The sequence below is a fragment of the Choloepus didactylus genome, chromosome 16, assembly GCF_015220235.1.
Source record: "Choloepus didactylus isolate mChoDid1 chromosome 16, mChoDid1.pri, whole genome shotgun sequence".
In the NCBI taxonomy this organism is placed as follows: Eukaryota; Metazoa; Chordata; class Mammalia; order Pilosa; family Megalonychidae; genus Choloepus; species Choloepus didactylus.
Genome location: NC_051322.1, coordinates 67,368,775 through 67,440,863, shown reverse-complemented (window position 1 = coordinate 67,440,863; position 72,089 = coordinate 67,368,775). Strand labels below are relative to the sequence as shown.

The window sequence follows — 72,089 nt, the reverse complement described above, 5'->3', positions numbered from 1 at the left end:
ACCTGGCATTGTGGGATTGAGAACATCTTCTTGATCAAAAGGGGGATGCGAGATGAAACGAAGTGAAGCTTCTGTGGCTGAAAGATTCCAAATGGAGTCAAGAAGTCACTCTGGTGGACATTCTTATGTACTATATAGATAACCCTCTTTAGGTTTTAGTGTACTGGAATAGCTAGAAGTAAATACCTGAAACTATCAAACTGCAACCCAGTAGCCTTGACTCTTGAAGACGATTGTATAACAATATAGCTTACAAGGGGTGACAGTGTGATTGTGAAAACCTTGTGGCTCACACACCCTTTATTCAGTGTATGGATGGATGAGTAGAAAAATGGGGACAAAAACTAAAAAGAAAAATAGGGTGGGATGGGGGAGATGATTTGGGTGTTCTTTTTAGTTTTTATTCTTATTTTTATTCTTTCTGGTGTAAGGAAAATGTTCAAAAATAGATTGGGGTGATGAATGCACAACTATATGATGGTACTGTGAACAGTTGATTGTACACCATGTATGATTACATGGCATGTGACTGTATCTCAATAAAAGTGAATTTAATTTAAAAAATTGCTATCTAGAAAATTGAGACAAACAGAATGTACAAAATAAAATGACAGCAATGCATCCAAATATCTAAGTATTCACAATCAATGTGAATGTGCTAAATCTGTTAGACTAAATAAAAAATAATCCAGCTATATCCTGTTTATAAAGACATATCTAAAAGATAAGGCTTCAGAAAGATTATTGCAAAGGCTGGTAAAGACACACCAGGCGTGCTGGTTTGCATGGTGTCAACTTGCTTATACTGGAACTGTGTATCCCAGAAGGTTTTCTTCCCCCAGATTATGGCTTCACATTTTTAGAGGCTCTAGCTTTTTTTCTGTAGCCTTGTGCTAATTTTCTCATTATCTTAACTCTATAGCAGGGCAGAACGAGCTCTCAGCTTTCTGATTTGTAGGCAGCACTGGCTCTGCCTGACGTTTCTGCTCCCTGCCTGAGGACTTGGACAAGAGAGCAGCCTGCTGCTGGAGGGAGGCAGGGAAGGGTCTGGAACTTCTCCCAAGGCCACGTGTGGATTTGCAGGCAAACACCTAGGACACGCACGTCCTCTGAACTTTTTGCCTAGGAGAGTGATGCTGCCGTTCACGTCCTCGTTCGTTCTTCTCATATTGTTGGCAATCTTCTTTCTAGAAGTCTGTCTGCCTGTTCCTCCTGTCTGCTCCCAGATGCCAACCTCCAGATGTTCCTTCTGCAGCTACTCTGGCACTTATCCATCCAAGAGGTGAGGTTTGAACTTGTTAAGAGGAAAAACTCCACATACATCATGCTTTTCTTAAGGAGAGATTTCTCCAACCAGGAAACAACAACTCAATGTGCTGGTTGACAATCTAGTTTGTACCAAATGCCTTACTCAATGCCAGTGGTGCAAAGATTTGTCAGACACTTCAGTCTTTTGAGGTCTAGGGCCAAATGGATGAGACAAGTAAGTAAACATGTCATTTTGGCATCTCCCGGTTATCATCATTGTAGAGGAGATACAGGACCCCCTTCCTCAGTGGGGTTGTAGGCAGTGGAGAAGGCAATAAAGGCTTATGGAAAAATAATTAATGAGTAGGGCTTTGAAGGATGGCTAGGAGTTTGGTAGGAGACGAAGGGCATTCACACAGGTGAATAAGCAGGAACAAAAACCCAGAGGAGTACAACACAAATGGTTTGGGAAGCTGCGAGCAGTTTGGTATTACTGGAGCATGAAGAGCAAGGGAGGTTGAGGACAGGTTCGGCATCTCTTGGACCTCATCCTCTTGTTTAGTGTTGATTGTATCCTGAGTAATTAAGTACGCCTGGCACAGAACACATGCTCAGTAAAGCTGTTGACTGATCAATGCGGAACTTACATTTAGGTAGTCTGCACCTCACTGATTTTTTCTGGCCAACATAGATTATGTAAATTGGGCAGGGCTTGTGTGGTTTGGGTTCTTAAATATTCTCCATCTTACCCTTAACTGGGTGAATCCCTTGGTCCAGATCACATGTCACTTCTTTCAGGAACTGGTTCCCAGTTTTTCCTCTAATCGGAACCCTTCTCTTCCTCTTTTAAAACTCATATAACATTTTTGAAAAATATTTTTCACAGGACTTGTAAACATTAGGACCTACTTGGAGATCATATTTCCTCCAATATATTAAGGTGAGTTCCTTATGAGCTTGAACATTGCTGTCCTTAGATATTGCTCAATATGGGTTTGTGGTATCGAATTGATACTTGCTACATATCTTCCTCGTATCCTTCGTAAAATTCAGCATCAGGCTGGCCATTTAAGAGCCTATATTAATCAGGGTTCTCTAGGGAAACAGAACCCCAACAGGATACACATACACACACACACACACACACACACAGTTTATGTAATGTTTCCCTATTTATTATATAAATATTTCAAGATTTTTTTTATAGGAACTGGCTCATGTGACTGTGGGGATGAGCAAGTCCGAATTCTGTAGGGCAGGCCACAAGCTGGGGACTCCAATGAAGGTTTTCAGTGAATTCCCCATGAGAAGCTGGCTGGCTGAAGTAGGGATGGAAAATCTCCCTTCCGACTGCTGAATCACCACTTCTCCTTTAAAGCCTTCAACTGATTGGATGAGACTTCTCTCATTGCTGAAGGCAATCTCAGTTGACGGTAGATGTAATCAGCCAAAATGCAGTCAACTTACTGATGATTTAAGTCCATGAAATATTCTCACAGTAATAATCAGGCCAGTGCTTTGCTTGACCAAACAACTGGACTCCAAAACCTGGCCAAGTTGACACATGAACATAACCATTCAGAACCCAATAATGACCTGATAAATGAATCAGCCACTGGGAACTGACCTTCTAAAGGGAAGAAATGGGAAAACCTCCTCAATATATCAAGGACATTTTAATGGTGGCCTTGAAGACCTTCCTTCTCTGGGATTGGAGCCATTGTTGCTTCTAGCCAAGGCCAGGAGAGTGAAGGGCAGATCTTGGCAGACTGGAGGGAAATGGGGGCTGTTCACGCTTTCACCTCTTGCCCCCAGAACTGCTGACTCGCATAGCCAGCATTTGAGCTCACACAATGGTCATGCTGGCCCCCAGTGAGAATGCCTGTGTATGAAAAGCCACATAAACAGATAATCTTGGACATGGCCTTTTCAACACAGGGTACTGGATGTTCCAAGCTGGCACCAAAGTCCAAGCAAGGCTGAGGCTCATTACTTTATCAATGGACTTCACTGGGCAAAGCAAAACAAAGCAAAATAAAACCAAGGTTTTTATGTGTAAAAGAGAGTCCAACTCCACTCTAACAATGCAGAGCATCATTCAAAAAAATATACTTGAGCTAATAAATGAGTTCAGCAAAATAGAGACATACCAGAGCAACACACAAAAATCAGTGGTGTTTCAATACACTAGTAATGAGCTATCCAAGGGGGTAATCAAGAAAAGAATTCCATTCAAAATAGCAACTTAAAAATCAAATAACTAGGAATAAACTTAACCAAGGATGTAAAAGACCTGTACACAGAAAACTACAAAACATTGTTAAAGAAATAAAAGAAGACCTAAATAAATGGAAAGACATTCTGCATTCATGGATTGGAAGGCTAAATGTTATTGAGATGCCGAGTCTACCCAAACTGATCTACAGATTCAATGCAAAACCACTCAAAATTCCAGCAACCTACTTCGCAGAAATGGAAAAGCTAGGCTATCAAATTTATTTGGAAGAGAAAGAGACCTCAAATAGCCAAAAACGTCTTGAAGAAGAATAATGAAGAGGGAGGACTCTTACTTCCTGACTTTAAAGCATATTATAAAGCCACAGTGGTCAAAACAGCATGGTTACTGGCATAACGAGAGACATATTGATCAACGGAATCAAATCAAGAGTTCAGAAATAGTCCTTCAGATTATGGTCAATTGATTTTTGACAAGGCTCCCAAATCCACTCAACTGGGACCGAACAGTCTCTTTCATAAATGATGTTTGGAGAACTGGATCTTCATAGCCAAAAGAATGAAAGAGAACTCCTACCTCACATCTTATACAAAAATGAATCTGAAATGGATCAAAGACCTAAATATAAGAGCCTGTACCATAAAACTCCTAGAAGAAAATATAGGGAAACATCTTCAAGACGTAATGATAGGAGGTGGTTTCTTAGAACGTACACCAAAAGCACAAGCAATGGAATAAAAATAGATAAATGGGACCTCCTCAAAACTGAATACTTCACTGCAGCAAAGGCCTTTGTCAAAAGGGTGAAAAGTCAGCCAACTCAATGGGAGAAAATATTTGGAAACCACAATCTGATAAGGGTTTGGTATCCAGAATATATAAAGAAATCTTACAACTTAACAATAAAAAGACAAACAGCCCAATGTAAAAGTGGGCAAAATACATGAATAGATGTTTTTCCAAAGAGGAAATACAAATGGCTGACAAGCACATGAAAAGATGCTTCATCTTCACTAACTGTTAGGAGAATGCAAACCAAAACCACAATGAGATATAATTTCACACCCACTAGAATGGCTGCTATTAAACAACAGGAAACCACGAGAGTTGGAGAGGATGTGGAGAAAGAGGAACACTTATTCACTGCTGGTGGGAATGTAAAATGGTACAGCCACTGTGGAGTATGGTTTGGCGGGTCCTCAGAAAACTAAGTATAGGGTTGCCTTATGATCTGGCAGTCCCACTACTCAGGATATACCCAGACGATCTGAAATCAGGGACACAAACAAACATTTGCCCACCAATGTTCATAGCAGCATTATTCACAATTGCCAAAAGATGGAAGCAACCCAAGTGTCCATCAACCAATGAATGGATAAACAAAATGTGGTATATACATACGATGGACTATTATTCAGGACTAAGAAGGAATAAAGTCCTGATGCATGTGGCAACATGGATGAACCTTGAAGACATCATATTGAGTGAAATAAGCCAGACACAAAAGGACAAATATTGTATGATCTCACTAACATGAACTAATTATAATATGTAGGCTCATCAGCCGTAGCAAATCTACCACACCAATATAAGTGGTCAACAATAGGGGAGAGATAAAAGGTATGGGATATTTTGCGTTTTCTTTTATATTTTCAGTTTTTCTTTTTCTGTTTGAAATAATGAAAACAATCTAAAATTGATTGTGGTGATGAATGCATAACTATGTGTTGATACTGTGAGCCATTGATTGTATACTTTGGATGGATGATGTGGTGTGTGAATATACCTCAATAAAATAGCACTAAAAAATAGATAGGAGAAAACAAAGCTAAAAGGAAAAAAAAAAGAAAAGAAAAGAAAAAGAAAAAGAAGAACCCAAACCCCAAACATAATGCCTCCTGCCCTGAAAGAGAAAATCTCTCAACTCTTTCTCCAGGAGTTTGTATCAACTCTTTCTGTAGGAGTTAGTGGGCTAAGCCCGAGAACAGCAGTGTGAACATCCAAGAGTGCTGTGGGAGAGTGGCATTAGTTTTGGGGTCACAAAGTCTTGGCTTCAGATCTGGGCTCTGCTACATTCTGCTTGAGTAATTCCTAGAACCTTACTTAACCTCTCTGAACTTTGGCTTCCCCTTCTGTAGTAATAACATCTAACTTATGCTGCACGCTGCTGGATGTGTGCCCTCTGCCAGGTGAGATGTGTTTCCTCCAAGCCTCTGAGGAAAGTATTCTATTCTCCCTCATTTTATATGAGGCACAGAGGTCAGTGCCTGCCCACGTCACACTGCCCCCCTACACGGTGATCTGCCCCCAGTTTGTGCTTTGGGGATGTAGTGAGAGATGTCCCTCATCCCAGGCTCCCAGTGGACGCTCAACTTACAGAGGCCATGACCCACTACCTACAGCTGTCCCAACCCTGCTGGCGGCCATTGCCTTCCCTTGACTGGTAGCTTTTTTGCGGGGAACGAGAAGCTATGAATCCATTAACACTGATAATCAGAAGCAGTTCCTCTCAATGATCTATAATGAATCAACGGTGTCACTGATTGATGGCATGCAGTTTAGATTCCACTTAAACTGCCGAAATTAAGCATGGCGAAGCTGTTCACATTCATGTGCTCTCTCGTATGAATAAAAAGTTATTAATTTCTTAATCCCGTCAGGTACTTCAAACACTGGATGTAGCCACTTGATCCATATAGAATGCAACTTTGAGATACAGACATTTCCTTCTTTGAAGGTAAGATGACACTCTATTTTGTCTTTAAAAATGATCTTTTTGGTGAGTAGCTCTGAAGAGGGTATTGTGAAATGAAGTCAGGTGGCAGCTCGACTGGCAGCCAAGATATCAGTGGAGAATTAACCTGTCAAAATACAATTCAATTATACGGCGCACTCTTTTTCTTTCCCTCTTTTGTCTTTACACAATTCCAAATTTAGATCAAGTCAGCAAACATGAAAGGGAGATGAGGGGTGTTAGGAAGGAGCTGGTGAAATAGTCTGTCCTATCCATTACTGAACTCTTTTTTTTTTTAACTCTTTAACCCTTACTGCCAGTTGTACATTGGTCTCAGTGAAACTCTTGTCTCGCGAGGCCTGATGGGCTCTCACTGCTCAGCCAAGCAAAGCTGCAGCTCTCGGTTGCCACTGTCCATTTCCAAACTCAGAGTCCAGACCACGAACTGGGTGTATTGTAGTATCTCTTGGGCCAGCGAGTGAACCTACTGCTGACTATGAATGACTGGGATTTCCTGAGCTAGAAGTGGTGCACTTTACTAAATTGCCTGGAGCAAACCAAATTTACTTAGCCAAGTGCGTTCCATGTGATGAAGTAAGTATCACCAATTTTATTTAACCGTTTAAAGATGAATCTTTTGTTGAATCTGAAAAAAATTAAGCCAATCCTAAAAAAATTGACATCATTACCCAACACATTTATTATTAGTATTATATAGAGAAAAAGAAAAAATATCGGGCTATGCTCCAATAATGTAGATCACCACGATCACATAGTTTTAGAACATATGTATTTTTACTTTTTCTTATTTTGTTTTGTATTCAGACTCTCAGCCCAAGATACAATCCCTGCTATGCTCCCTTTTATTTGGGCACATAACTCTGCAGTGTTGCCCCCTCAGCAGTGTAGAATCTTGCTGAGAATCCAAAATAATAAGGATTTTGGAACAGAAAGATATGGGCAGTGAAAACACAAAGCCCCCCTACAAACCTTTAGAAATTGGTGATCCTAGCAGGAGTTAAAGGAGCACAGAAGCGATTTTCCTTCCTTCCAAAAGTACCTGCCACAGCCAACTTTCCCAGCCTTTCGTTTCCACTTCCCCAAACAACCAGAAGTTATTCTGTGAGCCCCAGAAAAGAAAGCTTCCTCCCATCATCATCCAGAGTTTGCCTCTTTTTATCCCAGACCATACAATAGGGAAGAAAATATTACAGCCAGTCACCCTCCTGCCTGCCCAAGCACAGGCCCCTGAGTATCACTTTAGTTGATCACAATATCTTTGGAAAGAATGTGGTCTGTCTCCACGTGCATGGATTTCCATAAATGCTGGTGAGGAACACCACAGATTTTTCTGGTCTTATAGGTTCTTTCAAAGGGAGGCAGGGAAACAAGCCTTGTACAGGTTTGGGAGAGCCTTCCCTTACGCCCGTGTAGAGATTGATGGGCCTGTTTACAACTGAAATCCAAGCAGATCATTTTTCCTTGTAGAACAAGCAGCTGACATTATGTTGTTGGCGTTTGCAGAGTACAATATCAAGATGAGAGCAAAGAAAGAATGCCTCATCAGATAGAAGATAGAATCCTGCTCTCACTCTTTTCCTCTCGGCAACAGCATACACATTTTATAAAACAGGATGAAAATCTTGCCGAAAGCCCTTCTCCACACCATTTCAGAGTCTCTGAATAATAACATGCCTCAGACTTCGGGTAACATCTTCTGTAGCTGAATCCGGTTTGTATTATCTTTCAATTTTGTTCTGAACACAAGTCAAAGCTGACTGTGCACAGATCCAACTTTCACTCCTGCAAAATGTTCTAAAACTTATATTTATCTCTCTTGTTTCTAAAACACAGTTTTTATGTCTTTGCTGGAGCTTTAGTGTTTTGGATCTGGGCTGAAGCAGAATGAAATGGCATCCTGCTGGCCAGAGTTCAGCGTTTAACATTTTAGAAAGTCTTTAGAGAGAGCACAGCCGAAATAGACAGGAATCTACATTGAATAGGGCCATCAAAGAAGCAGGGAGCGCTGGCCGGGCTGGGCGACGTGCCACAGCAGGTCTCAGAAGAAAAACCAGCGAGCCACAGGATTACCAGCAGGGGAGAGCATAAAGAAAACCTTCCTTGGGGCTATTTTTCACCGGTGTACAAAGGGACGAGAGGAGCTGATCTCTGACAAGGACATTGCCACATCAAATCCAGCTTTGAAACACTGCCTGAAATGGGGCTCGGCTGCTCCTTGATGCCCTGATTTTGATGCAGTGGAGTGGGAGGTGGAGAGAGGAGGTGGCCCCCGTCCAGCCCCCAGCCTGCAGGGCTGAAATAGAACAAGCAGGAGATTTCTAGGGCTATGGAAAGAAAATCTGCACCTCTTCCGTCTACTTAAACAAAATGCCAAGACAGCTAGCTTGGCAGGCAGGGAGACGAAGGTGGGTGAAAGGATCTCTATCAAGACACCAAGGACCACTGCGGCGGATGAGCTTGGCTCACCTGTACCTGTCCACAAAAGGGCAGGTGGGGGAGCTTGTCTGGTTCTGGAAGGCTAATGAGGAGAAAACTTCCCTGGAGCTGGACTGCTGATGTCTTTCCCAGGCACAAGGCTGTCATGCTATGGAAACGCACAAGGTTTGCAGGCTGGTGACACAGGACACTTTTGGCTCCAGCACACACGTCTAAAGGGAATCAAGTGGTGTGGAGAGAAAATGACACAAAGAGCAGAATAATCAAACACAGGGGCTTCCTGTCTTCCTGGCAGAGCAATTTCCAATTATAGAAAACGGTTGCTCCTTGACAATCAATCACTTTCACTATATGATCAAGAAAAGATTTGACAATGCTTGGCCAATAATTAAATATTAAGGAAAGAGAAAATTTAAATATCAATGAGTATAAAAGGTAAATTCAACTGACTTCTTAGAAAATAATTGACAGGAGATAGGAAAATGCCTACCAGTTTTAAGATTGTGCCTAAGAAGATTATAAAGGCTTTTTGTTGTGTTGTTTTTGGTAATAACAGCTCTTTCAAAAACAAAGCAAATTATGAGTAGAAATAATAATATTTAGCCATCCAGTCACAAGGAGAGCTGTTGGAAGTTCATAGTCTCGTCTTTTGGGTCCAACTTTAGATTTTCCTATAAAAGAGAAGTAGCAGGGATTGTGGTGAAAAATTTTCTCCCTTCTTTTTAAAAATATGTACTCCATAATTAGAAGTAATTGTGGATACCATAGCAATGAAGGATAAAGATGCAGGGATATTTGAAATAAGTAGCTGATTCATAAATATTATCTTGCCAAGAATTTCAACCTCTCGCCCCAGTAAACCTCTATGCATAGAACACTGCATATAAGGAAACCTGTTTTGAACTTGGCTGTTCTAGCTTTTTTGTGCCTGCTGTTGGGTGGTTGACACAAAGGGGAATGGAGCAGCAGTGATTTAGCTTCTCCTATTCAAATCAGGGAGTTGTCCCGGGCGTCAAGAGACTTCGGTAGCAGTGCTGCCAGCTGCCACGAATTCTGGGAGTGAGGAGCCAAAACCAAGTCCGGAGAGGCTGGCCAAATTCTGACTCAATGACAGTAAATTTCTATTCCCAAAAGAGGTTGTAATCAAAAGGGGGAAGAGGACGTGGCCTTAAGTGTTTTGAACTAAGGCTCAGTGTGGACAGGGTTTTGATCCACCGTTTCATAGCCTTTCCTGCTCCTGAGCAATACCCTTGGGAAGGGGTAGATTTGCAGACCCTGGTTCTACGTCTCCACAGGCGGGGGCTGGGGTGATGGGTGGGGGAGGCCAGGAATCTGCACTTCTAAAGCCACCTCCATGTAATCCTGCTGAAGGTGCTCTGGGTTTCAGAAGTGACAAACATGGGACTAGACACATCCATGGGAGGCAGAAGGGGTAAAACCCTGGTCAAGAAAAGCCCCCAATTTTAAGGTAGGCTAGAATTCAAATTCTAGAGATGCATCATGAGGAAATAGCCAGATATGCCCAAATGCTCTTAAACATTTTTATATTGCACATTATTGCAGTCAAACACCGAAATCATCCTAAATAGTCAGTGTGCTGGTTTGAATGTATTATGTACCCCAGAAAAAGCCATATTCTTTGATGCAATCTTGTGGGGCAGACATAATAGTGGGGATTAAGTTGGAACGTTTGGATTATGTTGTTTGCATGGAGATACGCCCCACCCAACTGTGGACGATAACTGATGGAATATTTCTGTGGAGGCATGGCCCCACCCATTCGGGGTTGGCCTTGATCAGTGGAGCCATATAAATGAGCTGGCTCAAGGAGAGAGGAAATGGAGCGCAGCTGTGAGTGATGTTTTGAAGAGGAGCAAGCTTGCTAGAGAGGAACATCCTGGGAGAAAGCCATTTTGAAACCAGAACTTTGGAGCAGATGCCAGCCATGTGCCTTCCCAGCTAACAGAGGTTTTCTGGATGCCATTGGCCGTCCTCCAGTGAAAGTACCCGATTACTGATGTGTTACCTTGGACACTTTATGGCCTTAAGACTGTAACTGTGTAGCCAAATAAACCCCCTTTTTATAAAAGCCAATCCATCTCTGGTGTTTTGCATTCCGCAGCATTAGCAAACTAAAACAGATTTTGGTACCAGGAGTGGGGTGCTTTTGCTGCTGAGTTTGCAAATACCAAACATGTTGGAATGGCTTTTTAAATGGATAAGGGGAAGTTTCTGGAAGAATTGTGAGGAGCTTGATAGAAAAGGCCTAAACTGCTTTGAAGAGACTGTTTATGGAAATATGGACTCTAAAGATACTTCTGATGAGGACTTGAGCAGAAATGATGAATGTGTTGTTGTAAACTGGAAGAAAGGTGATCCTTGTTTTAAAGTGGCAGAGAATTTGGCAAAATTGAGTCCTGGTGTTGGATGGAAGGAAGAATTTGAAAGCAACAACCTGGAATACTTAGCTGAGGAGATCTCCAGACTATGTGCAGTAGTCTTCTTGCAGCTTATAGTAAAATGCGAGTGGAGAGAGATAAACTTAGAACTGAACTCTTGGGTTCAAAGAAACCAGAAGCTGATGGCTTGGAAAATTACGAGCTTCCAGGGGGTGGAATCCCAGAAGCTACAGCCCAACGTGAGGATGTAACCAAACATGGAACCCAGCCACCATTTCAGTACAAGCCAAGATTGGAGATGGAATTATCCATAAAGGATTTGTGGAAAGTCCTATTGTCTGATGGCTTTGACCCCTGCATGCTTCATGCAAAGCCAACAGAATTTTTGCAAGATCTTTACAGACAGAGCCATTGCCAGTCTGGACTGGAGGAGACAGACAAGGAACAAACAGAAGAAAAAATTTCTTCAAAGACAGAGCCATGGAGGTTGAGGTCTGGAGTTAAGAGGTCTTGGGCTGGGAGAGCGGAGCAGCCCACATGCATGGAAAGGGTGGGTTTGCCCTGGAGGTCGAGGGCGGACCTTCTGCCTCGATGCTCAGGAAATATCCTGCCACCCCAAGCCCCAAAGAGGGTGGAGCACATTCCCAGGGAATTGGGGAGAGCCTGGCTGCCACCACACTGTTCTGAAGGGGTTGAGCATGTGCCCCAGAGATGGAAGGGAATCCGGGTGCTGCCCTGATGTTTGAGGAGGGTGGGGCCGAGACCGTGGTCTCCCCAATGTGTGGATATGTTGGAGCACTCACCCAAGTGTTTGGAGAGGAAAGGGCTGCCAGAAAGGCCCTTAGGAAGGGTGAGACTCCTGCTCTCTCAAGCCCCAAGGATGCAACTTCATGCTGTTAATGACTCTCAGACTTTGAAATCTAATGGAGTTTGTCCTGCAGGTTTTAGGAACTGTTTTGGTCCTGTTAACCCTGTTTTCCTTACTCTTTCTCCTTATGGCAATGGGAATGTTTATCCTATGAATGTCCCTCCTTTGTATATTGGAAGCATATAACTTGTTCTAAGTCCACAGATCCAAAGCTAAAGGAAAAGTATGCCTTAGGACTGACCATGGCTATAGTTGATTTTGATGGGATCTTGTACTTAACTATTGTTACTGAAATGATTTAAGTTTCTGTGGTATTGTGGGATGAATGTATTTTGTATTTGGAAAGAATATGTTTTTCTGGGGTCCAGGGGGTGGAATGTGCCAGTTTGAATGTATTATGTCCCCCAGAAAAAGCCATATTCTTTGATGCAAACTTGTGGGGCAGACATAATAGTGGGGATTAAGTTGGAACGTTTGGATTATGTTGTTTGCATGGAGATGCGCCCCACCCAACTGTGGACGATAACTGATGGAATATTTCCATGGAGGCGTGGCCCCACCCATTCAGGGTTGGCCTTGATCAGTGGAGCCATATAAATGAGCTGGCTCAAGGAGAGAGGAAATGGAGTGCAGCTGTGAGTGATGTTTTGAAAAGGAGCAAGCTTGCTAGAGAGGAACGTCCTGGGAGAAAGCCGTTTTGAAACCAGAACTTTGGAGCAGATGCCAGCCACGTGCCTTCCCAGCTAACAGAGGTTTTCCGGATGCCATTGGCTGTCCTCCAGTGAAGGTACCCGATTACTGATGTGCGGGATACTGATTACGTGCTTCGACTTGGCGGGCCTGGGCTGGGGGACCGGATCCGCCCCTGGGGAGGGTGGTGGGCACGGGCGACAGCGCCCTCCACAGCCCCCCAGGCCTGAGAAAGTGAGGCCGGAGGCAGGCCCCATTTCCTCACCCAAAATACCACCGTTAGGGGAGGCTTGCCGGAGGGAACCGCCTTTTCCCCACCCCCTTATCTTGCCCGCACACCCCCTGTTGCCAGAGCAACTCCCGCCACCACCAGTGCGCATACACTGTTGCCAGACACCGTTGCCAGAGCAACTCCCGCCCCTTTTCAAACAACCTCCGCGCCCTCTTAGAACCAATCCTAACCTCCGCACCCTCTCAGAACCAATCCTAGCCTTTATCCTCTCAGCATTGGCTTGTAACAACCCCCGCCCTCTATGCCAGCCTATATAACCTGTGCTCACCCCTAATAAACGCTCTTGGCTTTACCCTCCTGAAAAAAGCGTCCTGCCTGTTCCTTTCTCGCCGCCCTCCATACCTTGCACGCCACCGCCGGGGACCTGGCCAAGTCCCCCACCTCGCCCTCACCTCCGGGAAAGAGCCCCCGCCACCGGTACCCTCCGAGCAACGCCGAGAGCCGAGGGTTCAGCAACTGGCCGCCATCCCCCCAGACGATTTAACTGCGACCGCACTGATGTGTTACCTTGGACACTTTATGGCCTTAAGACTGTAACTGAGTAGCCAAATAAACCCCCTTTTTATAAAAGCCAGTCCATCTGTGGTGTTTTGCATTCTGCAGCATTAGCAAACTAGAACAGGCAGCCTTAGAAGATTTATTAAGTGTGTAGTGATACAGTGATACGATGCACTATTTAGCAGTAGTCTAGCATAATCTTTAATGTTGAATGAAAATAATATATTCCTAAAGTTTAAAATCAGTTAATGAAATGTTATTATGAGAGTTATTATATGAGAGTTCTGATGTCAAGTGGGGCTGGGTTCCCGCTGGGTCTGCCATGAGACCTGGGGGACTCAAAATGAGAAGGCTCACTCAGTGCTGCTAGAACTGGGCAGGGACTGGTGATTTGGTGGCTGTGCTCCTGTTGATGAAGAGAACTCATAACTCACAACAGTGGGATTACAGAGCAAGGAGCCAGGAGGAGACAGAAGGAGACAAAAGGAGGGAGAAACAGCCGCCAGCAAAGGGCAGGAATAATCCGCTCACGAGATCATCAATCCCTTAATAACCAAGGAGTGAGAATATTTGCAGTAAATATTCTTTAAAAGGAATCCATGGGAAGACTATGATAAGAATGAAATAATTTGGGAAAAGGGTAAACATAAGAGTACATAGTGGTGAATACTTCTACAAGGAAAGGAAATCAATATCGATCAATCCATTTCAAGTTGAGATCTCTATTTTCATTAGGAAGTCGAGGTTTCTTTCTCAAATTTAAGAGCACTGTAACAGCAGCTGTCACTTTTTGATCCCTCAAGCATGCTCAGGGGAAAAATAAAAACCCTGGGAAACTCAGGTGCCTTTGAAATGAACAGTTCTGAAAATTCATGTTGCTTGCAAAGGCAGTTATGTAGTATTTTTTATAATTAAAAAGAATTATTATTAAAATGTGGGTACCCAGAGTTTAAGCTATGCTGAACTGATGAGGAAGCTGACAAATAACCTGTGACAATTTCATAAGATAGGGTTTGGAACCTCATTAGGCTCCATGTGCAGTTCAGCTGAAGCACTTGGTGGTTTTCAAGGGTTTGTGAAAATGTCATTAGATAAACCACAGGCATCTGTGAATGTGGCACTTTTGCTCCAGATGGGGGGATCCCGGGGAGCCCTAGAGCATTCACAGGGACGATTGATGCTCAGTGTCGGTGATGCCAACACACACCTACGATGGTCTTTTGTGCTTGTGCAGGAGAAAATGTTGGCAGATGTCTGGATTAAAGATGAATGGCTGCTAGGTTTGGTTATATCCCTGGGTGTGCTCGCAATGGCTGATGGACGCTCGGAGACTTCACTTTGCTACGGAATGGGTACGTGATCCTGAGAGGTGCTGGCTGATGTGTGTGTTCTGGCAAGATAAGCCTCTGTGATTGACTCTAGGTAGTAAACATGAAACACCACTGGGTCCCTGTGGAGCTCATTCCCACTACTCCCCCCATGCACACAAGGCTCTCCTGGAAACAGTGCACTGGCTAATCTGATGGCATCGCAGCGAGCCCTCCAGTGGATGTCAGATTGACGAGGTGTGATGCAAAGGGTGATGGGAAGAGGAAGACAGCGGCCAACACACAGTCTGCACAGTATTCCTGGAGGAAAAAGACAAGGACGCTTATGTAAAGAGATAAGTTGTTGACACTTTCCTCCTTTAAATAAATTGTTGATCTCTCCCCCGTTGGTTGCTCCAGTCAAAGGGAGCCACTGGAATTGGCTATCACAGCGTATTGTGTATTGTGTATTGGTAAATACACAGGCTTTGGAATATGGCAAATCTGAGCGTGGGCCTTCTTTGCAATCTTTGGTATGTTATTTAATATTTCTGAGCCTCAATTTTCTCCTCTGTCAAATTAGGATAATAGTATTTGCCCTAAATAATTTGCACTAAATAATATTTATTTAGTGCCAATTTAATTATATACATATATGGCAAGGGTTTTGAGAAGCATCAATCGGGGTACAACCTCCAAATTTGTATGTCCACGTATGCACACACAGTCCCTTTTACTTGGTCCACGCTTTATATGATTTGCTAATATGAGGCCTCTTAGCCCCAAATAAGAGTTGCACCAGTGGAGAAAAGGCATCACGTTCTTGGCTTTTAATTAAAAAGCAAACCAACAAAAACAACCCTTATGAAGAGAGTAAGATAACACTATAGGAGAAGCATACTTGTTTTGTCAGCTTTCCACTTCTCTCCCACAGCCCCTCCAGACTGGAGCAAAGCTCTCTGACCTCAAAAGGGGAGGAGGAGAGAGTTAGGGAGGAGCTCGGGCTTACCCTGATTGGGGGGCCTCATTTGCAAATAACAAACACTAAATCTGGCTAAATCTGAAGGGAAAATAAGTGCATGGGAAGGATATTTGGGAGGTTGGAATAACAGGTTGGGAAGATGCAGCATGGCCAAGAGAAGGTGGGTAGCTAAACCCAGCCAAGGTTTCATCCCAGGAGCGTGAGGATATTGCTGGTTACAACGTGGCTGCCGTGGACCCTGCCTCTCATCGCTGTGTGAGCTCCACTGGACAGTGAGCCCGGGGAAGCTGCGGCCGGAGGAAATGATATTTGTGGCACTGGCTTCAAACTGAAAGCCCTGAGAGTAACAAACTACTGGGAGCAGCTACAGTTGTAACGGAGTATGAGCACGCATCTGTCTGACCTTCCAGACTTCTGATGCAGAAGGGGAGTGTCCCTCGTTCTACCAACTCCCAAAATGGCCAATGTTATGACACAGAAAGGAGGTTCAGACTCTGAGAAAAACAATGAAAGCCAAAGCCACACTGACAAATGTCCACCACAGTCCCCTGGGGTCTTGCCCTCCCTCCTGGGATTAGCCCTCAGGGTATGGTGAAGGGGAGAGCATCTTAGGAACACGCAGGGGTGCTGGGATCCTGGGGCAGAGAGGCTAGGGGCAGCCATCAGAGCCCTCAGCAGCAAGGAGGATGTCCCAGTGTTCCTGGGCTGTGGCAGAGGCTGAGAAGAGATGGCCAAGTCAAGGAAGCTCTGCAGAAGCAGCCTCATGCATCAGGAGGTTGGCACGTGGAGCGTGGAATGTTCCGGAGTTTGCCATCACAAGGGAAGGTCACACCACCGACAGGCTTCTCCCCGCCAGGCCTGGGAGCTGTGAAAGCTGCTCTGCAGAGAGAGGAGGGGAATGGGAAGCAGTGAGTTTTCTGAGCTTTCAACCTGATGGAAGAGCCTAAAAATAACTGCTTTCTGCTATCAAGTAAAGGGAGGCTTGAAATGAAGGTTGTGTTGAGTTAAAGAGAAGTAAGGACTATAACATTTTCCTAAATATCTTGAAAAATTGTGTACTCTACACGAGTGGTTCTCGATCAGGGGCGATTTCGCCGCCCAGGGACATTTGACAATGCCTGGAGACATTTTTAGTTGTCACAACATGGAGCATCCTGCAGGTACCTAGTTGTTAGAGGCCAGGGGTGCTGCTAAACATCCTACAATGCACAGGACAGCCCTCCTCCCCCATGACAGAAGTCTTGGGTCCAAAATTTTAGTGGTGCTAAGACTGAGAAGCCCTGCCCTAGATCAGTGATTTCCTATCTTGGTTATAGGTTAGAATGAGGCAGAGGGAGCTTTAACAAAACGAATTAGGTCCTGTCCTCTGGAATTTTGATTTAATGCTCCCACTTTGGGACTTGTAAGATTTCACAAGCTCTCCAGGTAATTCTACTTACAGCTACAGTTGGGGAACTCTGATCTAGATTTTTCCAGGCCTATCAGAGAGTTAGCCTTGTGGGAGACTCTGCCTGCTCCTGGAGGGAATGATCTGCTATGGGGAAAGCAGACTAAAGCCAGCACAAGTATCCTTTCCAAGGGAGGGAGATGAAACCTCGGCAAATATCCAGATCACCTGCTAGACTGGGGGATAGGTGAGAGAGAGGCTTTGCAGGACACAAAGATGTACTAGAAAGAAACTCTGTGATGATTATTTGAGGTGCTAAGTAATATTCCTTCTAGATGCCCTCCCTGTGAAACAGTGAGCCTCACCCCTTCATTCATTCAATCCCCTACACACTAAGACACCAGTGCCCTAATGGGGAGTGGAACTAGAGAATAACAAAGCCTTGACTTTTCAATTAAAAACAAACATGGGGGAGGGGGCTAAGACAAAGCTTTTAAAATACTACTGTACCTCTTCCCCCCATAAGGTAGAAGTCTTCTGAACTGAGGAGGCAGGGGAATCGTTGGGAAAGAAACAAGGGAATTTGGTGTTGGGATGAAGTGGTGGAATCACTGAGCTAGCGTGGATGGTGGTGGCAAAGAGAGAACTAAAAATTATGAGATCTGTGGCCATAAGGTCTCTGGGCTCTCTGTGTGGTCTCTGGGCTCTCTGGAAAAAGCATCCAAGGTCCTACATTCCCCCCTGCATCTTTTCAGTGTGGGGGTCGGGGAAGGGAGTAGCTGTAGAGGTCAAATGGTGACAGAGGACCTGAGACAGCCCCCAAGTCCACTTTGACTTAACAAAGGTGGATCATTTGAAAGTTTCTCCTGCCCCAAAGAGGGGACAGGCTGAGAGAAGGCAGTGGGCCCCCAGAAATGCTGGTAGGAAGCAAAGAACTGGAGACCGGGTCCAGTGGATGCATTGGAGAGGATTCCAACATGGCGGGATGACAGTGACCACAAGCTAGGTGCATCCCTAATTTCTGCAAAACCCTCCAGAATTTAAATGCCATCCAGGGGAAGAGGTGGGCTGGGAGGAAATTGTAAGCCTGAAATGACTGAAAAAAACTATAACTGCCTAACACTACATTTTCTGTCATTAGGCAGCATGAGACTTGAAATGGAGGGTGAGTTAAACAGAAATGACAAATTACTATCCTTGAGTAGTAAATGACAAGAAAATGCAAACCTTCCGCACACACAATGCATTATGTCCACCGGTACTGTGTAAACCAAATGACTATGACACCAGCCTTATCTGCTTGGCTGTAAGACATGAACCTCTCAGTGTGTTCCCTGGGGATGTGTGGAGTCACTAGGAGCCTGGCTTAGGCACTGGCCCAGCCCTGTTTCCTGTGTGTTTGTGGGCGCCTGACATTGCTGGTTGACCAGATGTACCACACTCAGTAGGTGTCTTGCTTCCAACCCAACACTGGCTTTGGGGGAAGGAAGGCTACCTCCTTCCCTTTAGCTTCTCTCTATTAAGCATGGGGCAAGGCCCTTCCCTTTCATTCCCCACAACACAACAGAGGCAAGAGGGTGTGAATTTCATGGTCAAAAAGTCGAGTGTGTAAAAATGAACGTTTCTTTATTTCTCCAGAACTCAACTTAGTTCTTCATCCCCCACTTTTGCCGATGGCAGGAAAGTTGTTATTTCCAATTCAATGTAATCTACATTGCTAAGAATTCCTTGCTCTATTTAGGGTAAATAGTTTAGGATTTTTTCCCCTTCCCCTCTGGTTACTTCTCCCCTTGGGTAATCTAAAATCAACTAGGCATTAGCAGAAGGGAACATCTGTTTCGTTTTTATCTGGCCCAATTCAGTATTGCATCTATTGCCAATGTATCATCCCATTTGTACATTTCTTGCATTGAATTCTGCTGCACTTCATCTACTGCTGAAGGTTCCATGTTCCTACTGCTTTTTGGTATTTAGGTTTACCCAGGTTGCTATGTTCTCTTAGCCCTGCCCGTGACCACCAGGCCTCTTTGAGGATCACTGCCCATCAGTTCCCTCCACTTCTCTCCTGGGGGGTTAGAAAAGCTTTGGATGGTGTATTTGTTAGGGTTCTCTAGGGAAACAGAACCAACAAGAGGTATCTGTAAATATAAAATTTTATAAAAGTGTCGCATGTAACTGTGGGGATGCATGAGTCCAAATTCCGTAGGGCAAGCAGTGAACTGGCAACTCCAGTAAAGGTGTTCAATGAACTACTCAGAAACACTTTTCTGGCTAGCAGAAGAAGAAGTGAAGGTCTCTCTCTTTCTCCCTTAAAACTCTTCAACTGATTGGATTAAATCCAGCTGATTGCATTCTCTCATTGTGGAATACACACCCTTTGTGGATGTAATCAGTCATAGCTACAGCCAATTGACTGATGATTTAAAAAACCAGTCTTCTAGTTTATTAACCAGCCACAAATGTCATTGCAGTAACAGTTAGGCCAGTGCTTGCTTGACCAGACACCTGGGCACCAACCTCTGGCCAAGTTGACACAGGAAACTAACCAACATGGGCATCGAATATTAGCTTTTTCTAAGTCATTCTAAGGCAACAACCCCTACTGCTCCCCCACCCCCACCCCAAATATCAATAGCTTACAATAATAAAGGTTTATTTCTCACTGACATTGCACATCAGCTGTGACTTTGCTCCATGTCCTCTTATAACTAGGATCCAGGCAGAAGATGCAGCCTCCATGGGAGCAAATATTTTGAGCAGATAATGCAATCTGCCACACTCCCTTACCATTCTGGAGTTGGGAAAGCCTTGGAGCAGAAAGGATGAAGATCTTCAGGTCCTGTCTGCTGAAAACACCATGTTGCCCTTCCTACAAGCCACACATTGTTAGCAGGCTGGCGAAGTGGGTGGCCCTTTATTTCAAGACCAGCTGCCTTCTTAGGCTTTACCTCTCGGATTCCTCCCAACTTATCTATGCTTGCTATTATCTCTTCCCCAGAGCTTAGCCCAGAGGTGACACAGAGTAGGGACTCATTGGCATTTGTATTCTGGTCACGTTCCTTCTAGAACTTTCCTTCCCATCAGTTGCTTGAATGCTGTCTTCTTTTGGGGACACTGCCAAGATGTCATCATGCATTCTTTCCCACTTAATGATTTATGGTCTACTGTGTTATGAGTTGTCCCATCATTGGAGCTCAAAAACCTTTCATTGACTCAAAGAAAAAAAAAAAAAGCTTTTGCAACAGAAATCTTCAGCTTTCAGCAACTCTGTTATCAGCTCAAAAAATACATTCAAACGTTTAACTGATGCCTTTTTATTTGGTTGTGTCTGCCTAACCTAAAGCTATGGATATTACTGATTTAATGGAGAGAGGACAATACAGCACAATCAGGTCTGGGGGAGAAATACCAGTACTTCTTTTCTCAGAATTTTACCCTGCCACACTTTTGATTAGATGTTAATGAAGTTTCAAAAACAGTGGAAGAGAATTATAACAGTGAGAATAACTTATAATTAATGCCAATTTATACTTGGTCATTCATTTCCTTTCCTCACTCCCCTTGGCTTATCTTCACTCAAAGTGTCCGTAGCATCTGCACACCTCATCATAAAATCAAACTCACTCCTGACCCCAGACAACTATTTTCTGTTCTTTCTAGTCCAATGTTTACTTCCTCAATCGTCATTTTCTGTCCCGGGATAGAGCCCTTTGCAGGGTGATTGACAGTGAAGCCATCCATGCCCTTCTGTGGAAACTCTTCACCCTCCCGGGCCACCCCACTCCCCAAAAGGTTTGCTCCAACCTTCTCGCTCTGACAATACATCCACACTTATCTGATAGAGGGATCTATGTGCAAAGTCTGGGTTATTAAGTCTTACATAGCAACACACAAGAGACATCAACAGACTAGGCTTCTTGTCAGTCTTTCTCCACCAGTGTTTTGCTCAACCTTGGAATCTAGTCTCATCCAGGGTCACTTTGTTACTTTAATAAACTTCAAGGCCCTCTCTGGATCAAGCCATCTACTCTCTCCAGATAGTCATCATCCCCTCATCTTCTGTCCTTCCTCCTCACCCCCAAAGTCTTGTCTTTTTAAAAACAATTACATTTTAGGTGTGGTGATATCTTTATATTATCAAATTTAAGTATATTATTGAAGTCAGTATAACACGTGCCTGATGAACTCTTTAAACTGAGTAGTGTCCTGATCCTAACAACTATGTCCTTTTGAAAAGACCCTTAGCCATTCTTCATTTGACCTTTGAAATATGTTTCCTTTCCTCTGTCCAAAAAAAAAAAAGTTCACTTAAGAAACAATTAGTGGAAAATTAACCGAGCAAGTGACCTCTGTAGCCAAACATAATTTTTCTGTTCTCATGGGCTTCAAACAGCAATCAAGTAAGAACAAGGCCAATTATCACTCCAGAGAGGCCACGGCCTCAGAATGAGAAGGCAGAAGATCATTCCAGATGGCTGCTGAGATCCTGTGAGCCCTCAATCCCCAAGAAGCTCCCTAGAGATGTCATCGCATCTGACTCCACCCAAGGGTTCACGAGGAATAACAAATTACTTTTGTGATGCTCAATGACAAGCCGGGAGTTGATAAGCCATTACCAAAGGTAAGATGATTCATCTTATTTTCTCCCCATTTTACAGAGTTGTGTGGGGTTTTTTGTTTTTAAGCACAAGCAAGACGTAATTCTTTACAGATTCACGTCAGGGTATTTTTATTCTACTCAAATAACATCACTGTTGCACTGAAAATCCAGTGGGAGCTTTAGAAATGGACAAAAATAAGAATAATCAGTTCTCGTGAGCTCATTTTATTTCCTTTTAGAGCAACTTACTTTTGGAACAAAGAATGACTGGTGTTGACTAGGACAGCTCTGCTGGACTGTACAAAGGAAATTAATGTCAAACGTGACAGCCAATCTCTGGGCCATTTCAGTTTTTTAATATTCTACGAGTGCAATAATCTTCAAGAGGCTATTCATAAAGATTTTAGAGTGCCCATGTCCATGTAATTTTTATAGACTAATGGATACTTTTCAATTTAATAACACCTTACATTTGAACTGGCTTTGATGGTTTTTAAAGTGCTTTCACTTAGCAGCTTCTCATCTGTTCTATAATATTCCTGAAAAATAGGCAGGTTCCTGGTCCACAGCTGGGGAACACAGAGACAAGTCTCAGATGGTTTAACTGCTTCCAGGGCTGGTTAAGGGTCAGACCCCACAGAGAACTCAGCTCTTCTAAATTATAGTCCAATTACCTTATCACTCATCTTGGAAAGAACATGTGATCTGGGGTCAAAAGATGAGGCTATAAAGCTGAATTTGTACCTTATTACATCTGTGACCACTTACATTACTGGGCTGCTGTGTGGGAAGATGAGAGCATGGGTGTAAGAAGGTCACACAGATGTGAACTCTTGCTCTTGTTCTGTTTGTTAACATATACAGTCTGGCAATGTGGAGAGTATGAGAGAATCACTTACTTGGGAGATGGTTTTCTAAAGCACTGTTGTGGTGTCTCCAGAGCTTTGCAACCCAGGGACATTTGGCAAGGACTTCAGACATTGGTTGCCGCCAATGGAGGAGGGTGCAACTAGCTTCTGTTGGATAAATGCCAGGGCTGCTGCTAAACATCCTATAATGCACAGGACAGCCCTGCAGGAAGAGATTTTCCAGTCAGTAATAGTCACACTATTATCAATAGTGTGAGATTGAGAAACCCTGCTCAGAGCAGAGAGTCTTAATCTGGGGTCCAGAGACTCATAGATAGGCTACCAGGATCCAGGAACCCACCTACAAAAATTATATGCAATATTACATCAGGCCAAATGTGCATTTTCCAGTGGCAAAGTTTCATGACTCTCAATAATTGTCATAGACATCTGTACTTTCAGATGTGTCATGATTCTTTCTCTGACAGTCTATTTTTTTAAAAAAAATTCAGTTTTATTGAGATATATTCACATACCATACAATCATCCATGGTCTACAATCGACTGTTCACAATTCCATCATATAGTTGTGCATTCATCACCACAATCAATTTTTGAACATTTTCATTACTCCAAAAAGAATGAAAATAAGAATAAAACATAAAAGCAAAAAAGAACACCCAAATCATCCTGTCCCCCACCCCCATCCCACCCTATTTTTCATTTAGCTTTTGTCCCCATTTTTCTACTCATCCATCCATACACTGGATAAAGGCAGAGTGAGCCACAAGTTTTTCACAGTCACACCATCACCCCTTGTAAGCTACATTGTTATACAATCATCTTCAAGAGTCAAGGTTACTGGGTTACAGTTCAACAGTTTCAGATATTTCCTTCTAGTTATTCCAACACTAAAATCTAAAAAGAGGTATCTATATAGCACATAAGAATGCCCTCCAGAGTGACCTCTCGACTCCATTTGAAATCTTTCAGCCACTGAAACTTTATTTTGTTTCTCTGACAGTCTCTTAATGCCTACTGAAACTACTGCTTACCCAAAGTTTTGTGTCTGCAAATCGTTTTTGGAAGCAAGAATGATGTGTCATATAAATGAACAGGCTGTAACGTTCTATTGACCTAGACTAAGTAATGAGTGGGGCAAACAAAGATGCAATGGAAGAATTGAGCAGATAAGTCCATCACTGCTGGGACCAGGCAGAGAGTGGGCAGCTCTCCCTTGCACTCAACTCCTTCACATTCACTCCTTCCGCAAAGTGAAAGAATGAGACTTGAAGATATCTCTGAGAGCAACTTGCTCACCAGGTGAGAGAATTAAACTTTTTCGGGGCAGCAGCAAGCTACTGTTAAATACATTGTCTTCTGCGTTACCCCTGAGAAATTTATTTATGTCCCCTCATATGAGGTTATTTCACTCCCACAGTAAAGGTTATTTACCTAGATGCAGGTCCGACTCTCTTCCTACAAAAAGTGGGAAACCCTGATGGAAACTAAGCATCACATCAGACGTCCTGGCTAAGTAACTAGCAGGCAGCCATTGTCTAGTGTGAAAGATTCAACATTTTGCTCCAGTAATGATTCATCAAGATTGCAACCATCCATGAGAACCTGATGAAAGTTCTGAACTCTGTCCTCAGAAAACTGTTCATGTGCCTCAAGCACACTTAATGTTGCCTTTTCAGGGTGCTCAGAGTTCCTATTTGCTGTGATACCCTGCTGCATTTTGAGGAAAACCTGCGTTTCCCCCAGTTCTTGTATCCTGTGATGTTCATTTCATAAGGTCGTGCATCAACTCTAGTTCTTCTGTGCTTCTTAAATGACCTGCCTAGATTTTTTGGCACTTGGGGGATAAAGAAAGAGAAGAAAAGGTCAGGCTAACTTTCAGACAGAATATTTTATTTTAATGGCTATGGGCTGTTAAATTGTAACACATCCTTCTTTCTCTAATCTCTATGCATCAACCATGTCCAAAATACAAATAGTTATTGCTGTATCATTGCCCAGTTCATATTATTTCCAGTGGTGCATGAATTCTGCAGGTGAAAATAACCTGCCCCTCTTTGTCTATATCTGACTATTATTCAAAAAAAGAAGCCCTGAAAGTAGATTATAATCCTCACTTTCCATCTCATTCTGGATTATGTTGCTCCAAGTCCTAGCCTCAATCCCAGAATTTAAATGAAGTGGACTGTCAATAAGGCAGTTACAAAACTTTAAAGCTTTAAAAAGGCAATCTTAATGTGAAGGAAATCCTATAAGGAAAAAAATAAGCTAACCAAACTGTCATAAGGAAAATGGGTAAACAAGAGGAGCGCAAATAGGTTATAAAACTTGTCACCTGTGACTAACTCGGTCCAATGCTAACGTACCTGGAGGTAATCGCCTAGTTTTATGGCCACCCTGCAGCCCTTCTGGTGTCAGTACAGCTCCTCATTCAAGTGCTCATGTAACTGAAGCTATTGCTGTTCTCCCTTTCTTTGAGTGAGTATGTCAGGGTCAGGTTTTGGCTCCTTCATTGTATAATAGCCAGGCAAGTAAACCATGAGGCTCTCGCCACATCATCCCCTTGTAAGCATGAATCGAAGAAACTGGTTTCACCAGAGGACTGAATACAGTGTCTATCTTTGGAGCCAGACTTATTCAAAGACACTAAAAGAGAAGCAATACGACCTCCATCAGGGCACGTTGAGAATCCAGGTGAAAGTAAGGGCTCCCGCAGCATGTAAAGTATGGCTATATTCTGAACTCTACTGCCAGTTGCCTTTTTCAGGCTAACTCCTTCAGATTGATCAATTCAAATTTTGCTGGCACACTCGGACACAGACAGCTAAAGGGGTCAGGGGAGAAAAACTGCAACTCTTAGAGGTAATGTTTGCAAAGGGTCAGAACATTTGCAGCCAATATTCTAGAATCGGGGGAACCAGTATAGTCACAAAATATTTGGAAACTTTGGTTATGTTTTGGTGCAAAAGAAGAATAAAATATTGACACTTGAGAGTTGGGGTATTTATAATCTAGAGTCCATACTCTGAAATCAAGCTGCTAGGGTTTGCATTCTGAGTCTTTCACCTCTGGGCAAACTACTTAACTCCTCTGTAACTAGTTTGCTCATCCGTAAACTGGAGTGTGCACAGTATCCGTGTTATTTGAGTGGGTGAGATTTAAGTGAAAGAGAATGTATAAAATATTAAGGCCTATGACAGTGCTTGAAACAATTCTTCATTCAGTGAACATTTATTGAGTGCCAATTACAGAGCAGGCATTTGGAATACAGCAATGAACAGAAGGACAGAAACCACTGTCCTTGCAGAATTTGCATTTTATGGCCAGCACCCAGTTAATGTGAATGATTAGTAGTGTGATGAAAAATCTAACTGACGTTTTCTCTTCATGAGTGAAACATGCATTCCAGGATGCCTAACACCTGTTCACCCACATGCATTGCTCAGAGATCGTGACCACCTCAGGAGAGTTTGCCCAGCTTTCTAACAAACCCCTTCTCTTCCTTGACATTTTAAAAGATCGCTTAAAATATGGCCTCACCAGTGGCCAAGGGCCTGGAGAGCTGAGCCGACAGTTCTCAGCCTTAGTGGTCCCAGTTTGTGCAAGAACCTAACCACTCACAAAGCTTTTAATTGTGCCTCTCGGCCACCTTGCCATCTCTGCAGGGAAGGGACACCTTGCCCAGATCACTGGAGATGTGGCAGGTACAAGTTTTTGGTTTCAGTGTGACACTTGAAACCGTCTGTCTTGATAGCTAGAGCTCCTCTAGCTTCTGCCGCTGCTTCCTGTCTGGAAGCAGTGAATCAAAGCACAGCAAGGGCTGCGGCTGGGAGAGTGCTGGCCAAGGCTGGCTCACCCCGTTGTCTGTCCCCAGCAAATCACAGTTAAGAGGTATTAGTTAAAGGGATCCGGCACCTGAGCTAGTGACATCCATTGTCCCATGCATAATGGACAAGCCAAAGTTGCTGACTCCTCTTCTGGTATGTTATAATTCATTACCTTTAATCTTTTTCACATTTAAGATTGCACGCACGGCTATGCAAATTAGCAGAGGCTTATAAACTCAGGATTTAGAAGAAATTGAGCTGATCTAAAATGAATTTGTGGACAAGTACGAACTTAACTGAAAAATTAAAATACATTCCAGGACCCTGGAGGAATAATTCCGCCTATCATTAGGGGCAAAAAACTGGTTAAAAAAAAAAAAGTAAAAAACTGTTAAAATGGCTTCATATGGAAGATAGTTTTTAAGCTGCTTGTAAGGTTTAGCAACATTATATAATTAAATATATATACATTTACCAGTCTGAGGTTCTGAAATGATAATCCTTTTAACATAAAATCTATGAACTTAGATTTTGAGGATGATATATGCATGATAGCTTTTAAAATAAATAATTAATAAATAAAATCTATAGAAGACTTATAGACCTGTAAGGTTGGGAATAGAATATTCCAAAAGACTCAAATTTTGTGTATATGTTTTTCTTCCAGGTGATACAAGTCTAAGAAAATTACATTTTTTTTGGGTATTAATTGGTTTCAAAAGCATCCTTAAATAAAAGTGACAAAGAATTCAAAGTAAAATATTGCAGTCTTAAAGAAAAAGTAAACATAATACTTCTGCCAGGAAAACAGCATTTTCCAGTAAGATACAGAGCATTAACGTGCTTTGCTTTTATGCATTTTCCTCAATTCTAAAAGTAAGATCACAATAACAGAAGCATAAAGATAAAGGTTAAAAGAGCCGTGAAAGACAATTGAACTAAGTCTTGCGCCAGATAACCTTGGCTAAAGGATAATTTCTGAAAGAAATATTGAATGTTATAAAGTATAACTTTTATGATAAATGGTGGGTGCTCTGTTTTTTTTTCCAAATGTTCAACCTGATTGTAACAAACCACAGTCCCTGGTGATTTAAAGATCTCACTAGGATTGAACATGATTTTGTAGACCTGGAAAGGGCTTTAGAGATCATTCAGTCCTATCTTCCCACTTTACAGGAGAAGAAAGAGACTGGGGAAGTGGAATTACTTATCTGAAATCACACAGGTAGAAACCAGCTGACCTAGTCCAGAGTTCTCCCCAAACCCCTGTCTACACACTATGCTGACACTTCTAGGGGTCAAATTTGCATTACTTTGAAAATGGGCAATTAGTTTTGTCCAATGTAGCAGAGAGAAGAGAGAAGATGTATCTGTTCTCTTCATTGTGTGTCTTTTCTCCAGTGCTCAAAACTACTCACTTACCCTCAACCCTGTCTGTCCCTATCTGACACTAGGAAAATGAAAAAGGCACATGTGTGGAGCTCTCTTCTAAACTTTTGTGATATAGTCTTTGTGAATTACATACCAACTGGAAGGTCCTTCAACATACCTCAAAAAGTTCTTTATACTCCTGCGGCCAACTTTGACTCCTTGCCAAAGTGAAAACAAACAAACAAAATTTCTGTCTTAAATAACTGTGGGAGAGAGGTGAGTGGTTGCCTGTGGCTGGCATTAGAGAGCAGGCTAATGGAAATATTCTGTATCTAACGTGGTGGTGGCTTCTCAGGTGTATAGAACTGTCAAAACTCATAGGATGGCAGATTCAGGTTTTTTTTGTACATAAATAATTTCAGAGTAAAGTTGATTTTTAAACAAGCTTTTGGGACAGGAATGATGAGAATCTGAGGATAAAACCTTCTCATGATTATTCTTCTTGTTATCTAATGAGTGGTACTGAAAAGCTCCAGTATTATTACATGTAGTTTAAGAGGATTATCGTAAGGTAATTTTAAGAAAGCAAAACCACCTAGATATACGAGATGGGAAATGAAAGATTTCTTAACCGCAATATGTTTTAAAATATACGACTGTGTAGGAAAGGTGATTTGAATTCAAGGCTCTTCCCACCCCACCCCACCCTCACCCTCCCCCCCTCTCTGCCCCCAGGAAATTGCTGGAAACTGATCTTCATGGATGCGAGAGGCAAAGAGTCTTATCTTTTTACCTCTTTGCTGTCCCCCTCAGTCACAGGCAAAAAAGAAACAACTTTTAAAACCTTACTATTTTCTTTTAATTATTTTCCATTTGACCTGATATCTTAAAATATACTCTTGTGCAATAGTCTCCCATCATAGTAGATAATTAATCTGCAGTTCTGGTCAAGGATCCCAAGTCCACCAATTAGCTTCTATCTTTCAGCGTGCCATTTCAAATCCCGTCTCCCAGGGCCTCCAGGGAGAATGGCTAAATGGGGTTGCCCTATTTTCATGCAACCCAATGCTCTTAAACCTGATACTATCTCTTGGATCTGGATCAGGCTTGGGATGGAAGGCACCGAGTCAAAGCAGCTGAATGGCCTAAATGCTTCTACCGTAATACCATGCCAAAGACAACCTCCCCCAGTCTACAGCGTTTTCTCTGCTCCCAGGAATCAAAATGAAAGAATTACGGGTTTAATGGACTAGGTGGGTAGAATTTCACGCAGCAGATGTTAAGTAAGATCAACCAGGTCCTTTGCCAGTGCTGCAGGGTCTTTAAATAACAGAGCAGAAACCCTCTGGGAAAGTGTACTCTCTGTACCCAGAAACAGCACCACGATGAGTAGGAGAAGGCCTCCCACCACCGGCACCTGCTGAGCACGTGCACGTCCATCACGCCCCAGCCTCCTCTGCACATCCGCCAGTCTGAGCCGCCTTTCCTCTGTCCTTGCCTATCTCTGTCTTATCCTTTAGGGACCCTCCTATTTCAACTGTAACCCACAAGAATCCAGGATGATAAGCAAACTAGAGCATTCTCTCTCCGGAGCCCTTCCTCTGGGGTTATCATCCATTCTTTGTGTAATAGTTTTTTTCTTCCCCTTTTTCTCTTTGATTTAGTATTTTTTTCCATAAAAAATAATTCATCATTTCATGCAGTTTTTCTCTATGGATACAGATACACATTCTGTCTTTTGGGCATAAAAAATGAAAATAAATGTGTGCCAAGGGTGGAATGGAGATCAGAAGGTGGGCGGACGAGTAAGCCATGGCAAGTTTCACAAGCCAGAGCTCTTCCTACGTGCTGGAGCTGAAGAAAGGCAAATGGTACAGTGAAAAGTGCATGTACTCTGCAGCCAGACATACAGGGATTGGGATCTAAATTCTGCTATCTACCTGGTGTGTGACCTGGGGTAGACAAGTTAACTGCACTAAATCAGTTTCTGCATCTATAGGGAAGAATAATATCTACCTGGCAAAGTTGTTAAAATAATATAATGCATGTAAAGTGTCTGGCTCACAGTCAATGAACAATGAAATAAAAGTACAATTAGTAGGAAAATCATTGCGCTGACATTTCTGCATGACCTTTGGAAGCACTTTCAACTTTTAAATTCCATGATTCTGCTAGCTTGAGTAGGAGTTCATACTCATATGATGAGAGTCAACATGTCACACTGTGGACGTGAGCAAATGACCTGGGCCATGGAGCTTAGTGGAATGGTGATGGCAAAATGTACCACCATGTTTGCCATGTGACTTAGGGAAAGAGATATTCATTTTTCTTTTTTAATGAAACTGTGTTGTTCCCAACCCTCTCTGTAAACAAACCTAGAATTTTGATGTAAAGGTTTGGTTTAAAAAAAAAAAAAAAACAAACAAACACTAATGCTAAACCAAACAAAAACAACTCTTTACCATCCACTGACATCCCAGTTGATGACAACTTAGAATCAAATCAGAAGTAACATCTGAATGAGCACAGAGGGGTGAAAACACCATAGGAGGAAAATCAGAGATTTAAGTTGGAAGAGGAGAAAGGAAGGGGGGAAGTGTACCTTATTGAAAAGGAGCAGTGTCAACGTGTGAGGAACTTGCAGTAAGTGATTGCGTTGTCTAGACAAAGAGTCTTCAGAGGGAGGGAAATTTGTGTGGTTGACAAAAGACCACAGTAACACCTGGGGAGCTGGGTTCAGTGACACAACTGGAGAAATTGAGAAATGGAGACTTTATTCTTTTTTATTAGGAAAAAAGTTACCAAATTGAATGAACATTTGAAACTATTTTTTTCTTCACTGTAGAGAACCAAAACCGAGCAATACTTGGTGACTGCTGATAGGTCCCAGTGGACACAAAATGAATGAGCAATGGAAACACCTGGTGGAAAGGCTAGAAAACAGCCAATCAGGCTACATGCATGATTTTTTTTTTTTTCTTTCAGAGAGCTTGTTGGGCTCAGGGTTGTAGTTTGAGAGCTTCAATTGTGGTTAACACTTAACTGAATCTTACTGTGTGCCCTGTACTGGGATAAGTGTTTTTTATGCAAGACCACATTTAATTCTCACTCTAACCCAAAGATACAGGTACAATTTCTATTCCCATTTCAGAAAAAAAGAAATTGAGGGACAAAGAGGACAAGTAATGGGCCCAAAGTGACATTCCTAGAAGGTTTTAGGGACCTGAGCCCAGGCATCTGATGCACAAGGCCGTGCTCTTAATTTCTGTCTATTGAGTTCCTCATTGCCAAACTAGTAGTAATAATGCCAGCCTTCCCTAACTTACAGGGTTGTTTTGTGAGAAGTGTATAAAAGAAGATAAGCAAAATTGCAAAGTAAAACATAAACTATACCTTACCATTAGGGATCACAAGCTTAGTAGGTGCTAATTTTACACTAGCAGGAAACAATTTAAAATCTTCTGGAGAGTCAACCACATTATCATTTTAAATATTAATTAAGATGTTTGAATATATTTTATGGGCCTAAGAGAGCTTGTTTAAATCAGCCAAATAATTAACACTGATAATGTGTGAACATTTACCAGTGTGGCTAGAACTCAAAAACATACCGTTAAGCAGAAAAAGCAAGTTTCCAGAAAGCTATGTACCATTTTTTTTAAATCATTCATTCAAATGTTTGAAATACAAAGTGGTACTACATATTATCTATATTACTTATGAATAACTTCTAAAATCATGAAACCACACAGCATGTCGACATTAATGTAACACCAGTTTATGCTAACAGATAAATCTTGAGATTTTAATGGCTTGAACTCAATGTTTCTTTATTCCCATTTATTTCACAGACTACTTTGGGTGTTCCTCGTTCAGGATGGGGCTTTGATATTTGCTGCATCTTGTGGTCCTTGGTTCCTCTCCTTCAGCGGGCAGATGAGAAAAGGGACCATGGGGAAGACATGCCTACTTTGTCACTGCTTCTAAAGTGACACATACAGCTTCCACCCAGATCCCAGGGGCTGGAACTCAGTCACATGACCACACCAAGCCACATGGAAGGCTGAGACCTGTACTTAGCTTGGCCCAAGAAGAGAAGGTGACTCCTCTTAGTAAGCTGCCATGAGTAGGAGGAATACACTGCAGCTTCTGGATAGTTCTACGTGCTGTCAGCAGCAGAGCAGAACTAAAGCAATATGCAAAACACAATATTTTTGAAGTGGGGCGAAGGGTACACAGATATCATGTGACTGTACTTTTCTTTATGTTTAAACATGTTACAATTTGAAAAAAGGGTGCAAGTGTGAATTTTACTTAGTGCTATGTATTAAACTGCCTAAGGTCTTTGGCTAGAACAGACTAAAAATGCTTTTTACTTTTTTAAAGGCTTGAAATAAAAGAAGAAGAAAAATACATGACAGAGAATATATAAGGCCCACAAAGCCTAAAATATTTGCTGTCTGGCCTTTGATAGAAGTTGTTTGCCAACACCTGTACTAGAACATAAGAAAATATGATTTACTTTCTTAAAAATATAAATTAAAACTCACTATGAGCTAGGCACTGTGCGCTCACAGACATTTTTTAGATTAAATGATTCAGCTGGGATTCAAACTGTGGCTGTCTGAGCCCACCTTCTTCACCCCTATATTATTCTTCTTAATTTACTTTTTGTTTTTTTTAAATTTAAAATTGGTTTCCAAATCTTTTAAATGTACTGATGAAATTATAGATCACCTTCAAGGTTTATGTTTACACTCCAATTCTATTGACATCTACAACAGGTTAAAAACATATGTGTCATATTTTTCAGTAGATGAGACTGATGGGTGGTTCTCCTGCTTTTCTGACCATCTGAAGGAACCTAACTCAAGGCAGGTGGAGAAAGGATGAAGGAGGGGCTTTGCACTGTGTTTCGTCAAATCTGTCACCAGTCATAAGGCCCACACCGTCTCACGTACCAGGAAAGAAAAAGCACCATCAGTCAACTTGCGAGGGGCCTTTATTGTAAAGAAAACTCCTCATTTCAGAGATGTTAAATGTGAAAAGTATCTGGCCTAGAATTGCTGAAATTCAGCATATTCAGAAAATGATAATGGAGGATTGTTATAAATGGAGCGGAAGAAACTATCAGGAAGAAGGATGAGGAGGAGGAAGAGGTAGAGGAGGAGAGGGTGGGGAGAAGGAGAGGGGAGAGGAGGAAGAAGGAACAGTAAGATGGAGTGGGCCAAATGATGGAGCAAAGTCCTGGAGGAGAGAAGGGAACCGAACCAGCTCGAGGACAGAGAAAAGTCTCTATCTTAAGGAAATAATGGGCGGTACGTGTTCCTAGAGATAGAAATAATTCTGTGGGTGAGAGAAGGGATGTTTATGTGGTTCAGGCCTTGGGCCTCACTTTTGTCAGTAAGAGACCATTTTGCATTTAATTTTGCAATCATTTTAAGACTTCTTTTTATGAGTTCTTTCATAAGATCAGAGTTGTGTCTCTGAGTTTCAACTGCATTTTGCCAACAACTATAAGAGACAGCCGAAGGTATAAAGATGCAGAATTTAGGGTTTAATAAAGGACCAACAAGCACCAACACAGTGATTCTGTTGTACTTTGGCAGAATTGCAAGCAACAAATTTCACATGATACAACCAACTATCAGATTATGATGTTTAATGAAAATATCACATGCTGGGAAGCACAAGACTAGAAAAGTCTGCATCCGGATACAGCGCTTATTATACTAAGAAAGTTCTGGGGAACATATCTCTCTATTTGCGGATGAGAAATTGTGCCAGCTGCTGACTCGGTTGCCCGATTCATACAGTGGGGGTTCGGAGCCAGAAACTCAGCTCTTCTCACCCCACGAGCGGCTGTGTACCACACGAGCCACCCTGCCCCTGGCATATTGCAGAACTCTGTCTTCTAGTAAATGTTTTCATTCATTTTAGAACAAATTTATGTGAGTCCACAGGTTGTTTTCCACTAAAATAGCCATTTTACTAACACTCAACTCAAGGGAAAGAGATTCTTGGGTTTGGGACTTTCACACATCAGTGCCTCCTGGGCCATGAGTTTGCACAGGGCTCTTTGACTTCCGGGCTCATTGGCTCCTGGGAGGATCTGTAGCCACGTGCTGTATACCATCTTGCTCCGTTAACCCAGGGCAGTGCTTGTGCCTTGGCTACGTCTTGGTGTTGCTTGACAAGTGCTCGGGCAAGAGCAGCATCTCAGCCCAGCATTTAAGGGCTGCGGTGGTGCTGTGACAGCTTTCTGGCTCACCTCTCCCTTCCCTAATCCAATGTTCAACCCCTTGATTAGATGATGTTTCCCTCAAGCCCCCATTACTTTTATCCCTCTTCATCTTTGTTCATGCTAATCCCTCAGCCTGAAAGGACTTCCACCTGACAACCTCTTCAAATGCACCTCTCCTCATTGGGTCCCCCCAATATTTATCAAATGCCCCCAATTTGCAGGAACCGAGGCAGGCTGGGGGCCTCCGAGGAGACAATGAAAAGATGTGGTCTCTGCCATTATAGGTTTTACTGTCTAGGAGGAGAGAAACAGATCCAAGACCTTTATTTCTATGCAGGTAATTATGAATAGTTGCAATTTCTAAGAAGCAAACTAGTAGAATGTGAGATCAAACAGGAGGGGAGGCAGTTGAGATTGCTTGGTGGTCTGAGGAAGGAACCAACAAGATGAAACCAGGAAAATATTTAAGCTCCTTCAACATCCAAATGTTCATCACTCCCAGCAAATGTCCTGGTGTTTCCTGCCTGGGTACTTTTGTTCACAGTTTGCCTTCATCTAGAACCGTCTCAGCTCATCTGCCACTTTCTTGTGTCTCATTCCCCACGTGATGTATTCCTATTTATACCCAAACATTCCGCTTGGGTGCTGTCTCCTTGGAAAGCCTTCCTTGAGCCTCCCACTCTTCTCAGCTGGGTTTGGTGCCCCCTCTTAGGATCCAGAAGCCCTGTGTGCAAAGCATTATCCTAGCCTCATAGCACTTGTTACATTGAGCTGAAATTGCCTGTTCAACCGCCATTTCCCCAACTAAAGTTCCTCAAGCACAGTGACCACGTCATGCTTATATGCCCAGATGCTTATGTGCCCAGTATGTGGCACAGAGTAGACACTTTTGGAATGTTCCAGAAAATCTATAATTTATTTATCCAAGGAGTCTGAAGCATACTGTAAATTTATGGTTCTCATTTGTTGAAAAATACGAGAGGAGAAGATAAATTTTGAGTGAAAGTTAGCTTTGACATGAGGCTTGTTTTAACTAGTGTTAGCTGGTCTGTTAAAGATTTCAGGAGTCAGTGAATACTTGGGAATTTGGGAAAGGAGAGCAAGAATCAGGGAGGTAGAATCGTGTGGTAAGAAGAGAAAGGATGTGTGGTCAAAGGACATTACTTCCATCTACAGTTGTGGACCCCAGGGGCAAGTGACCTCACTCTTTCTGTAGGGTCCCAAGTTCTGCCCTGAAATGTCGGAAACACATTACCAACCTCATACAGCTGTTTGAGGAGTAAAGGAGATGACATTTGTGGTAGTTGTTTATCACAGTGATAAGTATTATGTAGGGAAGTAATATTACAAAGTCTGTGGAAGTAACTCTAAAATTCACAAATCTGCAGAAACTTTTTGTTTAATGCTTGCAAGGTGCAAAGACTAAAAAGTATTTAGCTTTTATCATCGGGCTTGAATCTTTATTGCCCTCAGGCAGATAACCACGCGGGTAATTCAAGCCTAGGTTATGTCTTACGGGAAAACATCAGAGGTGGAAAACACCACACCATTCATTTAGATTTTATTCAAACATATTCAAGAACTGTGTTTAGGAACCAGAAATTACTATTTAAAAATTTTAAATGCAGCCAAGACCAGAAGGAACTCTACAGATGGTCTAAGGAGGGATTTCAAACTCAGTTCCTGAGATCCCTGGTCCTGTGGAGGTGACTTGTGGTGACGGGACTCTGGGGCCACAGTGCCACTGCTGTGCACCCTTCTTTATCCTGTCTTTAAGAATGTATTCATTCCTCCATCCTTCCAGCCCCAGAATAGACACTCTTGGAAATGGTACTGTGCTGGTTTGGATGTATTATGTCCCCCAAAATGCCAGTACTTTAATGCAAACTTGTGGGGACAGATGTATCAGTGTTGATTGGGTTGGAATCATTTGATTGTTTCCATGGAGATGTGACTCAATCAACTTTGGGTGACACATTTGATTAAATTATTTCCGTGGAGATATGGAGCCCACCCATGCAGGGTGCATCTTGATTTAATCACCAGAGTCCTATAAAAGAGCTCACAAACAGAAGGACCTCAGAGCAGCTGAGAATGACATTGAAAGCAGACTTTTACTGATGCTTTGGAAATGCTAGCCCAGAGTTTGCTCCAGAGAAGCTAAGAGAGGACAAAATGCTCCAAGAGCAACATTTTGAAGAATGTACAGGAGCTGAGAGAGGAGCTGGAACACAACCTAGGATCAGCAGACCCCAGCCATGTGCCTTCCCAGCCAATAGAGGTTTTCTGGACACCATTGGCCTTCCTTCGGTGAAGGTATACTTGTGTTGATGCCTTAAATTTGGACATTTCCATGGCCTTCAGACTGTAAATTTGCAACCCCCTTTATAAAAGCCAATCCATTTCTGTGGTATTTTGCATAATGGCAGCATTAGCAAACTGGAACAGGTCCCTTCTGGTCTTAGAGCCCTCTTGACTGGGAGTAGCCTTCTGCCTCCCAATTCATTTATTTGGAGGTCTGGCTCCTTGAAAATGCACCACAAAATGTTGATTGCTTACTTTCCTTGTTGCCCACATCAGTGTCCTTCAGACTCTGCCTGTCCTTTCCAGTAGTTGCTCTCTGTGTCCTCTTGGGGCTTTGGAAGACCCTGGGAACCCCAACTTTTGAAAGCACCGTGATTGAACCAGATCTCAGCTGGAAAGGTCCAGGGTGGGGGTAACACCCCAGGTGGGGGTTGGGTCCCATCAGCCCACGCCATCCCCAGTGTCATGTCAGCTCAGAGAAACACAAGACCATGATCTGAGTCAGTCAGTAGGAATTCAGTTATACTTATTTTTTCTGCAATTAATTGCAATTAGGTTGAGAGATTTACTAAATGTTAAGTATATGTAATTAATAGCAAATATTTTGCTCAGGAGATTGCAGCGTATCATTTGGGATTAATCAGTTGATTCTGAATGCTAATCAAATAAGATTCATGGTAGACAAACTCTGCTGAGTTTATACCCTCAGGATTCATACAAACTCACAGGCACTCACAGGCACACACATACACACTCACACCCACTCACACATTCACAGGCACACACGGGCATCTTATGCATTAGCCCCTAAAGAGGATAATTTCTGCCCAAGTTTACCACTCCAAATGTGTCTTGAAATCATAGTTAATTTCCACCTTCGCCACACACACACTCCCCATTACCAAATTCCTCCTCTCGCCTATCAAACAAAATATAAATAAATTTGAAGATAGTTTCACTTCAGGGGTAGCTTTTGCTTACAGCTTACCCATTACTCGGTACATGCCAGTTCTAAACGCAGAGCCGCCTTTGGCTGTGACTCACGACGTTCTTGCTTGGGTTCAAAGCAGACTATACAGTGATTAGAGAATCAAATGCATCAATTCAATGCAAATGTTTGGCTGATTCATTTAACAGTATCGAGTTTAAGCCAACTGTTTTTGCTGTTTTAGGAATATGACCACAAACTCACAACCCTGAGATTATTTTACTAATGCATTAGACCGTGTATGAAAAATGGCGAAATTGGTCTCTTACCTTTAATTTTCCTTGCTGAGGAAAGTTCTGTAAGTCTAAACGAAAGTCCTACTAGAAAGTAGTCTAATAATAATCACAGAAAAGTAGTGTTTTTAATCTACCAAGTAGTTGCTGTCTATCTGCCCACCTAATTTACCAGTTCTTCATGAACATCCAAAAAGATAATACAGAGACTAATGACGATGAATTGTGAAGAAGCATACAAATGCAAGGGATCATTTTCCTTATTATAGCTATTATTATCATTTTTATTATTTGGTGTAGGCCTTTATCAGTCAGAGAATCATCTGGGAGAAATAATAGATGAACATTTAGGGACGATTATGAACATGTCAACAATTTTCTTAGTGCCTTCCTGCCTTGGCTTGCTGGGCTGCTATGACGTACGACACGATAGGTTGGCTTAAAAACAAGCATTTATTAGCTTGTGTGTTGAGGGCAGAAGAAATCCAAAATCATGATGTCAGCAAGGCTTTTTTTCTCCTGGAGTCTGTAGCGTTCAGGCGCTGGCTGCCAATGATCTTTGGGGTTTCTTGACGTGTACCTCTGCCTCCTGTCACGATTCGGCCTCCCCTTTCTGGCTCCTGTGACTTCCGGTTCTGGTTCTTTGTGTCCTTCTCCAAGTTCTGGCTTCTGGTGTCTTCTCATCATAAGGTCTCCAGTAATATGGGTTAAGGGCACCCTCATTCAGTTGGGCCACACCTTAACTAAAAATAGCATTTCAGGAGATCTTGTCTGCAATGGGTTTGCACCCATAGGGATGCAGATTAAGTTAAGAACGTGTCTATTCAGGGTACTGAGTTCAACCTACCATTCTCCCCAAGCTCCTCAAAGAGAACTCAGATAGCACCATGTGTCTGTGAGTTCCACTTAATCAGCGCAGGCTTCACACAAATCCTCATCAGGCAGGAAAGCTCAGGTCAAACATCGCTCAACAAGTCATTCAACGAACGGTACTGGGTGGCTGCTGGTATGCTGGACCTTGATCAATGTGAACAAAGCAGATAATAATCTCTGCCACCAAGAAGCTTACGTTCTAGTGGGGGCAGACCATAAACAATACATATAAAAACTAAGTCAATTGAATAGTGTGCTTGAAAATAAGTAGGTGCTAAAAAAGGAAAATATAGAGGCAGCCTAAGAGTGTGGGGTGTGTTGCCACTTTAAACAGGTGTTGATCAGTCTTCATTGAGTGGGTGACATTTGAGCAGAGAAGAGAAGGAAAGGAGGGGGATGATTCAGATTCTTGGGAAGGGCAGTCCAGGCAAAGGGTGGAACAAAGGGCCTGAGGTCAGCACCGGCTCGGGGGACAGCAAGGAGGCCAGTTGGGCTGGAGCAAAGTGAGCGAGCAGGAGAATAGGAGGGGCTGAGCTGGGATAAGCTGGGGGTGGATGGACATGTGGGGAGGGCCTTACAGGCTGTCATCAAGAACTCAACCTTTTCTCTCGGTGAGTCAGGAGACTTTGGAGAGGGTGGAGGGAAGGAGCAGCATGATCTGATTTGTCTTTTCAAAGCATCCTCCTGGCCACGATGCTATGTGCAATTTTTTAGAACACCATGACCAGTTAAAAGGTGATTGCAATAATCCAGGTGGAAACAATAGAATCTGGCAGAGCAGGAGGTGGTGAGAGATGGTAGGAGTCTGGATATAATCTGAAGTGAGAACTGATGTGATTTCCTTTCCGAGTAGGTTAGGGCATATGAAACAGAGAGAAGGCGGGGACCCCTCCAAGTTGATACAACTGACAGTGTGCTCTCCTTTGCCATAGCTTCTTGGGATGCATAATACAGGTATTGCAGTCTGTGGTAGCTCCAGCTATGTATCCAAGAAAAACAGGTTCTTAGATCTAATCCATTCCTGTAGGAGTGAACCCACTATAAGCAGGACCTTTTGATGAGGCTACTCAGTTAAGGTGTGGCCCAGCCCAATCAGGATGGCTCCTAATCCTATTACTGGAGTCCTTTACAATTGCAGTGAAATCCAGACAGACAGAGAGAAAGCCATAGAAACAAGAAGCTGACATTAAATGGAATCCTGAAGAGAACGGAGAGGCCAAGAGACGCTTCATGTGCCTTGCCATATGATGAGTGAAGGACCAAAGATTGTCAGCAGTCAGCCCCAGAGTGCCATAGTCTTCTGGAAGAAAACATTGCCTTGATAATTTCTTGATTTGGACTTTTTCCCAGCCTAAGACTGTGAATGAATAAATCCTCATTGTTCAACCCAACCCATATCTTGGTATTTGGTTGAGAAGCCTAGGAAACTAAAGCAGATTTCTTTACAAGCAGAGTGAAAATCAGACATTAAAAAAAAGCTTTGAGGCGGAGCCAGAAGTCAATGGAACCTGGAGAAGCTAAAAGAGGCCACCATGTGCATTGCCATGTGACATAAAATCCAAGAACCAAGGATCTCTGGCAGCCAGCCCCAGAATGCCACAGTCTTCTGGGAGAAACTGTTGCCTAATGACAATTTGATGTTGGACTTCTCCTGGCATCAAAACCATGAGCTAATAAATTCCTGTTCTTTAAGCCAACCCATTGCATAGTACTTGATTTAACAGCCAGGAAAATAAAACACGGTCTTTGTGTTATTTTCTTAAAACATTCTTTAGAAACTTGCATTAATTTATAGTCCCACCAACTGTTTTATTTGTATTTCTTTAATTAGTATTGAGCTTGAATTTTTTTTTCATATATTTATTGGACATTTGTTGTTGTTCTTCATTGCATAGTCAAATTTAAATTTTCTCCCACTGATATATAGGTCAACTAGATAATATACAAAGTCCCCATATATATTGGTTTATATATGGGAACCCAATTATTTAATCTCTTTATTGCTGAGCTATTACAACATTGTTTTAATTACTGGAGTTTAATGATGCATTTTAATACCTGATAGCACATGTCCCTGACTATAAACTCTTCAGAATTGTTATGGTGATCTTTGTGTTTATGTTTTCAGATAAAATACAGAATTGTTTTATGTGCTAAAATCATCCTGCTTGGAGTTTTGCAAGAATCATATTGAACATGAGAGTAATTTTTGGGGAACTGACATCTTTTCTTTTTTGAGTCTTCATGACCAAGAACAAGAAGTCTCTCCATTTAATAAAATCAAATTTTCAGAACAAATTTCTAATTTTTTATTCTTTACTTTCTTCCATATAGCTCCAACGTTTTATAAAATTCATTCCTATGTACTATAAGTATCAATATAGATAGAGTGAATGGTATCATTTTCCATTACATTTCTACCTGGTTATTATTGATATATAACAACCCAATTGAATTTTCAAAATTTATTTTGTAAGCAGCCACCTTAAAAACTTTCTTAATGTTTCTAAATTGCTAATTCTGTGTTTTCCAATATATAAAAGCTTGTCATCAGAAAATAACAATAACTTTGCTTCCTTCTTTTCATTCTTTTATCTCTGATTTCACGCTTTCGTATCATTGCACTAATGTGTCAGCATGTCCATGTTAATGATGTGTGTGATAAGTGAAAGCTAAACTAATTCTAACTTCAATTCAAAGTCCTGTCTTTTAACAACAACATGTTTGCTGTTTTCCAATACGCATGTACATTTAACATTTATTTTTAATGAAAGATAAATAATTTGAAAGATGCCATTTTGGCATCTAATTAGATGATCCTTTTTCTCTTTTGACAAACAAGACAAGTTGTATTAATAGTTTTCATTATATTGATCATCTTTGCATTTCAGGATTTTAGGAATAAGTTCCAATGGGTTAATTATGAGTATTAAAAGAAAATTAATATTTTTTATTAAATAGTGCAACAATACATGCATGTTGATCTTGCTACCGGTGGCTTCTCTCTGTTAAATTAAGTATTAAAAACTAACAACCACAAATAAAATTGCATGTAAAGAGAGTCACAATGTCACAAACCAAATTTAATTTTATGTTTTTCAGGACTCTCAAGATCTAAGAAATGAGTGGCAATGAAAGTTTAATATTTCAGATCTACACCAGAGACTAAAAAATGTGATGACATCCTCTTTGGATCTAGATGTAGCAGCAAATAATTACAAAGTTCATGGGAAGATGATGTAAGTGAAAGCATGTTGCACCCTGAATTCATGTAATGGTTAATTTTATGTGTCAGCTTGCCTAGGTTATGATGTCCAGTTGTTTGGTCCAACCACTGGCATAATTGTCACCGTGGGGGTATTTTGTAGGTGGGATTAGCATCGGCAATCAGTTGACCTTAAGTAGAGGAGATTCTCCTTCATGTTGAGAGTGGGCCTCATCCAATCAGTTGGAGGTCTTAATAGCAAGAACTTGGTTCCAGATATCAGAAGAAATTCTGCCTTGGGACTAAATCCTCCATTCTTTACTGGATTTTCAGCCTGAGGAATTCAGACCCAAGACTTCAATATCACTCGTCCTGGAATTTCTGGCCTCCGACCTGTACTATGGAATTAGACTTGCCAGCCTCCAAATCTCAGGAGCCACTTGCAAAAGGCCATGAACCAGGAGCTGCTTGTCGTGCCTGCCGTCCCCAAATATATAGGCTCAATTGGAAAATTGAAGTCGTAAAACAATAAGCTGTTTGGCATTGTATTACTTTATCTTTTTTCTTTCAAAAAGAAAAGAAAGAAAGAGAGAGAAGAGAAGAGGAGAGGAGAGGAGAGGAGAGGAGAGGAGAGGAGAGGAGAGGAGAGGAGAGGAGAGGAGAGGAGAAGAGAAGAGGAGAGGAGAGGAGAATAGACAAGATATATTGCCCCAATCCACAACCCCATTCAGCTTGTCTTTCGGGTTCATTTTGACCCACTTACCCCTGTGTGTCTCAGGCTGCCACACTCAGCTTTCCATCCCACTCTTTTAAGAGTTCTCCTACCTTTAAATCCATCTCCCTTTCCCCAGAAACCCTTATTTTATTTTATGTTTTTTTGACTTTTATGTCCCTTTAAGGACTCCCTTTCCAGTCTTTATGAAAGAAACCAGGGACAAAAGCTTAACACAGAAATACACAGACCAATTGTTGAGGGTCAAGGATGAAGGAGCACTCAGATTCTATTTAAAACTGCATTTCAATATTTATAAGGCGAGAAAATAAATTCAGTTTCTCAACCCCGAAACCTAAGAACTGATCAAGATGAAGAGGAAATGCTGCACAGAAACTCAGGGTCCCCTTACTTCCTGCAAATATGCAGGTCCACAGTTTATAGCAAATCTTCCTGAAAGTGGATACCATCATGTTACTAAAGTGGAATCGCAAATTTTTGTTTACCAGATACAATAAAATTATTTTCCCCCAGAAAATATGCATTTTCTCTCTTCCACTTCTAAAAAACGTTTGCGATGGCTGTTGTCTGGAGATTTCCTTAACATTTTTATCTTCCATCTTTCCAGAGTCTTAGGGACACTGGGTTTTCTGGAAAAGGCTGCAAGTCTTGTCCTTTACGTCGCGACCAGAAGTGGGACAATGGGAAGACTACAAGTTCAGTTCTAGGAGCCAGATCTCTGAGGGATTTCACGGTGAAAGGGACAAAGCTTGGCAGTGCCAAGGCCTTGGAAGGGGAGCACTGCACAGTGAGCACGTGGACATTTGCAACTGCTCTTCGTCATATTAAAAAGGCCTTTATATGGAGTTTGGGTGACACTGTGACTCCCTGGGAGCGAGCTCTAGGGTTAGATGCCCCTTCCTTCTTTCTCTGACCTGTACTCTCTCTCCTTCCCTCCCTCATTTCCTTTATCTCTGTCCCTCCCTCCATCCCCCCTTCTCTTCAGCAGATACTTTCTAAGCACTCCCCACGTGCCAGGCACTGTATAGTAGTGACTAAGTCAAACCTTTTCTGCACTCTTGGGATTTATGGTCTAGTGAGGGAATAGAAGTTCACCAAATAAGCACACAAATAAATATGTAATGACAAACACGATACCTGCTGAGAAAATAATATAGGTCAGTAGAAGTCCCAAACTGGGGAGATTTCCCTGTGATGGTGCAATTTGAATCCAGATGATTAAAATGAGGAGTTGAGCAGGTTTAGAAGGGAGCTTGGGAGACAATTCTGGGCAGAGGCTTCAATGTGCTCAAAGGGCTGGGAGGGGACAGGAGGAAGAGCCACCAAGATGACCTGCTGAGGGAGGTGGGGCTGGAGCATGCAGGCCTCTGAGATCATGTGAAGGAATTTGGTCCAATGCTAAGAGCAGTAAGAAATCACTGACAGGTTTTAATAGGGTGGCGAGGGGTGGGGATCAGATAAGGTTTGCATTATACAGTTGTGTGGAGTGGATGAAGGAGGAGCCACAGGGGATGTGAGAGAGAAAGAGTCCCCCCAAAATCCACAAGAAAGCTACTAGAACTAATAAATGAATTCAGCAAACTTGTGGGATGTGAGATCAACACTCAAAACCCAGTTGTGCTTCTATGCACCAGCAATGAATAATCTGAAAAGGAAATCAGGAAAGCAACTCCATTTACAATTATGTCTAAAAGAATTTAAATTTCTAGGGATAAGTATAACAAAGGACTGAAAGATGTGTGTACTGAAAACTACAAAACATTGCTGTAAGAAATAAAAAAGGCCTAAATAAATGGAGACATCCCATATACATGAATTGCAAGACTTAATAAATAGTGTTAAGATGTCAATAATACCAAAAGCAATCAATAGATTTAAAACAATCTCTTTCAAAATTCCAGCAGCCATTTGTGCAGAACTGGAAAAGTCAATCATCAAATTCACATGGAATCACAAAGGACTCTAAATAGACAAGAGACTCTCTTGCAAAAGAAGAACAAATTTGGAGGGCTCACACTTCCATATCAAAACTTACTACAAAACTACAATAATTACCTTAAGATTAATAATAAGGGAGTGGTACTGGCACGAGGACAGTCATATAGACAGATGGAATAGAACTGAGAGTTCAAAAATTGACCCACATATATATAGCTGATTAATTTTAGAATAGGATGCCAAGTCCATTCCATGGGGAAAGAATGGTCTCTTCAACAAATGGCCCTGGGAAAACATGCAAATGATTGAAAATGGACCTCTACCTCATACCATATACAAAAATTAACTCAAAATGGATAAGCAACCTAAATATCAGAATTAAAACCATAAAACTCTTAGAAGAAAATGTAAAAGAGAAAATTCAGGATGTTGTATTTGCCAATGGATTCTTAGATATGACTCCACAAACATGAGCAACAACAAATATAGATGAAATGGACTTCAGCAAAATTAAAAAATATTTGCAACAAAGGAAATTATCAAGAAAGGGAAAATACAACATACGGAATAGGAGAATAGTTGCAAATCAAATATCTGATAAGGGTTTAATATACAGAATATATAAAGGAATCCTATAACTCAACAACAACAGACAAACGACTCAAATAAAAAAATGGACAAAGGACTTGAACAGACATTTCTCCAAAGAAGATACACAAATGGTCAATAAGCACATGAAAAGATGCACAACCTCAGTAGCCATTAAGGAAATTCAAATCAAAACCACAGTGAGATACCAGTTCACACCCATTAGATTAGTTATTATTTAAAAAAAAAAAAAGAAAAATAGCAAGTGTTAGTGAGGATGTGGAGACATAGGAACCCTGTGCATTGCTGATGGCAATGTAAAACAGTGCAACTGCTGTGGAAAACAATTTGACAGTTCCTCAAAATAGAATTACCAAATGGGCCATCAATTCCATTCCTAGGTATATACCTGAAAAAACTGAAAGCAGGGACTCAAGCAGATACTTGTACACCAAGTTATTCATAGTGGAAACAACCCAAGTGTCCATTGACTGAGGAATGGACAAACAAAAGTGGTAATGCAAATATGCGTATGTATATATGAATATTATTCAGTCATAACAACATGGATGATCCTTGGCAATATTATGCTAAGTGAAATAAGCCAGACACAAAGGGACAAATGTTGAACGCTTTCAGTTATATGAAATGTCTAGAATAAACAAATTCGTAGAGACAGAAAATAGGTTAGATGTTACCAGGAACCAGAGAGAGGGGGAATTGGGAACTTGTTTAATGGACACAGGGTTGCTGTTCAGAGTGATGAAAAAGTTCTGGTAATGGATGAGGGTGATGGTAGCACAACATTGTAAATGTAATTACCACCACTGAATTAATTGTACACTTCAAAATGGTTAAAATGTCAAATATATTAAAACAATGAAAAAATTAATTCTAAAAAAAGAGTGGATATGGAAGGCCAGTTGGGTGTCCATTGCACAGTTGCAGACTCTTTGGTTTAGGATGATAGTAGCAGAGGTGAAGAGCACACAGTGGACTGGAATGACATTTAAAATATGAAATCAATAGGACTTGATAAAAGATTAGATGTGGGGGGGGGCAAAAGAAAAGGAGATATCAAGGTTGACTCCTGAGTTTCTGGGTTAAGTCATTGGTTGGGTGGTCATGCAATTTGCTGAGAGAGGTGAGAGAACACATCATTCATTCAGGTTTGGACATATATTTAAGATGCTCTTGAGACATCCAAAGAGACATGCAGAACAAAAGATTGGACATGTAGGTCTGGGCAGTGAGAAGAGGTCTGGCCTGGAGGGATACAGTAATGAGTGTGGCTGGCTATGAGGCCAAAGGTACAGAGGAGTTTGCCTGGGAGGAGAATGGACAGTAAGAAAAGGAGTAGGTTCAGCCTGGAGGAACTCTTACATGTAATAGCTGGGTCAAGAAAGGTGAGCTTGCAAAGGAGAGTGAGATAAAAGTGTGGCATCATGAAAGCAAAGGAAGTAGGGAGTAATCCATATGGAAAAATGAAGATGTTGGGGCAAGTAAAGTAAGGACTAAAAATGGCCAGGGGATTTTTTTAATGTGGAGAAGGTCCCATTTTCATTAACTGGTGTAAGATCCCATGTGTCCCATATTCAGACAGGTGGGAGTATTCTCCTCTAATCCATTATTCTTGGACCTTGGCACACTGCTTAGTCAGCACCTTTGAATGTTTAATCAGAGGTTTATTATTATTTAATCAGAGGTTTATTTTACTTTAGAAATAAAAACACTGAAGACTTCAGTTCTGGCCAAGATGGAATAGCCCCCTTGGCTACCAGTCCTGCTGTTCTCTCTCTTACAACTAAAATTCCCTGTGCATAACACAACAAACAAACCTAGGAAGACTCTCAGGGATGAAAAGAAGAAGACAGACTGTGTAGGAGCCTTGGAATCTTGGGACTTAAGGAACGGCTCTGTGGTGAGTTCCCTGAGTTTTCTTTTTGCTTCCCATGTCTCCAGAAAGGGAACTAGAGAAGCCTGCAACCCAGTGCCCCCAGTAGGCACAGACAGACAAAAGAAGCCCAAGAAACACCTCCTTTCTCTAGACAAAGGACTAGGAAAAGGACAGCCTAGCAGAACAGAAATCTACTCCAGCCAGAGACGAAAGGAAAACCTGCCCTCTCCACCCTTACATTTCAGCGGGGCCAGGTGGGAAGCTGGCTTAGAGACCCCACCTGGTGGCAGCAAGGCACGGACTCAGCCCTCTGCTTCTACCCACATTCGCAGCAGTGAGAGGGAATGAGGTAGAGCAAGATGTGGCTAGCAAGCACGTCCCTTCCACCCCTCCCCTTGGAGTCTGAGCATACACCCCTATCTGGACATGTACCCTACCACTAAACATGGTGACTCCCTGCCAAATATATTAGGTAGATCTAGAGTATCCTGGACATGATACCCCAAATACCCAGGATATAATCCAAAATCACTCATCATACCCAGAACTAGGAAGATCTCAACTTGCATGAGAAAATGACAATTAACAGATGCTGACACCAATAAGACACATAGTTTGAAATTATCAGCAAGAGATTAGTGGTTACCAGGGGTTAGGGAGGGGGTTGGAGGCAGGTGACTATCTGAGGATGGTATGAAGGCTCTTTGCAGCGATGGAAAAGTTCTGCATCTTGATGGTTGTGGTTACACAGATCTACACACATGATAAAATTTCATACAACTGCACACACACACACGCACACACAAATAGCTGCTTATAAAACTGGTGAAATCTGAGTAAGTTCTGTGCATCATACCGAAGTTAGTTTCCTGGTTTTGATAATATACTATTGTTATGTTGTTACGATTGATGTTACTTTGTGGGAAACTGGGTGAAGGGTACACGAGACTATTTCTGCAACTTTCTGTGAATCTAGAATTGCTTCAAAATAAAAGGTTTAAAAAATGCTAAGAAGCAAAAGTAAGAAAATAAAAATAACCAGTACTCCCATTACTCAACTCTCAACACTATTTAATTTTTTATTTGTTCACTCTTTTGTTTTTGCGTGTATTTATGCACACATTTACAGAAAGGGCTTTTTATGTTCATGCTTCTTTGTAACTATTTTTACTTAATATGTCATGAGCAGGTTTCTGTGTTTTACATATTTTTTATGATATCTTTTCAATATTTTATTTGTGTTAAACAGATGAAGACAATCCAGTTGTTTTCACACTCCTTTAATAGGAGAATACTTCTTTTTTTAACCCTGGTATTACGAGAAAGAGAGAAACATGGAGCACTCTTTTAAGAGTGGGGAATTGGAGGCCCAAAGACTACTTGTTGGTCTCCAGTTCTTTCTTATATCAACCCCTGACACTTCTCTAGGGCACCTGAAGTCTCTGGGAATGCAGCTAGAAAATTACGCCCATTTAAGCAATATATGACAACAATTCTGCATCTAATATATTTAATGCTAATTTTAAAAAGGTGTGTTTGTTTTAAATGTATTATGGTAACATATATATATGTAACACAAAATTTACCTTTTTAACCATTTTTAACTACAATTCAGTGGCACTAATTGCATTTACACTGTTGTGCTATCATCACTGCCACCCAGTACCAAAACCTTTCTTCATCACTCGAAACAAAAACTTTGTATCTATTAAGCAATAACTCCCCATTCCATCACTCCTATCCTGGCCCCTAGTAACCTCTAATCTGCCTTCTGCAACTATGAATTTGTTTATTCTAGATATTTCAGATAATTGGAAGCATTCAATATTTGTCCTTTTTTGTCTGGCTTATTTCACTAAGCATAATATTTTCAAGGATCATCCATGTTCTAACATGTATCAGAACTTCATTGCTTTTCAGGGATGAATAATATTCCATTGCATCTTTATACCACATTTTGTTTATCCATTCATCTATTCATGGACACCTGGGTTGTTTCCAGCATTTGGCTATTGTGTATAATGATGCTATGAAACTTGGTGGACAAGTGTGTGGTCGAGGACCTGTTTTCAATTTTTTTAGTATGTACCTTGGAGTGGAATTGCTGGGCCATTTGCTAACTTTTTGAGGAGCCACCAATCTGTTTTCCATAGAAGTTGCATCATTTTACAATGCCATCTGCAATGCATGAGTGTTCCTATTTCTCCATATCCTCTCCAACACTTGTTATTTTCCATCTTTTGAAGACTAGTCATCCTAATGGGTGTGAAGAGTGGTATCTCAATGTGGTTCTGATTTGATCAATGATAAATTTTAATACTCCTCAACCCCTTCCCTACCCTTTATCAGATGTGATAATACCCCTGAGGTCATATTTAAACTTTATGAGGAAATGAGAAACATAATGTTTTGGACTTAGTCACTGTAGAGATAAGCAGACCTTTTACATTTCTTCTAGGACTTTTCATTTAAAATCTTACTTTCCTGAGCTTTATTATTATAGAGTCAAATCTTCCATTTTGACAGCTGACTTTTATAACAGCAATTTTTTTTCATCTATAGGAATTAATTATTAACATTACACTTTTAGCAATGCTGAGTTTTTCTCACCAAAATCCCCAATATGTCAAAACCTTTAAAACCATATGTTCCAGTTTGCAAAAGCTGCCATTATGCAAAATACCAGAAATGGATTGGCTTCTATAAAGGGGATTCATTAGCTTACAAATAACCTAAGTTCTAAGGCCATAAAGTAGTCCAAACTAAGGCATCGACAAGAGGATATCTTCACTGAAGAAAGGCCGATGGCATCCGAAATACCTCTGTCCACTGGGAAGGCACGTGGCTGGCATTGGCTGGTCCTTTCCTCCTGGGTTCTGGTTTCAAAATGGCTTTCTCCAAAAATGTATCTGGGCTTCTGTCTCTCTTAGCTGCTCTCTCTCAGCTCCTGTGCATTCTTGCTTATTCTCCCAGGGAGTTTCTCTCTAAACATCTGGGTATCCTCTCTTATCTTCTCCGGGGCAAACTCTGGGCTTCATCTCCTAGCTTAGCATCTCCAAAAGTTTCTGTCTGCATCTCCAAGCATCTGGGTCTGTGTCAGCCCCTGAGCTCTCTTAAGGACTCCAGTAAACTAATCAAGACCCACCTTGAATGGGCAGGGTCACACCTCCATGGAAATAATCTAATCAAAAGATCTCACCCACAGTTGGGTGGGTCACATCCTCATGGAAACATCCTACTCAAAAGACCCCACCCATATTAAGTCTGCACCCACAAGATTGGATTAAAAAAGTATGGCTTTTGTGGGGAACATAATAGATTCAAACCAGCACACCATACTTGCAGTAATTAACCTAAGAACACCCCATATGGTTTTGCCAGTACAGATAATTTGCAAATATAGCATAATTTCTTTAAAAGTTTAAGCATTTAATAGTCAGCTATGATGTATAGATCCAGCTACCTAAAATGCCTCATACAACTGCACCTACTAAAAATGATATTTAAACTGTAGCTTCCCAAGAAAGCAATTAATTCATCATATCAAGTAGCCCATACTTTCTGCTAAAACTCAATGAAAAGGCAGTGTTTTCTCATGGAGACCCACCTTTGTCAATTCATTCCTATAACAACCCATGACACTTCTCTAGGGCACCTGAAGTCTCTGGGAATGTAGCGAGAAAATTATGTCCATTTAAACAATATATGACAACAATTCTGAATCTAATATGCAGAAGTCTCAGGTGCCAAATTTGCTGCTAATCAGGTTTTATATCTCAGCTGTCAGTCCTGGTAGAGTGTCACGCTTTTACTTGCTTGCCCTATTTAATGTCACAATTCAGAACTTTGGAGAAAGTAGGATCATCTCTAAGGTGCGCAATGTTCCAAGTTTTCTGGGCCAACAATTATTGATGCAACCTGAAAAATTACTGCCAGAGAACTCTAACAGTCATGCAAATACTTAGCATATAATCAATCCAAAGAGCACCCTTCCTTCCTGAGCTGATCAGAGCCCGCAAGCACCCACCTCATCTTGGCAACGGCGCAAAGCTCAATGACCTTACTGCCTGGACTAAAATGCAGTTCCAGGAGATCTGAGAATTCTAAGATGAATGCAGAGGCATTTTGACCTGGTTAACGTTCCTTGTGAATTTCCATTAATCGTGTTCAATTTCAAGGACTAACAAACGCTTTCTGAAAAACAGCGTGATTAAGTGATTAACAAGACTGAAGCTTGAATGCCACCTATTTCTGCTATATCTTGGTTAGTAAAAGCAAGAGAAGTAGCAAAAGAAACTGGGTGAAGAGAGTCACTTCCACATGGCTGATACAGATAATCTTGCTGCTTCTCCGGTGGGATTATACTTTTCTGGGAAGATGCTGGGAAGAGGCGTTTTACCCTTCTGGACAGACTCAAAGTTTCTTCCTGTTGGGTTTGAAGTTTACCTTTGAATGCACCAAAGCCTTCACTTCCCCCTAAGGCAGGCAGATAGTGGAGCCATTTTTCATTTGGGAGACCAGAGTTCTCAGAGTATTATTGGATTCCTCTGCAAAACTCATGACAAAGTGAAAGAGGATCTGCATGTGCTTAGTGAAAGCAGTAAACAGATGTAGATGACGAGCTGGGCAATTTGGAATACACTGAGATGCTCTTCCTTACTCAGGCTGGGATTTGCCCATTGGGCCAGGCCATACAGTGTGGATTTCACATTGTCGTCTCCTTCTTCGAGCTCCTCATGATCTATAATGTAGAGTTCACAGCTCACCACCAGCATATCACATATTCTGAGCAATTCACATGGGCTGCAACACAAAGCCCATACTTATTAGTGACATAAATCAAGGGTTTCTGCCCCTGAATAAAGATTAATCTTTTCCTCCCAGAAAGAGAGAATTGGGAAGCAGGGCTGGCCGTTCCAGTAGTAAATGCTAATAACTCCCTTCCCAGCATGCTGGCCTTAGAGTACGAATCATTTCCGTGGGAAGAAAGGGCAAACAGGAAAGTCTGCCCATGGTAAGTCATTTAGGAACTCAAAGGACCTCAGAAGTGGGAGCTTTCTTTTTCTTCACTATGATACATTTTCATGATGGAGAGGAGGGCTGGAAAAAGGAGTTGTGACTGGAATAAAAGATAATCTGGGGACCTTATGTACAAATGAAAATCTTCTGTCTGCCAAATCTTTGTTGGTGACAGCTCAAACTATGATTTTTTTTTCTCTGCCACAGCAAAGCTTGAAGAGGGTGGGAAACGCTGGCTTGCAACTGGCTGCCTTCTGGGCAGCAAATGGGTTAGCTCAAGATTAAATGATTTTTAAGGCCCTGAGTGAGTCAACGGGTATTGAAGCCAAACCCAGGAGATCACAAGATATCTGAATGCTCACAAGTTGTCTGAAAAGCATGTGGGTTTTTGGACTTGGTAGGGGGATTCGTTAAATAAGTAAGAAAGGTATTTGCTCGTGATGTTGCCTGCAGACCCTTGGAGGGCTAGGGTAGAGCACCAAACTCATGAGTCTGGCCCCTGGGGAAAGTCTCGCGGGAATCAATTGGCAGTTGGGCTGTCATGCTCAGGACACGTTGCTGGCCCCACTGGAGGGTTAGTTTTGTAGGGAGGGCAAGTCTATTATAGCACTGGGAAGACAATGCTATGGTCTGCCCTGCTGAGAGTGGGGTGCCATTCAGGGGTGACCACACTCAGAATCCACCCACGTGTCACAATCCTGAAAAATCAAGTAAAATAAAAATAGGTGTCTTCAGAGCACTGTCTGACAGCCGATGAATAAATTGCCTTTATTTATAAGAGGAGAGCAGGGGACACATCCTAGTGACTGGGACATAGGGACTGCATGGTTGAAAGAAGGAGCTGTCTGAATAAAGGTGTCCCAGGGACAGAATTCCCAATTCTGTGATCTGTCGGGGCTCCCGAGGTTGCCAGGTTAATTAATGCCCGAGGGTGTGCGCATGTGCCTTCATCCTAAGCCACTTCCAAAGCAACTCCCTTGGATGCTATTAAGCCTCACCTGGTATAGTCAGATGCTGAATCCACGGTTTCGTCTCCTCTCTTATATCTTCAGGATACTTCTGGAAGTAACTAACTTTTTGCTCATTGAAAGAAGCAGGAAAATGTTTACTGTTATCGCATCCAGTTCTTTTTCTTCCTGCTTATGTTTTTTTTTTTCCCCTACAAGATGGTGTAAGCATTTTAATCAGGATCCTACTCTTCATTTATAATGCCATACCAAAATAAAAAATGGGTTGGGGTGTTTTCTTTCACTTCCAATAAATGAGCTTGTCTCCCATTCAGTAAGACTGTTAAAATCAGCATTTGAGAAAAGAATAAGCTTCAAGCTAAACACTGTTGCACTGAGGAAATAGAGGTCAGTGGAAGAGAACTTCCACAAGCTTCCCCTGTCTCGCCTCTATCATCTTCACAAGAACCAGTATCTGCATCCATCGGCTCCTCCTCCCTAAGACTGGGACCTCCCTCTGCTCCTCTTCTCTTCCCATGGGCATCTCCCCAGGGTCCCTTTCTCTAGTTCCTTCCATCGCACAAACATCTTTTCCAACCACCTTAAAAAGAGGGAGAGTGAAAAAACCATTTCTCCATTCACTCTACTCCACTTGCAGGTTCCACTTCATTTCTCTGCTCCCTTCACAGTGAAAGATCTCAAAAGAGCGGTTGATAACACTCTGCTTCAAACCTTCCCTCCCATTCTCGAGTGAATCTAATTCATTTGAGCTTTTGAACCCTCCACTTGACCAACATTGCTTTTGTGGTGGTCACTGTGTGGCTTCCTTGGCCTCGGGAGCATTCGAGGCACAGTTTCTCCCTCCCTCCTCCTAGAAACTATTTTGTGCCTTGTCTTCTGGGATACTGCACTCTCCTGGTTCTCCTCCGCTGTCTCTGCAGTTTTTCTCTTCCTTTTACCAGTTTTCTTCAGTGGACCCTTCTCATCTTGCTGAGTTCTTGCTAAGAGTGCCTGGGGGTTCTATCCCTCAGGATATCCCCTCGCTCTCATGAATTTTAAATACTGTAAACACACTCAATACATCTGGTTTATTATGTAAACCACTGGCTCACATGCATTTGCCTTGTAAGCATCCCCCCTAAATGTCAAACAGCATCTCAAGCTTAACACGTGCAGACCCCAGCCGTCTAATATTTCCCCAAACCTGCTCCTCCCATGGTCTTCCCACATCGGTTAATGATAACTCAGTCTTTCCTTTGCTCAGGCCAAAAACCTTAAGGCCATAGTTTACTTCTTTCTTTCTCTTGCAGCCCCCGTTGATCTACCAGCAAATTCTGTTGGCTCTACCTTGAAATAATATCTAGAACTTAGTTCTCCTCACCACCACTGCTATTACATCAGTCTGCTGATCAGAAGGTCCCTGGAACACAATATATGCTCAATAGATAGGATCTGGCGAATGACTTTCACAGTAAATGTAATCTACTTATTTTATGATCAGATTAATTAAGAGTCAAATTAATGAATGTCCTACATTGTTACAAATAGGATACTAATTCACTTTATTTTCTATCTTATTAGACCTGAGGGAAAGATTAAAATGTATTGCCCCATGTCAGCTGAGCCCTTGATCCCTTTTGAGACCAAGATGAAATTGCTTCAAATGCCAAACTTCTTTCTCTATAGAAGCTCAAGCCCTGTCCCATGTTTTCCATGAATTCCCAAGGTCATTCTCTGGATGACCTCTGACCCCTGCTTCCATGGAAGTGGCTAAGCCTGTGGGTTGCTCTGCCATCCTACGCCTTCAGCTGACACCTGATCCCTTTTGCATGCTCACAAGTCATTTTGAGTACACTGCAGTAATTTCCTGAATAATTGTGCTTTACAGAGTGGAGATTTCTATTTCGGTAAACAAGCAATTTCAAATCGAACACTTTAAGTCATTATTATTTAGTCAGTCAGTGCTGGGGATATTTCAGTGGTCACTTCTCTCCATAGTACTCAGCCTTATGCACTTTTCTCTCCCTGTCTTCTCATCTCCTCCTTTAAAATTCTTCTCATGAGAAGAACAAATGGGCCTTCCGTGTTAACAAGCTCTTCCTCCTGAGATGATAATTGTGGTTTCTTTGTTTTTTGATGAATTAATTTTTATTGTGAAAAATTTCAAACATATAGAAAATGTAAAAACTAAGACAATGAACACCTGTCTACTATGCCATCCAGATTCAACAATTTTTAATATTTTTCATATATGCTTCATCTATATGTTTTACTAAACCATTTTAAAGTAATTTACAGATATCATGACACTTCATCCCTTCAACACAATCTTCAAAAAAATGAGGCTATTCTCTTACTTATCCACTAGGCAATTTCCACATCTACCAGTTCAAGGATAGGCCTTACTCTCATTTAATACCTGGTCCATATTCAGATTTCTCCTCTCATCCCCAAAGAGTTGTGGTTTGAGATAGCAGTAATTTTGCTCAGTTTGACCTGTAAATAAAGCAGCATTCTATTGCAGTGAAACATTTTGATGTGGAAGCATGCTTTTCCTGCTGCTTCTCTTTGTCTGAAGTGGGGACAAATATCAGTAGCCACATGTTCTTTATTAAATTACCTGTTGGAGTAAACCAAGACCATTACGGTGGGGTCTCTATTCTACCCAGCTGTTTAATGGCGTGAGATGTATGAACTCATTTGTTAAACTGCAATCTCTAAGCACAAACAAATGGGAGGAAGAACTTAGAGACGGTGAGTAATGGAGACACAGTTTGCAGACTGCAGAAGCAGGGGCTTTGGGTGGAAAATGTACACAGCCCTAAGGAAAGGCTTTCAGGGTCCCTACGTTACCTAGCAACAAGCCCATCGCACAGGGACACATTGGAGTCCAGTTTACAGGGCTCAGGAAGAACACGAAAATAACTCAGCCAAATTTCTCCTTTTATACTATGTTAGTAACTCAGGCCTACAGCAGTCTCTGACAGGAGCAAATGTCTGAAGAAATCATCCCTGTATAATTCTTTCACCCATGTTAAATCGCTTAAGGAAGAAGCAGCTTTAGCTTAATTTACTGTGCACATGTCATTACTTCTTTGTCCATATATCCATCTTACAGGAGTTAAAGATGCCATATGCAAAAGAAAATCATCCACACGCAAATTAGTTTTGATTCACGGTGTAAAACTCCGAGCCCCCTCCAGATTCATTCCTAATAGCAAATGAAGCTAGTATCACAGATTTACAGTTATTTAGTTGTCTATTTATTTGCTTTTAAAATTGCTTTCTGGTAAATAACTGCTTTTTTCAGGTTTGCTCTTTCTTCTATTAGGATGTTAATTTGAGCCAACTGGATAGCTTCTCCGTCATCTGTTTTTGCCTCAAAGATTTCAGGGAAAAGGTTTCTTTTGATAGTACAGTGTTTTAATAATGCAATTATACCAGTGGTCTTTAATACTCTTTTAAAAATATTCCTCAGAGTACTTTTCTAGTATTGCTTCTCTTTCATCTTTTGACTAAGTCAACCTAGGGTCTGCACCAGCTTGAGCCAGGACAGGAACCCAAGTTCACCCATTAAACTCTGTTTTTCAAATTTTCAAGGTTGCAAAAGCTCATTTGCCTGGTTTTACACCCTGAAATTTCAAAGTTCTGCCGACAACAAAAGCGGGACTTAGAACTTCCTTAAAAACAGAAATTGTGTCACACATGGTCATATTCTTATTTTTTGGAAAAATAACTCCTCTGATTTTAGGAAATTCTAAGATTCCATAATGACAGTGAACTTTTTATATAAGGCTTACTGCATGCTAGACACTGTTCTAAGAGCATAAAAGGCTTTTCAGCATTTACTCCTCCCAAAAGCCCTATAAGGTAGAGGCTATTGTTGGCATCACTTTACAGATGAGAAAACTGAGGTGTAGAACATTTAAGTAACTTGCCCAAGGCTGCAGAGCTAGGATTTGAACCCAAGCAGTGTTGCTCCCAAGTCCGTGCTCTCTAAACCTCTGCCTTTATGTGGGCTGTTCATTCATTCATTCATCTAACACATCTTTGTCACAAGACACTGGGCATTCGTTGCTGACCAGGACAGACATGGCACCTGCCTCACAGCTTTATCCTCAAGGCTTACGGATATGACAGGCAAATGCCACAGTGGCAGTTAGGACAAAGCAAGCCAAGGTCATTCTGCTGGCCCATGTCACTCTGGAAGATATCAAATCACCAAATTATCCAAACCTCTGGCTAAATAACCACCAAATTGCCAAAGCCCAGGCTTTTTGTTACCTTCCCTTACCAAATATTTGTTGGGTTCACTTACTGTGCACCCAGTGCTGGGTCAAAGGGTGTCAAGGATACAGGAAGACACAAGACTATGGGCCCATGAGAGCAGGACTTTTATTAAAATGAGGCTCAGCGTGTTTGGGGAGCACAGAGAATTCTCCAGCTTGGGGGGCAGAGGGAGATGTCAGGAAAGGCCCCTCCTCCTCTGCTGCTTGGGATAGGACCTTTTTATTTTTTGCTGTAGGACCTATAGGAACCCTGCATAGGAATACTTTCCCTGAAAGTCTCTCTTACACAAGGCTCTAACCTCCATGCACACTCGGCTATTGATTCTTCTAAATTGTTGGTACTCTCCTCTACATGACTTGGGCCACCATTTAGAATCATCACTAACCAAAAAGTCATGTAGCTCTGAGGGCCACCTAATAGACTATGGTAATAGAGACATGAGAGACCTTGTGGGTCCTTGGAGGCTCTAGCAAGGCTGTCCCACCCTAGTCCTCTTGCCCTCACCACTTTGGTGCATCCACTTCCAGCTACCAGCTCCTACATTTTTTACCCCCTGAAAGCTCCTCTGGCCTCCAGAGTGTGCTTTGTCCACACATGATATAACCAACAATGCCATGGAATCCATGACTCCTGGGGGATCACCCTCAGCCAGAAACTGGCAGTGGGACCCTGAGGCACATGTGCCCCTCTGGCCCCCAGACTCCACAGCACCAGGGAGCTGCAGTAACCCTCAGTGCTAACTCACTCGATAGCAAACCCTTTCCTGGCTGTCTTTTCTGATCTCTCTTGCTTAGCATCCTACAGGCTCTTCCTTGGGTACTGTTCTAGTTTGCTAATGCTGCCAGGATGCAAAACACCAGAAATGGATTGGCTTTCACAAAGAGGGTTTATTTGGTTACACAGTTACAGTCTTAAGGCCATAAAGTGTCCAAGGTAATGCATCAACAGTTGGGTACCTTCAATGGAGGATGGCCAATGGCATCTGGAAAACCTCTGTTAGCTGGGAAGGCATGTGGCTGGCATCTGCTCCATAGTTCTGGTTTCAAAATGGTTTTCTCCCAGGACGTTCCTCTCTAGGCTGCAGCTCCTCCTCAAAATGTCACTCTTAGATGCTCTTGGGGTGTTTGTCCTCTCTTAGCTTCTCCGGAGCAAGACACTGCTTTCAACGGCTGTCTTCCAACTGTCTCTCATCTGCAGCTACTCTCTTAGTTTCTGTGCATTCTTCAAAGTGTCCCTCTTGGGTACAGCAAGCTCGCTCCTTCTGTCTGAGCTTATATAGTGCTCCAGGGAACTAATCAAGGCCCACGCTGAATGGGTGGGGCCACACCTCCATGGAAACCATCCAATTAGAGTCATCACCCACAGTTGGGTGGGGCACGTTTCCATGGAAACAACCTAATCCAAAGGTTCCAACTTAATCCCCACTAATATGTCTGCCCCCACAAGATTGCATCAAAGAACATGGCTTTTTCTGGGGGACATGATATATACAAACTGGTACATGTACTATCCCAAATAACCTAATTACACTGGATTCCTTGTCCCAGGGATTGTTTCTGGGATACCCAAGCTGAGACAGTGGCACAGTTTGACAGGCTCCTACTCTAGATGCTTGAAAAGACCCTGGTGAGGTTGTCATCAGGCCCTCTCCATCCATGTGGGTGTGGAAGGCATAGCTATTCCCTGCAGAAAGCATAATGTCTTACTTCAAGCAAAGACCAAGGATCTTGAGTGGACATTGTTTTTGCCTTTCAGAAGCTTATGTTCTCAATTACTCCTGCCACTGCCTGGCCTTCCTATTTATTTATTAATTCATTTCCTTCAGGATGCATTGTTTTAAGAGTCTAGAATGTGCTAATCATGAAAGTACCAGGCAGGTTTGTTTCAAATTCCCCTGTTCTTCTGGAGGTGAGAGTGACAATAGCTTCATTGTTCTGTGATTTTATCACAGACAAAATCTGCTCTCGATGTCAAGAAGTCAGAGGCCTGTGCAGGCATTTCTCATTTCTCCCTGTATTGTCACATGTCTTCTTTGGTGGGTAAAATTCTTGCAGGTTTGAGCAGTGACATAATAACATTATAGCACATACTGATATATATTTTCTTAGCCCAAATGGTATCACTTTAGAGAAGAACTGAGATGGATTGTGTTAGTAAACAGAGAGAGAAGCAAGCCCCTAAAGATAGAAATGAATGAAAGGTGATTGAGGGGGGAGACTGTTTATAAAGAGTAAAGGAAGTTGACAAAAAGGGGGGAAGGAAAGAGACAGGACACACACAAACAAAAAATCCAAGTGCTTTTCTGTCCTGTTGATGTACATTTGACCTCCTTGCCTGGAAAACAAAATGGAAAGAGAAAGAAAATGGGTGTTTCGTTTTGCTAAAGCTGCCAGAATGCAATATATCAGATATGGGTTGGCTTTTTCAATGGGAATTTATTAGGTTACAAATTTATAGTTCTAAGGCCATGAAAATGTCCAAATTAAGGCATCAACAGGACAAAACCTTCTCTGAAGAAAGGCTGCTGCCCTCCAGGGTGCCTCTGTCACATGGTAAGGCACACAGTGACATCTGCTCGTCCTTCTCTCCTGGTTCTGGTTTCAATAGCTGTCTCCAAATGTCTCTGGGCATTTCTCTCTCTGCTCTCCTGCTTTACCTGCCTGTGATCCTCTCATAGAAGACTCCAGTGAAGGATTTAGACTCACCCTGAATGGGCTAGGTCACATCTCAATTGAACCCAAAGTTCCCACAATAGGTCTGCCCCCACAGGGATGGATTAAAAGAACATGGCCTTTTTAGGGTACATAACAGCTCCAAACCAGCACAACGGGCAATCTAAAGCCTTCTGTGTTGCAGGGGATGGCAGTATAAGGCTCTGTCTGGCAACTTCTCATCTGTACTTTAAATGATAAGAATATTACTGCCCTAATAGCTACCCAATGATTTTTCACTTCTTATCACATTCAACACAGATTGACAGAGTCAAAATTAGAATCTCTTAAGACTCTGGATTTATCAGGAGGCTGTTGGAAATGGAGGTTCCTAAGACCAACATTAAGGTACCATTTTACATTGCATTATTTTCTGTATTTCGCTACCCCCTTTCTTCCCTTGGGGCTGAAAAATGACAACATGAGTTTTATCCCCCTACCGCTTCGAATGCCATTTAACCAAAAAGTGAGTTTCAGCAAAGCAAAAGCTTTCTTGTTTTCAAATTTCAAAGGAAGTAATTTTCATCACCTTGATGGGAAACCACCATGTCCTTTTTAAATGGAATTGTCCCCTCTGAAATCAAAGTTCTACAGAAGCAAATGACCAATGGTGCTGGTGATGGTATAGGATTAAAGATGGTGATTCTATCTCCTGTTCTACAATCTCCTTCTCATTCCCAAGTCATCAACATGCAGAAATCACCTGATCTGCTCCCGATCAGAGTCTCTTTGGGATTGGAAAGAAAACAGATAACAGCAAGGCCCGCCGACATCCAGCCAAGGTCTGGAATCAACTTTGCACTGTGTAAATTGCTCCGAGATATTAAATGTCCACAAAGAGCAGATGGAAACTCTGCTTCTCCGAACTCTTATTCCGAAGCCCCCTTCCATTCCAGGCAGCCAGCTCCAGGTTAGCTCTGACTCACTTTGAAGGAGGAAAGGCTGAGTTCACTTTGTTCAAGTCCCAGAATTAGGCTCTGACTCCAACTCAGGAGGATGGGAAGCAGCCCCTGTGGAGAAAAAGATTCTATTCATAGATCCACTGCTCTCTTCTCCACTGCTCTCTTCACTCTCTGGACCTTTTTCCCCATCTGCAAAATGGGGGCGAGGGTGCCGAGCTCAGATGACTGTTGGGAGATTTAATTTATTTGTGCAGATCTTTGAAATGAAGAACAAAAGCTGTAATTTGGACATAAAGCATTGTTATTTTTTCTCACCCATGCCTGCCAGCACTCCATTGTTCTCCAGCGTAGACTGTTCTCCAGGGTTTTGTTCTGGACCTGTGGCTGCCATCTGACAACACCCACACACTGAGCCCCCCACTTCCCAGTTCCTTCAAGGAGGGTGGACGCCCACGCTGCCTGGTGCCAGCCCCATTCGCCAGCCCTGAGACATTTTTTAATGTAATTTTATTGTAATATACTCACATACCATGCAATCATCCAAAGTGTACAACAGTTGTTCACAGCTTCATCATATAGTTGTGCATTCAACACCACAGTCAATTTTTGAACATTTTCATCACTCAAAAAAAAAATGAAATTAGGAATAAAAATAAAAGTAAAAGAGAACACTCAAAGCATCCCATACCCCTCCACCCCCTCATTTACTTTTTTTTTAATTGAAATATATTCACATACCATATAATCATCTGAAGTGTAACACACTTGTTCATGGTATCATCATATGTTGTGCATTCCTCACCACAGTCAATTTTTGAGCATTTTCATTACCCCCAAAAATAGAAATAAGAATAAAAAAAAGTAAAAAGAACACTCAAAACATCCCATATCCCCCTCCTCCATATTATTCATTTACTTCTTGTCCCCATTATTTCTACCCATTTGTCCATACACTGGGTAAAAGGTATGTGCAGCTCTGAGATTTTTGCTCATTAATTAAACTACAACTTTAAACACACACACACAAAGATAATGATATCCCATAAACACCGGGAAATGTTCTGCTTTGGAATGAAAGCAGAAGGCCTGTGTCACCTTCTGTCCTGTCACGATGTATTCACACTAGCTGGGTCACCCGTCTTGAAGGACCCAAGAGATAAAGGGGGAGGGGATGGCAGCTCCAAGTTTATGGGGCTGGAAGGTTGCCAGTCACGCCGGATCACAAAGCTAGGGGATGACAGTCCCTTTACTGCCACATCTCCTACACTGCCTTCATAAATGTCTTCTTTTATTATTTCTGCTCTTCTTGGATTTAGTTTATGGATGTGGTTAATGCCACATCTGAACGTTAAGGGAATTGTTATCCTTGTTAAGAATCTGACCAGTTGAGATTTGCTTAGGCCTTTCTTTTTTACTTTACTTTTTCCTGCAATAAACATATCTTGGGGAAGGCAAGGGGCTCATGTTGTCCCCCGGGTGCCCTGGGGAGTGATGGGCATGAGTTCTGAGCCCCAAAGAGGACATTCCCTCCAGCATTGAAGGAGTTTTAGCGTTGGCTGGGGAAGGCATAGACACTATGGAGGAAGGGAAGGGGCCTTCTGAAGCGGCCAGGCCGGTGGATCTTTCCCCTGGGAGCAAGAAGGTAGAGCAGGGACACCCTGACAGCACCTCCCGTGGGGCGGCATGCTGCTTGGTTGCAGCCCGCGTCAGATGGCGACGGCCCCACCCTGCCCCAGTGACGCAGGGCTTTGCTTACAGCTGCAACAAATGGTTGGGAGATTTATTGGTTTCTCAATCAGCGTGGTTCGGGGATCAAGGGAGATCAAAAACTAGACTCCTGTGGGAGAAGGATCCAGCCTTTTGGACTATGCCAGTCACTCTGAAAGGTGGTTTTGGAAGAAAGTGATGCTCATCCGGGAATCAGAATCCCAACTGACTGCTGCAATGCCCTCATGACATTTCATAGAGGCAGGGGACAGAGCCAATGATCATGGGTGTGTGTGAGAGTGTGAGAGCATGTGTAAGTATGAGTGTGTGTGAGTGTCTGTGTGTGACTGCATGAGGCCGTGCAGCTTGAGTGTATAAATGTGTGTGAGTGTGTGAGAACAAGTGTGTGAGTGTGTGTGAGCATCTGTATGAGTGAGTGTGTACACTTGTGTATGAGTGTGTGCATGACTGTGTGAATGAGTATCTAAGAGTTTGTGTGTATGAGTGTGCAAGAGTATGTGAATGTGTGTACGCATATGTGTATGTGTAAGAGTGTATGAGTGTATACATGAGGGTGTGTGCATGTGTACCAGTGTCTCTCAGCCAGATCTCTGTCCATGCATCCAATGGCCTCCAGCTCATCTCTACTTGGAAGTCCATAGGCATGGCCAGCATATCATCCTCAAAGCTGATCAATCCCACATTCTTTCCCTCTAGGTCTGTTCTTTCTTCTCCCTAATTTAAGAAAATGGTGCCATCATCTGCTTGGCTGCAGATGTTTCAGATCAGAAACACGGATGTTCGCTTTACCTCCTTCTTCTCCCTTTTCCCTCGGCCCTTATTCAGTAAACCATCAAATCACGTTGATTCTGATTTCTCCACGTCTTCTTTTCCAATCGCCATCACCCTACCATGGACCGGCTTTCTCTCCTACCTGGATTATTGCCACAGCCTCCTAAATGGTTGGCTGCCTCCAATCCATTCCTTTAGCATAATAAAGAGTGACATTTAAACATTACGCTACTTTCACTGGCTCCCCATCGCCCTCAAAATAAAGGTCAGACATTACATCTTGATTTAGAATCTCTTAGACTCTGGGTTTATCAGGAGGCTTTCCCTCACGACCCCCTGGCAGCTCCAATGCTCCCGACATATTGAACTATTGGCAGTTCCCCAAACCACCCTTCTCTCCTATTTGGGCCACTGTGCATGTTTCTCTTCCTACCGAGAGTGATCTTCTCCTCCCTGCACCTAATTCTTGTTCAGCTTTCGATTCTTGGCTTAGAGGCTACATCCTTCAGAAAGCTCTTTCTTCCCCCAAAGACTGGGCAAAATAACCTCCACCTTGCTCCCACAGCAACTCATACGTAACAATGCATAATAGTGTCGCCATATTGCTCTGTGCTATAGTTGCCTGTTTACCCATAAGTCTCCTGTTCTAGATATCCAGCCCCTTGAGGGAAGCCAGACACCACCCTCTGGTTATTATTTTATTCCTAGCTTAGAGTACAGTTTTGGGCACTCAATAACCATTTACATATTTATTATAAAAAACATGCATGAGTCTCCAAGTTCTATGGTTTTTGACTATGCTATGATTTTCTTTCCTCTATTTTTCTATTCTATTTTTAGATTTCATATTTTTCTGCTAAGATCAGTGCATATACGTAGACCCACAGCTCTGTACTCTACATAGAGTTTGTCTTGCCCAATTACAATAGGTAGGTATACAATTGGAGTAGCAATATAACCATAGCACTAGCCAACACTAAGTCCTTGCCATTTGCTGGACACTGTTCTAAACTTCTGTTTGTTAATTATCACCATAATCCTGTGAAGGAGTTACTGTTAATGTTCTCATTTCGAAAATAAGGTTACCAAGGTATAGAGGAGTTAAGTTTATTCAATAATTAGACAGTGGTACAGTTTGGATTAAAACCCAGCACACTGATTTTAAAGTCCAACATTTTAATCCATAAACTACGCTTTATAGATTGAAATTGAGTTAAAATATGAAATTGGGAATATTTTCTCCCAGAAAATTTTTTTCCAGTGAGAACCAAGTGGTTCTACGGGATCTTTATGATTAGCAATACATATGAGTGACTGAATTGCAGCATTCTTTCCTTTCGGGGAAATTTTAGCTTCCCTCTCAAGACTCTGGACCTGGAAAATCAAGCATCACACGACCAAAGAATCCCCAGGTCTTTTCAGGATGGGGTGTTGGCTGTGTTGGGAAGGGTGCTAGGAAAAACCTCACTTGTAGGAGGTCTCCCACTCTTTCTAGCGATAACCCTTTCAAAACACTTTATCTCTGGTTCAAGAGTGCTGTAACGCTTTGTGTGTATGGATTATTGTGTGCAAAGATTAGAAGCAAGAACTTTACTTCACGTGCTGCAAACACGTTGGCAGAGAAAGGAATTGGCTCAAAAAGAGCTTGAGACTGAGATGGCGTCTAGGGAAAAATGGGTAGCCCCGAGAGGATGGGTGGGGTGATCACATGGGAAGACAGATGGGGGACAGTAATTAGTCCAGTCTTCTGGCTGCCATTTCCCCTCTCGCAAGATGGAGCAGCCTCTGGCACAGCTTTTACCTGGATCCTGCTGCCTATTTACCTTCTCATGGAATGAACACCATGTTCAGAAAAGTCCTGCTTCCCATAACAATATCCTCCCTATAACAAGTTACCTGGATTGCAACAAGCTACTTCTCTCTCTTCCCCTCCTCCTCCTACCTTTCTTCAGGTCTTAGTTACAAAGGGTGTGAGAAAAAGGAGGGGGCCCCATCCTCCAATTCTTGAGGTTCCAAACTACCTACTCTCGGGTGACAACTTCAACTGCTGTGGAGGAAAGATGAAAAGTCTTGATTGGAGCAGCCAAATTTTAACCAATAGGCCAGATTTAAATCGAAACCACTAGGATGATTTCTGCTGCTTGATGAGCCAACATTTTGGGCCAACATTTCTACCAGGGAAAGATGGCTTCCAAGTAAGGCATTTGGCATTTAAGCTCACATGAGCGTATGTGTTTACTGGGTCCAAATAAGTCAATAGATTTACCGAGTTCATACTGCGTACCCAGAACTGGACGGAATCAACTCTGAGTATTTGGCAGCAGCAATACATGTGTTTGTCTTTAGCCAAGGGACAGCGGAACAGCAGGAGGGATGAGAAGGAGCCCTGTTGTGTGTGAGTCCTGAAGACATCTGTGATGGTATGAAGCTGTTATGTGCCCCCGAAAAATCATATTCTTTTAATCCATTTTTGTGGGTGCAGTTCTATTGTGGGTGGGACCTTGTGATTAGGTTATTTCAATTGACAGCCTTATTCAAGGTGGGTCTTAATCCTCTTACTGGAATCCTTTATAAGAGGATAAAACACAGAGAAAAGCCCCAGGGGAGCACAGAAAACAGAGGAAGGCACTGACGCCAGAAGCTGAAAGCAATGAAACCTGGGAGAGAAGGACCTGCAGACGCGGCCGTGCACCTTCCCACATGACAGAGGTGTCCTGGATGCCGGCAGCCTGTCTTCAGAGTCCAGGTATCATCCTGTTGATGCCTTGAGTTGGACATTTTCATGGCCTAAGAACTGTGAATTGTAATTTAATCAATCCTCATTGTAAAAGCCAACCTATTTCTGGTATATTGCATTCCGGCAGCTTTAGCAAACCAAAACAACTTCTTCCAATGGGTACACTTTCCCAGCTCATCACTAAAGCCGCTTCCTTCAGCATATTTTACTGCAAGTCTTGCTTCTGCTGCTTCCAGAGATGGGGGCGTGGTGAAGCTAATTGGACAGTGCAAATGAGTAGCGTGAAGATGGGGAGGGAGAGGCCAAAAGCAGGTGGCTTATGGACATACGGCTGGCAGAAATTAATTAATGAATGAATTAAATGTTAATAAACTTTAATTTTAGAGCAGTTTTAGGTTTACAGAAAAAAATTGTGCAGAAAGTAAAGAGTTTCCATAAATCCCCTCCCACACACACATGGTTTCCAGCAACAATGTCATGCATTAGTGTGGTACATTTGTTACAGTGGATGAACCAACACTGATACTTTATTATTAATTAAAGGCCACAGCTGATATTAGGATTCCCTCTTTGGGCTGGACAGTTCTGTGGGTTTTGGCAAATGATAATATCATGGGTTCAGCATGATGGTAACACACAGAATATTTTCACTGCCCTAAAGATACCCTGTGCTCCAGCTACTCATCCTGCCACCCCCAGGAACTCCAGGTACCCACTGATATTTTTACTGTCTCTATAGTTTTGCCTTTTCAGGATGCCATCTAGTTGGAATCATGCACTATGCAGCTCTTGCAGATGGACTTCTTTCTTTTAACAATATGCATTGAAGTTTCCTCCATATTTTGTTTTGTGTGTGTATGTGGTTTGATGGCTCATTTTTTTTACCATCGAATAATATTCCATTGTATGGATGTGCTGCAATTTGATTACCCATTCACCTACAGATGTGTATCTTGCTGCTTCTAAGTGTTGGCAATTATGATTAAAGTTGCTGTAAGCATTCATGTGCAGGTTCTTGTGTGGGCACAAGATTTCAACTCATTTGGATAAATGCTTTGGAGAATGGTTGCTGGGTCCTATGGTGAGATTGTGCTTAACTTTGTAAGAAACTGTCAAACTGGCTTTTAAAGTGGCCGTCCCTCCTATTGTCCAAAAGACTTTTAGCAAATGTTAAATGATGCTGTTTCACCTTCGAATTTCTAAGGGGTACAGTGTGCCTCACCCTGACCATATACACGGGGATAGAATTTAGACCCCTTGTGGCTTAGTGATCCACCGTGAACCATTTGGGTCTCCCAGCCCCACACCTTCTCTGTTTTCCCTTACCTTTGCTCCTTGCACTCTACATTTTTGCATTTGACTTTCTTGCTTTCATCTCCAAACTGCAGTTTTGAATTTGACAATGGATTCAGTCTCTCTCTCAACAAACTTTCACTCACCAACCAAGCACCACCCCTAGAAATCCAGGACCCCCTGTTGCTTGGCTTACTTTTCTATGAGCACTGTACAGGGAGTCCAAAAAACTGGGTCTGAGACTTGGCTGCACCTGCAATTAAATAAGGACTCCATCTCTACTTTTTCATCTGTAGATTGGATGGATTGGCCCAAATCCCAGGCTCCTCTAGCTCCCTATTCATATTCCCACTTCAGCTCTGTTGTTCTATGTTTGGCCTTCCTCAACAGGCAGTTTGCTACTCTCTCAAACACTCTCAGTCTATACCAGCACTTCCTAAGCGAGCCTTTTCATGGATGTGTAGGGACGGGGTTCAACCACAAATACATTTTATTCCTGTCTTTGGAATATATTATATTGCACTTTGCCATTAACTCTTTCAGAAATCCCAGTGCATATCTGCAATGATTAAGTTCAAACATGGTGTAATTTTGGTATTTTGAAAAAGCAATCGCTTCATCCATCATTTGGCTCAGCTCTGCCCTCATCAGATGGCAATTACATAATGACCTTTTTCATAACTCACAGAATAGTTGAGTTCAAATAATGCCTTTTCTAAGACCCTTATCTATTGTTCCAAACAATCAAGCAGCATTCCTATCAGAGAAGGCCATCTTTTTCCTGCCCCGGCAGCGGGCCCCTACTTTGGCGGAGACCTACGCAGCCAGGAAGCCACTCCCCTTCCTCCACCTGGTCTGTATGCCCGACTGCTCCAGAAAAAGCTTCTGGGGACGGAAATCGCTGTTCCAGCTGCTCAGCCGCTCTGCTGACTGCGGCTGTCGACGAGGTCCTGACTTTGCACAGCATCCGGTCCCCGAAAGGAACGCTCCCACTGACGTGTTTATCGCATCCTTTTTCCTGAGACGCAGCCCGGCCCCTGCAGCTCCCCAATGCTATCAGAATTCTGCTTCTTTCCCTGCAGATATGCTTGGGAACAACTTCTGAATAGAAAGCGTTTAAACAATGAACACTGTCTGGGAGAGAATTAGTGTTAAGTCCCTAGCAAGCAGCTGGACGGAGTGCGTCTCTATTTGTGGCACGACGCCTAAGATGTTTGTTGGAAAGTCTCGCCATGACTGGCTGTGCCCGTGTTGGCGCAGTTGGCAGCTGGGAGAAAGTGACGTCTTTTCTTGGAAGTAAATGACTCTTTTCCTTTTCTCAGGATGCACCCGCACCAATCGTCAGCACTGGGTCAGCTTTCAAAGGGTGGCTGCTGTGCCCGCTCCTTCCCCGGTAGCCAAGGCGGTGCCGCCGTGGGAATTCTGCGCTTCCAGGGTGCGCGGTGTGTGGGGAGCCCCGGATATGTTCCAGCCTCTCTGATCTCTGGTTCAGTTTTAATTGAATATGTAGGGAACAGATTACACGGAGAAAGTCATCAGTGTGATATTTACACGCTGTTAGCAAGGCACGTGGAAACATGTAGGCTGGAAACAGAGAAAGAAATCCTTGCTGCAGACGAGCAGCTTGGAGAGCAGTCCGGGGCAGGGCGCGAACTTGCTCCTTGGGTTTTAATCTGGAGATTGGAGGCACGTCTGAGGAGGGGAGGATAATGGTTCTCTGACCGTTCGAGTTCATTTTGACCTGTCCCCTTTTTCTTTGACCCCACCTTCAGCATACTGAGCTTGCCAGAGCTTTCTGACGTCCCTTAACCTTTTCTTGAGTCTCCCAGACAAAGGGAGAAGGTGCGCATGGGTTTATTTGCGTGTGAACACGGGGCACAGGCGTGACTTTACCTCTCACCCTCATGGCCCCTCTTGCACACTTAGAGAAATGCTTCACTACGAAGGACACACCTCCCTAGCCCCTTGGGGCCCCTGTGCAAGGGACTATCTGAAAACTCCACCCAAAGGATGGAATGAGACATAGCCCTGGGTGAGTGAGCCCTGCTGAGCAAGGCAAGCAGGAAAATGACATGCTGGTTTTGCAGGCATTCTTTTTCATTTCAACTGTAGAATTTTTGTCTCCAAATCATGTTTTTTTTTTTTTTTTCTTTGCTTGTTTGTTTTTAGCACTAGAGTGTGATGAGTCCTGGAAAGTAAACCGCATTGGCTCCTTATCCTGGCATTGAGGACTGAGTGGTGTTGTTCCCTGCGTGTTTCTTTCCTCCAAAGAGGTAAAGGAACCCCCGAATCCAGTTAAGTTTGTTTTTGTTTTTGTTTTTGTTTGTACCTAAATTCAGAAATATTTCAGGGTAATGGAGTGTGACCTGTGCCACAGAATAATAAACGCATAAATAATAAAAAACCTAAACCATGGGTATTTTGAATAAGCCTAATCTCTTCTGTTTCTGCGGACTGACTTAAGGCTGTTCTGCCTGCCTGCCATGGTAACTCAGCTACACATTGACAAGCAAGCCGTGTTCAGTTTTTCTGAACAGTAATGGGAGCTGGACTCTATACGCATGGTTATAATTATCGAGCACCCTGATCACAACACAGTAGTGCAACATGAGTATTCAAATTCCATTCCAAGGACTCTCCAAAAATCATTGCACTTGCTAATTATAACTGTGGGCTGCAAAGCCTCTGCTTTCTTCTATTCTTCCAACATCCTGCAGATGGCCAAACTTAGGGGCTCTGGGTCAGATGGCCCTGGAAGGTCAGCAGGTGGTTTGAAAAGTCAGTTTTTGGGGGGATTGAGCTGTGGTAGAATCTGTGAGTGACCAAGTCACTTGTCCTAGAGTGGCTTCTTTCTCTAGAAGATCAGGACAATGTGGCTTCTCTCTCTGGTCTTGGCAAGACAGAGAACCCTTCTTGCAGTGGAGAACCTCTGGTAGATAGAGATGTCATCCTTCTTCCGTGGATATCCTTAGCACTGTAACAGTTGTGTCCCAAATGACTGCCCTCCTTTAAATGTGACTCCCCAGAGTAGAGAGGGTTATTTGGAAATCATGTGTCCTGACCATTTCATTAGCCCAGAGGCAAGATTCGATATAAGGCACGTAGCCTTGATCTAGAACATTCTTTTTCAAACGTAGAGATTGGGAACAACTTTCAAGAAATGATGATGACTGGTTGCACCAGGCACATTTTTACTGTGTCTTTTCCACCCCTGAGGAGCACAGATGGTTAACGGTTCTGGAGTGCTTTTGTTATTATTTTTAATAAGTCTGGAAATCTGGCAGGTCATAGCTATCCAGCAGAGACTCAAAATGAGAAAATACACAGTAATACTGGTCTAGATTTCTGATAGGAGAGGGAGGATCAAGGGACTTGAAGTCAGAACATACGACTTAGAAACCGTGCTGTCCCTTACAGCTGTGTGATCCTGGGCAAATCACATAATCACTTGGGTTTCAGTTCTTTTTCTTACAAAATGAGGGACTAGTATGTCCCTCAAAATGAGGGGCTTTTCTGATTGTTAATATTAAATATTAAATCATTTAGCAGGTGTTTGTTTCCACCCATGCCAGGCACTGTGCCAGCTGTTGAAGACAAAACAGGGAGTAGAAGCTCTCTAAGGAGCTTCTGCTACAGAGCAGCGTGCAGATATGTCAATGAGCAAATAGCATGGTTCCACAGTTGGTAAACGTGGAGCTGTGCCCCAGATCCCCCTTCAGGGAAGAACCTGCTGCCCAGATGTGGGGGGTGCAGTCAACTGACAGCCCCCAGCTGCACAGAGCCACCTCATGCAAGGCCGTGCCCTTTTTGGGGCAGCCAACATGTGGGGACTCAGAGAGGCAAGGGGCATACAGGCTCAGCCATTTGGAGCCAATGTAGAGCAACTCTGATGGTCAGTATTTGCTCTGGAATTTCCCCTTGGGTTGGCCAAGGCACCATGGGTGCTGAATTGCTTTCTGACCTCTTCTGTCTAACCCTGTTTAGCCCTTTCCTTTTGTAGGCATTACTCCCTAATACACATCTTCACTCCAAACTCCATCTCAGCATCTGCTTGCAGAGCAGCCAGCTGCTGGGACAGGATGGCTACTATGGCAGCATGTTCTGGTTTGCTAATGCTGCCCTTTATGCAAAATACCCAGAATAGATTGGCTTTTATAAATGGGGTTTATTTAGTTACAGTGTTACAGTCTTAAGGCCATAAAAGAGTCAGAGCTATGGCATCAACAAGTATAACTTTACCATTCCAATGGCGTCCGAAAAGCTCTGTTAGCTGGGAAGGCACATGGCTGACATCTGCTGATCTCAGGTTGTGTTCCAGCTACTGTCTCAGCTCCAGTGCATTCTTCAAAATGTCCCTGTTGGCTGCAGCTCTTCTTCAAAATGTCACTCTCAGTTGCTCTCTCTGGTCGCTGTGTCTGTGAGCTCTTTTTAAATGGCTCCAGTGATTTAATTCAGACCTACCCTGAATGAATGGGGCAGCATCTCCATGGAAGTTGTTCAATCAAAGGTCTTGCCCACAGTTGATTGAGTCACATTTCCATGGAAACACTCAATCAATAGGTTCCAACCTAATCAACACTAATACATCTGTTCCCCCAAGATTGCGTCAAAGAACATGGCTATTCCTGGGGGACATAATATATTCAAACTGGTACACAGCACATAGAGTTTTCTAGAAGGAGTGACAGCTAAACCAAGACCTGAAGGACAAATAGAAGGAGGCTGGTATTCTAGGCAGAGGAAATATTATATGCATCAGTCAGGATGCAGAAGAAAGTATGGCTGCCTAGGTGAGTGCAAGCAGCAATGTGTTGCTGGAGTGTAGGGGGGCAGAAGGCTCTTTGGGGTTCCCAGGAGAGAGTACATTTCTTCATGCCTTCCAGTGGAACACAAAGCTGCTGAGTTCCAGGTAGTGGTGAGAAC

At 42.4% G+C, this 72,089-nt stretch overlaps 1 long non-coding RNA gene across 1 annotated transcript; it reads left to right on the top strand.

Annotated features, from left to right (window-relative positions):
• The first annotated feature begins 21,680 nt into the window (after window positions 1–21,680).
• LOC119511795 lies at window positions 21,681–41,869 on the top strand. The gene is made up of 3 exons (XR_005212244.1): window positions 21,681–21,719; window positions 23,571–23,869; window positions 41,510–41,869. It is a non-coding gene; the product is annotated as an uncharacterized LOC119511795 (long non-coding RNA).
• Window positions 41,870–72,089: the final 30,220 nt, after the last annotated feature.